At 40.6% G+C, this 71,564-nt stretch overlaps 4 protein-coding genes across 6 annotated transcripts in view; all 4 read right to left on the reverse strand.

Annotated features, from left to right (window-relative positions):
• Positions 1-30,566: 30,566 nt before the first annotated feature.
• On the reverse strand, positions 30,567-39,561 carry ndfip1l (Nedd4 family interacting protein 1, like). Its single transcript, XM_085364618.1, has 7 exons — positions 39,404-39,561; positions 37,422-37,509; positions 36,528-36,658; positions 33,935-34,022; positions 33,705-33,829; positions 33,366-33,432; positions 30,567-31,655 (listed from the first exon to the last, which is right to left on the reverse strand). Exons 1-7 carry the CDS (start codon positions 39,431-39,433, stop codon positions 31,552-31,554), a joined length of 633 nt encoding a protein of 210 aa, XP_085220744.1. The 5' UTR covers positions 39,434-39,561; the 3' UTR covers positions 30,567-31,551.
• Positions 39,562-41,540: 1,979 nt separating this feature from the next.
• Positions 41,541-44,024, reverse strand: endou2 (endonuclease, polyU-specific 2). The gene is made up of 6 exons (XM_085363968.1): positions 43,923-44,024; positions 43,401-43,506; positions 43,165-43,286; positions 42,710-42,822; positions 42,031-42,184; positions 41,541-41,795 (listed from the first exon to the last, which is right to left on the reverse strand). Exons 1-6 carry the CDS (start codon positions 44,022-44,024, stop codon positions 41,541-41,543), a joined length of 852 nt encoding a protein of 283 aa, XP_085220094.1.
• Positions 44,025-48,558: 4,534 nt separating this feature from the next.
• Positions 48,559-54,634, reverse strand: rnf14 (ring finger protein 14). 3 transcript variants are annotated; one of them, XM_085363967.1, is made up of 9 exons: positions 54,572-54,634; positions 53,791-53,949; positions 52,956-53,017; positions 52,675-52,828; positions 51,752-52,137; positions 51,427-51,655; positions 50,641-50,813; positions 49,980-50,110; positions 48,559-49,867 (listed from the first exon to the last, which is right to left on the reverse strand). In XM_085363967.1, exons 2-9 carry the CDS (start codon positions 53,939-53,941, stop codon positions 49,804-49,806), a joined length of 1,350 nt encoding a protein of 449 aa, XP_085220093.1. In that variant the 5' UTR covers positions 53,942-53,949; positions 54,572-54,634; the 3' UTR covers positions 48,559-49,803. The 3 variants fall into 3 exon arrangements, with proteins under 3 accessions (XP_085220093.1, XP_085220091.1, XP_085220092.1); XM_085363965.1 differs by having other exon boundaries at positions 52,956-53,086; XM_085363966.1 differs by lacking the exon at positions 54,572-54,634 and adding an exon at positions 54,065-54,561 and having other exon boundaries at positions 52,956-53,086.
• A 14,786-nt stretch (positions 54,635-69,420) lies between these two features.
• hspa4a (heat shock protein family A (Hsp70) member 4a) overlaps positions 69,421-71,564 on the reverse strand; it is a 12,548-nt gene continuing 10,404 nt past the window's right edge. Inside the window, exons 16-19 of the mRNA XM_085364619.1 lie at positions 71,442-71,549; positions 71,200-71,319; positions 70,912-71,073; positions 69,421-70,480 (exon numbers count right to left, since the gene is read on the reverse strand). Of these exons, the coding sequence (XP_085220745.1) occupies positions 70,268-70,480; positions 70,912-71,073; positions 71,200-71,319; positions 71,442-71,549 (603 nt within the window). The 3' untranslated portion in view covers positions 69,421-70,267. The remainder of the gene's footprint in view (positions 70,481-70,911; positions 71,074-71,199; positions 71,320-71,441; positions 71,550-71,564) is intronic.

The raw sequence follows: 71,564 nt of genomic DNA on the forward strand, positions 1-71,564 counted from the left end.
CTGCACATGCCTGAATGCTTATGTGGGTCCTCGGGTATTTTTGCAGCACGGTTGTGCTCGAATGAATGCCTTTGTGTGGTTGTGTGTGTGTGCGTGTTTGTGTATAGGGGTAAATGAATGTGATTGTGTTTACTTGCTGGCTGCGTGTAGGATACAGGAAGCCTTGGGGGCCCAGGCTCTTGCTGTTTGTTATGGAGCGAGGAGGAGGTAGAGAGTGTGTACGTGTGACAGGGAGAAAAAGAGAGGGAGAGAGACGCAGTGGAAGTTATAGCCGTCTCTGCTGTCTGTAACTGCTGGGCACGGAGTCTCAGTGGAGTCAGAGCACGGTGCAAGTGCACACACACACAGACTCGCACAGTCACAAATGGTAACACTTTATTTGAAACATATACCAGTGATTTATAGCAGCCTAATGATCCACTCAGGCCTTGAGCTGATTCATCCCTTATGTCAACTCTTGCAGCGTTTTCATGTTGCATCTTCCTCATAAATGACATGAAAGTGGAATCCTGCATCAGTTTAACAGGCAGTAATGTCAAAATAAAAGCCTTCTTTTTGTCAGCAACTGCGTAAAAAGGTAAATATGCCAAGTGCTCCACCTCAGGTTATACAAATGAGATCTTAAGACCTTTTTTTCTATTTTTTAGTACAGTTTCCAGAAGTGAACATTAAAAACAAACAAGCTGCAGCACTATGAGAGTAAGAAGAGTATGTTGTGAAGGGACCTAACAAGCAGCAGGAAGTCGGAGGAAGATGATGCCACTAACAGCTGTAAGTGAAAGAAACACCACTTCACATTTTACCTAACATTAGGAGATTTTGTACACAGCAGTAGGGGGAATTTATTTTTGTGAGCGTGTGAACAAATGATCAGTGATCGGTATTGTGAAATTAATAAGAATCCACAGTTTCACAACCCTGTTGTTTAAATGAAATGTTTTAGGATGATCTCAAAGGAACCGGGGTTTAGGTAAACACTGACCTGGATAAACACTAAGAAGTCTAGAGCACATGGCATAAAAGTTATTTTTAATAAGTAGTGGAAACCCTCATCATCGCTAACTTTAACCAAAGTACATTTGAAAGGTCTTTGTACGCTCTCCATCTAGGCCAGGCAACTCCCTGCGACTACCATGCGGTGTAAAAACATAGCATTAGAGTGCATTCGGAGAAATGCTGCCAATAAACAGACTCATTAATTATGTTTCTTTCAAAATCAAATCTGCATTATATAATTATAATCTCAAAACCGGGACTGCAAATGGATGTGGTCTAGTGTTTCCTCATCAAAAGATTTACAAGGTTTACTCTTTCAATAAGACAGTTTTCATTGCTTTTCACAGTAAAATCTAGACAACTTTATTGTTTTCGTCCCACTGATGTGGACGAATGGTTGTAGAAGTCACGTATGTCGTTTTTACATTACTTAAGAGCTCACGGTGGCTGGATTTGGATCTTAGAATAGAATTCAAGGAAAATGCACAGAAACCCTCTTCGATTCAAATCTCTCATCTTCGGGAAGCATCTTTTTTGCTTTGTTTTGTTTTCTGTGGTCATAAATGCTGTGGTCAATTATTTTAAAAGTATTTTGGGGAATTGTATTTAGAAGCTTACAGGAAATGAGGCAACAGAGATATAAGGAATGCATCCAACAAAGAACCCCTGCTGGCTTTGACTTGAACGTTGTGGTTCATGGTCATCACCAAAGGCCTGTAGGCAAAAAAAAATGAAATGTAACTATCAAGTAGCAGTATCGTGAAGAAGTTAATTATTTTTTGGATCAGTTCGTACTCATTAAAAAGACTTAAAAACTAAATCGTGTAACAGAACTCTGCAAGATACTGGAAAACAATGCAAACCCTGCCTGCATCTCTGCTGTCAGACCAACCAGCGCCAGGGCGCTTGAAAAGCAGCTGTGCACCACCAGGTATCCTCTTTGACAGCTTTTAACTAATAACTTAAAATTATTTTTGAAATAAAATTAGCTTTGCTTGTTTCACAACACACTGAAGAACTCCTCTCCCTGTCTGTTTTTTGCCTCTTGAGGTTTTGCTGCAGTTTCCTTAAGTAATTTGACAGTTTCACCACATCCAGTTTGGTTTCTGGCCGGTGTCTTGGCCAGGAGCACTGGCATAGCTTTTTCTGGAGCCGCCTTCTTCTTCTTTTTCTACCCCCTGCTACAGCTTCAGTGTGTGGTTTCGTCCGTGAGGGCCTCCAAAGCACATGGCTGTCATCCCAGTGGGAAAGAAGGAACAAGAGAGCGAGGGGTGAAGGGGTGAAGGGGTGCGGGTAAAAAGAAAGTTAAAAAAAAGTACAAGGATAGAGAAAAGGACTAAAGGAGAATACTGAAAACGTAAAATGACCACACTGACACAGAACATTAGTTTCTGCAAGCAGACACGCTGGAGAAAGAAAAGGCTGTCACCCTTTAACTGTCTTTTTTTAAGCCTAAACATCAGACAGGCAAAGAGGCAGACCTAAAGACGAAGAAACATTTCATTTAGCAATTTGTCCTTGTGTTCCCTGACCTCCGCTAACCTAACCTAACCCTGTGCTTTACAATTCACGGCTGGAACAGAGACAGAAAAAACCTCCCTGCAGCTCCCAAATGGAGGGTTTCGCTGTTTCATTGTTTAAAGGCAAAAACAAAATAGGCTTCTGATGACTGCGACTTGGTCTTGATTTGGTTTTGTAAACCCAACTGCTCTGAAAGCAAAAGGACAGCTGGCTAATACGTGCACATTCGCAGAAACATAGAATAAAACGTCCTTGTAAAAAAAAAAAAAGGATTAAGAATCAAAAAACCTTAAAGAAATACTTTAAGTCTTCAGTTTTTCCTGGTACAAAGTTGTATCTCTCAATAAATCTCGTATTCATGAGGATTTATTATTAAAGGATTAAGGCTGTAAGTTGCATTACACAAAATAAACTTTGTTGTATCTTACTAACTACAATCATTCCATTTATCTGCTGTCAAACAAGCAAAAATACAACCGTATCAACTAAAACAAATTACACACAATGTAATAAGTTGTTTTGCAAGTCAGGATTATACTGAATTAGTAATCTGTTTACTGAGTGCATTTTTTTTCCCCCTTTAAAACGTCTCGTGTTGCAGCATCTTTAGTTACAGCAGTATAACCGCAACTTTTTGAGGGGTTTGTGTTCAGACACTCACAGCATGCTCTGGTTTAATAAGGGAAAAGTCCACCGTTGCTGCAGATACACTGTATTTATTTACGTAAATATTAATTACATCATTGTGGCTCTTTAACTAAATTAAGAACTTTTAGCTGGGTCAAATGTTAATGAAGTAACCACTTCAATTACTAAACTTCATGACACTGTGAACTATTTGAGAACTTAACATAGACCACAGTGTTTTCCTGCACTTAAAGGGGGACTAATGCAGAAGCTTTCCAGGATTTAACATTTAAAATCACCCTTGTTTAATGGGCCTTGGTACAGATCCTCAGTTCTGGACCACCCGAGTGAGGGTGGGCATCTTTTGCCTGGTCTGATTGGGTCTCAGTTTCTACTGTGATATTCATATAGTATCATCAGAATTTAGTATAAACAACACAAAAGTAAGGATGTGAAAGAGTATTTTCCTGCCATGCTTTGAGCCCTTTAATAGCACCTGAGCATCATTTAAATGTCCCAGCCTGCCTGAGTATTTTTGCTAACCAAAGCTCAAATCATTTGAGCCTGGTGGTGTGGTGGAACTTCAGTTCTGAAGGCAAAAGAAGCCCAATCCTGTACTAGTAAGGTTCACCTAATGAAGCCATTGGCTAGTGTATAATACAATGATATCAACAACTTGATCTCTATCAGACTGATGTGGACAATTAAGAATTTTACAGGACTAATAATGATGGCATGAAGTTGTAGAAAGTCTATTTTTCTCTTATAATCGGTTGTTTGTTTGTCTGTCTGTTTATTAACAGTAACTTTTTCAGTTTTCGATAGATTACTTTTAAATTTGGTGTAATGTAAGATACCATTAACAACTTAATCTGACATATTTTGGTGAAAATCATCATATTACCCCCACATTTTTAAGGCTCGTGTTCAAACTTCACAACGATCTACGAGGCCTTGGGAGACAAAAACACGTAGGCTGGCTAAGCGTTTCACCTTGACCTTCATTATTCATCTTAGTTGACCCTGAGAGAAACAAGGAGATGGAGAGAGCTGCGCAACACACTTTTTATTTTTTCAATACCAAGCCCCACGACATCACAATGACGCCATAACAGGCTGACTTCATCATGTTGTAATAAAAACATCATAAAACACAAAGGTTTTAGTGCAGCCCTTGCGTTTTGGGGGTGTTGCGCCCTCTGTTATCATAACAATGTCAAGTTATTTTAAATCAGTTGCGAAAGGTTTCTTTCCTGCTAATCCACTGTTACAATTAGCCACAACCCATTTTTTCACAAGGCAGCCCAGGACGACTCGTCTTTATGATGCCCTTACTTGCTCGTTTAAAACCTGAACCTTGAATAGGCTGTGTGAATGGGGCTCGGGAGAAGAACAGAGGCAAAGCGAGAGAGGAAGCGGGTACGCAATTTGCACCAGGAAGTAATTATGTAAATTTTGAGCCGGGGCCTTCTAGTTTACAGTCCAGCCATAAACCCACTGTGATGTCTGGCTCGCAATAAACATTATTTATTTCTTTGTTTATTAATGCTCGCACTGCTGGTCCTCCCCCACATTCTTATGTTATGCTTTTAAAAGAAAGAAAGTACAATATAGAAGGGGAAAAACAAAACCCACTGACGAGGACTTGAGTTTAATGTTGAAATACTGGGTTCAAGCTTAAAAGCAAAAAAAAAAAGAGAGAGAGAGAGAGAAAGAGAGAAAGGGGCTATGTTAATGTAATTATTTTTTATGGAACAAACATGAGCCATTGATGTGGCTGCGTCACATGTGGTTCGAGATAGATTGTGAAATGAAAGGCTGTAGTTTCAGTCTTAGTCTTTTAATGGATTTAAAGGCCTCGGGACAAAGAAAGTGAAAAGTTAAGCTCGGATGAGGCCATCCTCAGCCGACGAACGTTTGGTAATCAGTGAGGATGTCCAAGAATTTTCATTTGAAAAAGTGGGGAGAGAAAAAAAGAGCAATAAGATGTTTATTAATGTTAACCCAATTGCTGTGGATACGTTTTATTTAATGCCTTTTCCAACGGAAAAGCGTTTGGTGAATCAGAAAAAAATCTTGCATAGCTTTGAAAAACAATAACTTAGACCTTTTTTTGTCTTTTCCTTATTAACCAGTTATAGCCATGTTTACTCAGGGATATAACAAAATATAAAAACTTTTCATTAAAGAGTTGTTTTTATTTCAGCAAAATCAGATCAATAAACAATAATTATGGCTAGAACAATTCTACATGGCTGTCACATTTTTGACCCGGGGAAGTTCTTCATGTCTTTTTTTTTTCTTCTTTTTTTTTGGTAACATATTGGTTGCCTTGTCACAACATCCGCAAACCTCTGTTGGGTGCCAATAAAGCCCCTGCTGAAAAACACCAAGCAGAGGTTAAAGTCTGAAAAGACCCAGCAGCTTGTTTTCAACTGTCAGGGAGGCAGGATTCCTCAATGACATGTTGTATCCCATCCTAACAGTAACATCCTCCCCACAGGGTAAATAAAAGCTCAAAGTTAGTCCGTGTGTGTGTGTGTGTATGATCAGTAAGAGATATATGATCTGCTATCCTCAAAGACAAGAGCCTCCAGTGATGTACATGTGTAGATTATGTGCTCATAAGAAAGAAAGACCATATGCACAAATGCAAGTGTGAGCATGGATATTTATGTGTGTGTGTGTGTTTGTGTGTGTGTCTGTGCATGTGTGTGTGTGCATGCACAGCAGATAGCCTCTGTGTTTATTTAGTTTGAGGTGACAGCAGGAAGGAAGGCAGGTTAACGAGCTGCCGGCTCCAGGCACCCAGGCACATGGTGATTACGCAACCTCAGTCAACTCCTCTTTCACAAACACACACACAAACACATGAGTACACACTTAAACATGCAGATAATGGGCTCACCTGGGTGAGGAAACAGATGCACTTACAAGTATGCAGGCACATTCAATGGCTCTTACACTAGCTCACTGGGATTTGGTCTTTGCACAATACTTGCATAACAAAGCAGAATAGGTAATGGTTCATTTGGTGTGAAGTGGATGGTCACTTTAAAAGCTTCTGACTCACGAAAGCAAAATGTTGAGAACAGCATTACTAAAGCGCGTCGTAGTGCTCTAGCAGTAAAAACAGAGCATTACATACCTTTGTGACCTTTTAGTCAGCTAATGCTAATCTCCAACTTCAGAAACAGCTTCACAACTACAACTAAATATAGTTGTATGATGCGTGTAAAAGACTCCCGGTTAAAGCATTGTGGCCAAAAAAATCTAGATTTTTTAACACCAGATGTGGCCATATTTGTTCCAGATAGTATATCTGAGAAGTTTCAGCTAATGCAATGCACATCAATATTTCTATGTGATATCAAACGATGGGATAACTTTTGCAAACAGAACACAGAAAACAACCAAACGAGCTGTATCCACACACAAACAAAAGCTCGACATGGAACTAATCCTGTGTTTCTTAGACTTTACGGTAGGTCCCAATGTCGGGGTTTAAAGGCCACTGCAGGTGGGCTGCAGACAAACGGGTGTTCCTGGCCTCTCAACCTATAGCAGTTGGGATCCAATTCCTCCTGATCCAGCACCCTGCGAGTCCCATGAGGCCTGGACTCCAAGAAACAATTTATAAATACATAACTTCCAGCACCAGACCCTTCCGAATACATTGCTTGAAACAGAAATGTAAATAGTTTCAGATTCTTATGATCGTGCTTTATGGGACCTGAGTCTAAGTATTGCTGACGTAGCACAAATGCAGCATCGGTACATGTACACTCGCAGCATTGCACACGTGCACAAGCTCAGTAACACGTCTACCAGGTGCAGCGTCTGCAATTGTATTCTGTGCTGTGCTGAAACATCCAACCTGTGATTTACAGAGCCCAAGGCACAACACAGAGAGGGGACAGGAAAAAGACAGAGGTGACAGTGGAAAGGAAAGACAGACAAAGTCATTTTTTAATAAACATAGATGGTTGATTTTTGTTTGTTTTTTTCTCTCTGTTTGTGTGCCTGTGTGTATGTGTGTGGTAGTGATGGTCATTCAAGCAGAAAAGACCCCCCATGTCACCCATTAACACATTCTCGCCTTTGACCCCAAACTCCACTGAATGGCTCTCAAATGGAAGCCAGACTTTTGGGAGTGTGTCCATGTTTGTGTGCATTTTCATGTGGTCACAATCAGTTGCATCCTTCTGCATGAGATGGTGAAGGGCAGAGTGACAGAATGAGTTTGCGAGCACAAAGAAAAAGCGAGTGCAGAAATTGGAGGAAGTTTACACAGCCGACTCTGCAGAGCTCCAGGAGCTGCTCTATTTATAAAGGCGGCAAATCCCCACTTACATATGTGTGCGTATTTTAATTTAAGTACTTTTCAGCAACTCTGCATGTGTGTGTGTGTGTGTGTGTGTCTATGTCAGTGCGTGCGTTAAAATTAATAAATACGTGCAATTGAAGGCTTCCTGTTATTTAGCGGTGAGGCCAGAGGAAGTTATTTTGTGGTACACTGATAATTTTGGTCAGAACACTGGGCTATAAATACTGTCAGCACTATGCACTCTATCCTGCCTTCCTCTCCTCGCTCCATCTCTCCATCACTTCCCAAAATGAAAAACTGGTGTGCTGCAGGAAAACAAGAGCAAAATAAGCATGCAGGGAGTTTGTTTTTAGATCTTTTACAACAGCTCTCCTTCCAGTCAGCTCTGATGTTAGGTTCATTGTAAGGAGAAGGCTTTGTGTGGCAACAAGCATGCCCCGAAGAAGTCCTGCTTTGATGTAAAATGTAAACCTATATTAGCTTGGATAAGCTGAGTGATGCGAAATTTGCAGTTTAAGACAAAGTACTAATAATGCACACAAGCACAGATTCTGGGGGGAAAAATCGCATTTACATTAAAGATTTATTTTTGTCTTATTCTCAACAAAACCCAAGAAAATATCAATACCTGCAATTCATTGATCCTCTTGAGTTTTTATCAGCCAAAAGCTAGCTCTTCCCTGTATGCCCCAGACCTCCATTGTTGTCCAGAAAACTATAAAAAACCACATCAATGAGCTACACAGTTGCACCAGGTCTTTGGTTTTATTCATTGTGATCACTGTAAATTGTTGTGACTCAAACCCACATGCATCATTTTGGTGGCATAAACGCTCACGAGTGCAGAAAATGTTTATTGATCAGCACCTATAAATAGTTCCCCACAAATGATGTGACGTTTATAGCAATCTAGTGTGCGGAGCTGTTTGCTAAACTTTTTTTTTTTTAATCAGAATTGTGTATGTGTTACCTTTCCTCCTGTTTTTTCCTCTTTTTTGAGATTTTGTGTGTTGCTATAGTAGAGATTTAGTAGAAATGCCCTTCAGGTCATAGACATGGCAGAGAAATGAACGACAGAATAGTGCAATGTTGGCTGGTTTGGGTCAATTCTGACAAAAAGACAGATGCTGACTTTGTCCTTGAAGGGAAAACTTGAAACAAATATACAACTCAAAAGAACAAGTAGTGGCAAAAATACAAACTTTAAATAGGTAGTAATCAAGTATACATACTCGCATTGACATGGCACTAAAATGTGCATGTGGTCACTGCATGAAGCGTGTCAGGAAATTCCTTCAAGGTCATGTTAATATTCCAGATGCTTTTGGACATAAACAAGAGTCCAAACCGTGGAGCGGAAATTCAATTTGAACGCAGCTCTGCATGACGATGCAGAGATGTTTATCTCTCTGTGCCTATCTTCGTAGCTGGACGGCTGAGTGGCCGCTTAGTGTTTACCTATGATAAGGCTTCTCTGTTTGACTACCAGTTAAGCTGTAGTCAACAAGGGGGCCACAATGGGTAACATAGTTTCTAGAACAACCTAATTGTTAGTGAGCTGTGTTGGGCTGCTATATGACAGCTAGGAAAGACTCCAGTCTTCCCCTTCTCCTTTAAACCTGATTTGAATAATTGGGGGAAAATGGATGACAGTCAAAAGCCCCGTCCTATTTATGAGTGATTCAACCATCGATACTATTGATATCAAAACTGGTATTGATATCAGATCGATACTACCATGACAGGATCAATACTTTGTTTTAATCCTCTATTTTCAGTATTTTACCCACTGAACTGTGTTTTTGTTTTTTTTGGAAATGAGAAAATATGCTTCAAACATACACTTTGAAAAATGTCTGAAGTGTTTTGGGTCTATTTTTATTTATTTTTTTAATTCTATATGTTTATATATCCCAACCTTTTTTACGACACGGACCGTTTTAATGTCAGACAATATTTTCACGAACCAGCCTTTAAGGTGTCGCAGATAAATACAACAAAATAAAATGATACAACCAAGACAAAAACTATGTTATTTTGTAAATATAATAATAAAAGTGAATTCACTCTGTAATTGTGTATCTTTATTAGCAGCGTCCTCCTGAAATGCACCAACAACATTAAGAGTAACGTCCTTCCCTCTGCCCCTTAATGCTGTCTGATCGCTATGGTAACGCATAAAATAAGACCCAGGGAAACCCAGTTAACAATTAAAAAACCCTGAAAACCATAAATTTCAGACTTGAGCCTCAACTTTTGCGGCCCGGCACCAAACGACTTACCGACCGGTACCGGTCCATGGCCCAGGGGTTGGGAGCCGCTGTTCTAAAGTACATTTATACAACAGATGTTTACCCAAAAAGCTTTAGACATTTACCAAAATACATGAAAGGTTAAAAGGTGTGTTTTGTTGCGTTAGCTAATTATTGTGGAAAGTAAAAATCGCAATGATTTGTTGGTCATTAAAATGTATTCAGAAATAGCAAATTGATAACGATTTATCTCACAAATCATGACACACTGCTCTCCACTACAGAAGCTGCTTTCATAAGTTCTGGTATTGATATTGGCACTACTGTTGCTGTAGTTTGCTTCGTATCGGATCAATACCAAAATTTGCAGTGAACAAGCAGAAAATGTTAAAAATTAATTGTCTTTGCTGTTTGGTTAGCCCTACAATCATGGTTTATGGTCACCATATTACATCACATGCCCTCTGTGACATCGCCACAGCCACATCACTGTTAATAGTGGTGCTTGAGGGCGTGCAGTCTTCTCCTAAAAGATAGGTGTCACCACTCAGGAAAAACCTCTGCATCAGCGCTTGTGTAGAAATTGTATCAATCAAAAAATTTGAAACAGGAAGCAAATAAATCATTTTGGGGTTTTCTTATCCTGAAAATCTTATCCTTTAATTTGTTTCCATGAACATGAATGTATAGATAAATTTTTTTGACTGTCCCACTAATACCCTTTAATGAAATACTCACTGAAAAGGTCAAACACACTTAAGAACGTTTAAGACAACATAAGAAAACGCAGCAAATATACACGAAACCCAACGGAAGTTGAATGAAGCTGACAAACAGACAAATAAAGCTCACAAAACACAACGGAAGTGATTTTGGGGAGACGATAATGTGACAGCACAGCTGCAGAAGTGACAGAAACTAAAACATGAAGACTGCAGTCAGACTTTGGTATTGTTTGGTATTAGTTTACCGCAGCTGTTCCGTCGTGTTTCTGTCTACCGTAAAACACTTCCGTTGGGTTTTATGTGCTTTTTTCTACTTGCTGGTGTTTTCTTAAGTTGCAGTGCATTTGACCTCTCAGGGCCACCGTACTTTAGTATTGACACAATCTGTTTTCCATTTTAGTTAACAGGTAAAACTCTTGGAAAAGTTTAATGAAGAAACGCATTGTTCTATTCCTAGTATCTGAAGCAGTAATTACAACATAGCAGACACTATATGAGGTCATGTCATGTTACCGTTGGGGAAAACTGCTTTGCTGACAACAGCCTGACTCACAGCCTGAACCTTTACTTGTTTTCTGACATAGGCCATTTTGTCTGCAAAGACATTTTGGAAATCGACTCCTTCTGTAGATGCTGAGAATTAGATATATGCAATCAGGAATCCAGTCCGCGGTTCACACTCAGCAGGGTCGACATGCAGCTTTTTACTGCCAACATTTATGTACAGGTTAGTCTGAATGGCCTCCCGTCATTAAAGACAAAACAAGCACAGTCTAGATTTTATAGCAGGGCCACTCAAATCAGCAATCAACAGGAAGCTGTAGCTCTCCACAAACTGCTCTAGAAATCCCAAGGATAATTCAAGAGAATAATTACACACTCCCAGAGCTGTGTTTGAAGCCATATAATGCAATGATTTGACCACATCGAACTGAAGATGAAATCGTCAAAACCATTTATTATCACGTGAATACATTAATGCTTCTGAAGTCCTGAAAAGGTCTTCTTCTCCTCCTTAGACATCAACAGACGTTAGTTGCAACTGACAAGTGTTCACTGTGCGTTGTCAGTATCATTGCTCTCAATCAACCCTGGTTTATCCGGGGACTTTATCCCCCAGCAGCATCGGATCTCTCTGTTTACCCATCCCATAATAACGCTCATTCAGCTGAGGACATCTTGATTAGGTCTGATGAACGTCTGGTTCTCATTTAGCATGGAGGATGGGACGGAGAAAGAGAAGGAAGGTTAGTGAGCGAGAGGACACACAAAGTGAGGTGAATAAAAAAAAGAGAGGGCACTGTCTGGTTTAACAAACAGAAAGGAGACTGTCTTGTGTTAAGATTGTTAAAGTTTGATAAAGCTGGTGTGAGTTTGATTTTATGCAATTGACATGAGGCCAGAAATACACAGGGAATTCTTGTCTTCCAAATTACTGGTGAGTCTGGGAGATATGGTACAGAATATGTAGGCTATCGATTGCATTTATTAGATTACAAAAAAAGAAGCCTGACCCAGTTTGTTATCCTATTATGTAGCAAACTCTTGCTGATAATCTGTCCTGGGAAAGGTTGACACAGTACTTTCAGCAAACATCTGATAAATTCTGGTGTATTTGGGTTCACTTTGGGATATCCTTGAAAGACCTGCATGTCATCACTTCCTGTTATATCACTAAGCAAACTGGGCAGCTGGTGCACAGTATATGGCTACATATCAGATATTAGACTTACGGTTATTTTGCAGGATACCAGGGTGTGTGATTTTTTGGAAAATAACAGTAAGTATACTTCACCTACACTGAAATCTGTCAGGTAGTTTTAAAGGAAATTTAAAGCATGTTTCATGATTTTATCACAACACGTGTCTAGTAAATTCGACACTACAGCCAAGACACGACTTACCTCAGCGTTACAAAAAACAGGACCCAACACCATGTCGTATCTGTTTTTTCTTCATATTTAAATGTGAAAAGTGATGTCGTTGGTGTTGAGAGTTAATTTTCTTTCAGTTCACAATATTTTTTATTTTGTCAGCCACTATAACAAAAAAGTGAGTCAAATTATGACTGAAACTAAATTTAAAAAATAAAGGAAGAGCAAAATATTTGTTAGCAAAAACTAAATCATACAGCTAGATGGGTAAACAAATGAACAAATTACTGTTTTATACAGTTTCAGTTATTGTACTACCCCTAGTTAGCATCTACGTCCTGATAACCCTACGTCGCTAGCTAAAAAAGTGTAATCTCTGACTGGTTGGTATGAGGTTCCTGGCGTTGTTAGCTGAAATTGGTTGCAAGGATGTGCTAGTTTTGGCCACTAGCAGATTGTCTGTGGTTTGTGGTGAGGACAGAATTGTCTGCAAACACTTGCCAACTACTCACCAAGCAGTAGTGAAACTGTAAAAAGTGCAAAGCAAAACAGAAAAGGATACTATTCATCTTGAAATTAAAATCTATTAGTTGCAGCGGTAAGGCCTAATTTTTACTTTAAAAGTAGGCATTCTTTGTTTCTGGTTTCCATCTCAGTTTCACATTCGGGAGGTATTTGGCGTATATCGCCATCCTAGTATTATTAAACAAGGGCAGGTTTGCTCTGGGTAAGAAGCTAAGAACATTGCATGCAACATGTCTGTGAATCCTAAGGTACCTGCTGACTCAAGAATATCCAGGTTTGTAGCCAAAGTGTGACCATAAATCACCCCAAACAAAGTTATTAGAGGGACTAGAAACCAACATTTGTACCCCATAAACCATAGACATGTAAGCAGTGTTGGGGAGTAACAGAATACACGTACTGTCGTTATGTATTTAAAATACAAAATATGAGTAACTATATTCCGTTACAGTTACCATTACCGTATTTAGAATACAGTTACTTTTTTGAAATAAAGGGTCTTTTCCTGTTTTATATGTTAAGCTGTCCCCTCTCTATTTTTGGTAACAAAACACGCATTAAGAGGCTCTAATGCACGTGTCTTAATCTCGCGGCCAATGTCAGCCCTACTTGCTACTACTTTTATATGATCTAACCAGGATGGGTTGCTTCTCTTTATGGGAAAGAATAGCTGCCTGTGCAAATACTAATCCTGTCTGAACAGGACTGAGAGAGTGCAAGAGAGAAAGGTTCTGTAACACTCCAGAGCATATCAACATTAATCAAGGGAATACTTTAAATATATCTCGTGCTTAACCATATAAGTGCAATTCAGCTTCATAGGAAAAGTAATAGATATGAAAATGTGTTACACAAACACAGTGAATCCAGTCATGGTGTTGCATCAGAAAATGCTGGTGTCACATTCACTTGTCCTGCTGTTTCCTCTCGACCTCAGCAAAACACACACGCTCACAAACCCTCCCACTCTGAAAACCAAACACATACAAATACATACTGTCGCGCACATATTCAACTGTTAAACCAGATGGAAACACACGGGGTAACATATATACACTCTTATAGCATGTGAGTGTTTATCCAAATGTGGAACGCACACATACCTGGAGCATGTTTATATGAAAGTATAGAGTTCGTGTAATAGATAAGGGATAGTAGAGTCAACAGTACTGTAGATAACCTGCTGATAGAGTGTTCCCTGGCTTCCGCTGCCCTTTGTTTACCTAATGGTCAAGTGGCTCTATGTGTGTGTGTGTGTGTGTGTGTGTGTGTGTGTGTGTGTGTGTGTGTGTGTGTGTGTGTGCGTTATGTGTTATGTGAGTGGATTCCAGCTTTCATTGTGCCACAAACAGACCATATATTTTTTTAAGTTAATGTTTTTCCATTAATATACTATAGGAGAAAACACTTTCTTTTGTAAATTACATTGACATATGACTGATTTATTTTGCCAAATGCAAATATCCTATCCAAGATTAATATCCTAGCTGACTATTTAGCAGCAGTAAGAAGTGCAGCAAAGTTTTGCATTGCATGTTAGTGTTACGGATGTGGTGGACGAGCAGGAGCTCATGCCTCACCTAATCTGACTGTGTGAAAACAGGAACAGCTTGAGCAGAGAGAGACAGAGTTGGAAAGACAGGCAGTTGTCATTTTTTCCCCTTTACAGTCTCCCATTGAACAAACAGCAGAGGAGGCATGCATCAGCAGAGGAAATTGGGAATGTGAAACATGCCAGATTAGAGAAGAAATCTGAGGGCCTGCAGACAAGCTCAATGGTTTCAACCATGGGAAAAAAACACGCACTCAGGCACAAACCCATACCCATACACACAAAACTCACACATGTGCACACGCACGCACGCACGCACGCACGCACACACACACACACACACACACATAACCGCAAAACCCATTCAGATTTTGAGCCACCTGCTGCATTCCTGAGCCAATAAGTCAGCTACTTAAGGAGCCAGCTTATAACCATCCCAGTCAGTCAAAGAGTCACGCATTAAACTAACTATCCATTCCCTCAGTTAACCAGCAAGACAACAGCTCAAATTTACTCATTTAATAATCTGCAAACAAGTATTCACAAGAAGCCTGAAGCAAAGTTTAAAAAAAAAAAACTACAGAGCAACACAAACAACTTGGTTGCTGCCTGATTGTTTGATTTACAGGATACACAGAACTTCATTAGGTTTGATCAGACCCTCCCTGTGTTCGGTTAGTGTAGTTATAATACTGCAGATGTGAACTGAGCATTGGTCAGTTTGTTAGGTGGCCAGCCAGCCACCCACACATCCAGCAAGTCAGCCAGCGAGCCAGCCTGCCAGGCCAAGAGCAGAGGAAGCAGTCATTATCGAGGAAGCTAGGGCGTCTTAAAGCCATTATAAGCCCCTCAGAGAGAGCCAGTCAGAGGCAACACAGCTGACTGGAGTGCTTCAAAGCAGGAAGGAGCCCAGCCACCATCACTACCACCACCTCCAGCTGTCTGCATGTTCAATGGGAAGTGAGGAGTTTATAGGGTAAGATGGGGTTATAGGGCAGGGAGGATGACAAAAGATACAAAATACTTAGTAGCAGCTAAATCTGATTAAAAACAGAGTTTTGAGAATAAGCATTTCAGATGTGCAGGTGGTGTGAACTGAGTTAAACATGCACTGGTGTCGTAAAGGAAAACTGCAAAACAAAAAGTCGGGCGGATATAAAACGAGGTGAGGTTCAATTTTCAGTCACAAGAGATTGCCTCCTTTTAATTTGGTTCATGTTAGTTAAGTTTCAGTGGTTTTGGTTTGTGCACGCTTAGCTTCTGTTGCTTTTGCTGCAGTGAGTCCCCCTGAGAAACACTTAGTATTTAGAAAAGCAAGTAAAATTTTGGGGTCAGGTTTACACCGATGATTGTAACAAAGTGGTTTCAGACCAAATTATTCTACAGAAACTGTTTTGTTTGTTTGCTAGTTTGCTTTGTGGGAACAGTGTTCTTTGATCGGAAATAGACACTGTCAGCCATGACATACCTATACCTAAATAATCTAAAAGTACTCTCCACTTAAAAACATTTAATTCCTGAAGAATCAGGTCTTATCCCTCTATTTTTAATCAGTTTATACCCAGAGGATAGCTACCAGCTTTATGCACTCATATATGTACAGCTAAGCCCTCAGGCACACAAGCCTAGAAACCAGTTGGCAACCCACTGGCAACTGCCACTCGCAAGGGAAAAATGTGTTTTCTCCAACCAGCTGGTGTAAGGTTGCTGCCTGTTGCTGGTTGAAATCAGTTGCACATACATTCTCCATCAAGAACCTCCTTGTGATCACCCATTGTTTGTATAAAAGATGCCAAGCTTTTTCGAAAACACATGCTAACTGCAACCAAGAAATAGTAAAACTTGAAAAAATACATACTGGAAATGGAGACCTTCTGCCTTCAAAGCGCCGGTACCTTACTGCTGACACCAACTGATTTAAAAAATTGAACTTTTAATTTGAAGGCACATGATCTCCGTTTCTGGTTTGCGCTGCTCTCTTCACAGTTTCGCTAACACTTAACAAATAGCGAGTGTGCAGAGGATTCAGTGTTATCCATACAAACTACAGGCAACTACAGCAATAGCAAGGAGTTTTTATAGTGCAGCACCATATACCACTTTGCAACCATTTCAACCAGCAACAGCAAGCAGCTTCCCATGAGTACTTGCCAACTGGTTGCAGAATACCTATTTTTCCCTAGTGACTGGTGGTTACCAGGGGCTTGCTGACTTTGTCTCTAGCCTTGCTCTCTAGCCAATCAACTTCACAGCCACTGCCAGTAGCCACTCATAACATCCCATCCACTCGTTATTCCCTGGCCTGTTGCTTTTTTGTTTGTTCGTTTGTTTGGCAATGGGATCCTGTAAACCCTTATCTGTGTACTGTAGAAGTAAAAGCTCAACTAGGAGCAAGCTATAGCTAATTAAATAGCTAATCGCTAAATTAGCAACGCTAATACTAACAGCAAAAAGGGTTGACTCAATCTCTGAAGGCAGGGTTGTTGTTGTGGGATAAGCAGAAGGAGAAGATGTGATGGGGATGAGTTAGAAGTTTAGAAAGTTGGCAGTTACAGATGGAGAAGTTTAGAAATTGTTTTCTATCTTCACCACCATACCTTCTACAAGATTTGAAAGGTACTTCTGTCGTATTATAAAATACATGAAAATTTCAAAATACCTTTGGGTATTTTTTAAAGAAATAAAAGAGAGGCTTACATTAAACCTCTTAAGTGCACTTAACTTTCCTGTTGTGTCTTTTTTTCCTTCCAAATAATCTAATAAGAATCTATCTCCTCTGTCTTTGTTTTGTTGCTTGTCTGATTAATCCATCTGTCCTTCTCACCCTCCTCCCATCTCCCCCTTACGTTTCCTGCATCACCCCTTCCTTTACACTTTACCAGCCGCTTCTCACCACCTCCTCTTCTCTCCAGCACCTGTAACCCCTGCGGAGGGGAAGTTCCGGAGAAGAGGAAACCCCCGGGGCAACCAGGCACCTCACAAATGGTTAGCAAATTACACCTTCATTACCTCTATTCTCCTCTTCCTCGCTTCCTCTGGTCATTGCTTCACAATGACTTGCTGTTCCTGTGACCCTTCACATCTGTCAGCAGCTGACCTGTCAGCTCATAAAAGTAGCACCTACTTAGGAAAAGTAAGGAAATAAACGTTATTATTTTTCATATAAACTGAAGCAAAATGGTAGGTGAAACATGCTCGTCTCTACTGTTAATACTACAAAATGTTAATGGAGTACACCTTTTTTCCCCAGGGGACAACATATTTTTTTGGTTTTAGTAGCTAAATTGTGGTACAATTACGTACACAGGTGCAAAGCCGTAAAAACACCAGGAGAAGTTGCTGCTTGGGGTCAATCACAATGAGATCTCGTCAGTTTATGTTATTAAAAACAGAAATGCATCTTTAAAACCATATCAGACACGTGAAATTCAATTTTTTTTTTGGACCATGTTTGATGTAGTTTCCTTTTAATCATTAAATGCAAAAAAATTTAATGAAAGCAGAATAATCTTTCCATCCATCTGATACAAAGGATTAAAGCTGAAATTGCTTTCATGTTGAAACTTATTTAGTTTTGTTTTTTAACGGCACAGCATCATGCCCAGTAATAAATACCGCACTCAGGGACACAAAGCTAATTCTGTTGAGTATTCTTACAGACGTTTTAAGTAATAAATCACAGTCGTTAATAAGTCAGGTTTGGTGACTATTTCAACAACAGTCTACAAATACAGAGATGAGCTCATAAAAAACAAAGATTATCTTTAAGTGCTTTGTTTTGGTTCACTCTTAGTCACACCAGCTCCATTCCCAGCAAGATCTTCACACGTTGTGTCTCTTGGACTGGAAAGTGAATTTGTCAAAACTTCTCAGGAGGTAAAATAATAAAAACCGTCTGATAGAAAGCTCAAGGGAACTATAAAGTGGAGCACTAATCATGAATGAATTACTTCCTCATGATTTATGACACGAGATCATCCTGAGAAGTGTGTTTTTTATTTAGATGTTGCTTTTCAAATGGAGTTTCTAAATCATTGCACAAGTTATGAAGACAGACCCGGTGTGATGTAATCTTCTGCATAGCTGGGGGATTTTTAAAATAACAGCAAGCGTATATTGGTAAATCGCTGTGTTGAGGTTTAGTTCCTGGATTTGTGTCCTTGAGCAGCTTACTAAAATATCAGGTTAGCAAAACGTGTGTATGTATGTGTGTTCACTGATCAGATTTGCGTAGTTTGCGTCATCTTTGCCATGAGCACACTTGAAATAAATACAGGTCTGAGCTGTTCCTAACAGGTCTCTTAAAAGGAGTTAAATCAAACTGGGGCTGCATGTAGGTGTTACCCATTACTGTGCAGGCAATATGATCACTTTAGAGGAACCTTGCATAATTTAAATCACTTTCCAGGTGTTTTATTTTGAAAAATGTATGTCCTGTTTTTTTCACGGAGCTCTTCCTCTGACAATAAAATAAGCTTTTGGCTGCAAAATCATCTCAAAGGGGTTATTTCTTTTATCTGTCTGCTTCTTTATCCATACTTGTCATCATTTGGGTTTCTCATCTCTTTGTGTCCTGCTGATTTTAAGGAAGAAGGTTTAAATTTTTAACTTTTCTATTTTTTCCATTACTCTATGACTGAATGGCTACATGACATGCTGTTTATGTTCTGCAAACAAACTAATGAGATCCGCATTTCTCAGAGATTTTGGTCCATATTGACACGATAGCGTCATGCAGTTCTTGCAGATTTGTCAGCTGCACACTCATGAGCATGTCAGTTTTGACCAATCTGGTTAAAGCGAGACCACTGCACAGCTCAATAGCTGAGCTTGATGCACAAAATGACAATGAGTAACCCACCAAATGTCATTATGAAGACGATGTTGTGTCCCTTTTCTGACAGCAAAAAACATTTCACGATTAAGAGGTGGATGACTTTTTCCACCTCAACAGCAGTCCAGGGAAACCTTTTCTTTCAAGCTGGATGTTATTGGACGAGAGAGGCATACAACATCTATAGAATTACCGGATACGTGTTTTTTGTGGTGGTGGTGGTGGCGATGATTTTTTTTTAGATATAAAAATCAAGGTTATCTGTTAGATTCATAGGATAAGACGTAGGGTTAAAAAGAATACGGTGAGTTTTCGTGAAGGACATTCATCAGATGGCAGATTATCTTTAACAGCCGTACCACATCAAACTGCAGAGATTGCTGGAAAGTATGTGGTATTCCGTAAAGTCTTGTGTATATTTTATGTAGTGAGTAAACAAGGGGGGATTTGGGGCACAGCCAAAGCCAGTTAAACAGCAAACTGCGCCAGCAGTGGTTGCTACTAGCAACAAATCATTGAACTGAAACTAACTGCTGGTGGTAAAACAGTGGCTGAAAACTAGCCACGCCTACCACCTGAACAAAAAAAACCAGCAGCATCTCCTGGACAGTTTGCTGCTGCCGCGACATGTTCAGGTATGGGAAACTTATGTGATTAACACAGTTTGAGCATGCTGTGTTTTCCACATCAGCTCATTCCCATTCTTTATTAAAGCTGAATGTGGTTCACACTGAGAAAAATATTTATATATCACTGCAGACGTGGTTTTATGTTTGCACAGGTGAGCAAATGTATTCATTCTTGAAGCCTTATGCACCACAAATGTATTTAACCATGAATTCATACCAAAATTAATGTTTAGTTTCCCGACTGGAAAAAGTTCAGTGGGTTGTGACAAGTTTTGGCTGCACAGTATGCATTTATGAAACGCTGACCCACCATCAGAGCCAATGCATTTGTGAGGTACGGATCGCCTTCGTTACCTGTGTCAAAGCAGAATGAGATGTGCAGTTCTTATAAAAATGTGCAAATTGACAAAAGTGAAAATGCAGTATTGAAGAAGCTGTGGATCCAGCTGAGAGGCAGAGGGAGAGCCCACAGCAGTCCAGAAGTTCTACAGTCCTACTGCAGTGGAGTGACAATGAGAAAAGTGAGAGTATGAGTCATACACAAACCCCTCCCTCTCTCCTTCACCCCCCCTCCCGGCCCATCCTACCCCCACCCCTGCCCATGTAGCCGGGTTACGTCGATCCTGACTCATTCATTCACAGCCGAGTCTCAAGCCTGCCTTTGTTATACAGATGAAATTGTGCTACTTAAGAGACCATCCCAGCTCTCATTATAGTGCTGTGACATACTTTATCGCACTGGCTGCTGGAGCCCCATTCATAAAAATGCTCCAGTCTCTGAGTATGTGCCGAGGAAGGCTCATGCACACACACACGCGCGCGCCCATGCACACATCTTCAATCCCACATTTGGATGCCTTGTACATCTGAATGAGTTGAGAATGATTGTTAGGGTTTGGCGTTTAATCCCTGCTGGGGGCCACCCACACTCAGAGTGTGCAGCCATAGTTCTGTAACAGATTTGGGATGATGTCCTTTGAGGGTGCTCCATCTATCTGCTATCATAGGTGGCTCTCAATTTATGAAGTTTCACCTCTAACTGGTTACATTCCCTTTATTTTTTATTTTTTGTCTCTCCTCCTCTTCCTCCTCACTCAGTGAAACAGCATCTACCTACATGTGGTTAGCTCATCTCCTTTTCTTCCTCTCCTTCTCTCTCTGGTTAGCTCATCTCATCTCTAGGCAGTCAGCGTTGCAGGCAGCTAATTATAGGCCACACTGTGGAGCGCAGGGCCGGATGTGACAGCATGCTGTGTATGTGTCTATACGTGTGCGCACTGTATGTCTCCTTATCTGTGTTAAATGCAGACATATATGTCGCTGCTGCTCTCTGTATGTCTTTCTGCATACGTGTGGAAGTTTTTCATGTGTTGTGTTGTTCTTGAACGTTTCACTTTATGAGGAACTGCTGGCGTTTTTGACACTCAAAGTGGATATTTTGCTGGTCCTCACTTCTGAAGGTTTGGGAATGTATTGTTGGCGGTACTCACATGAATAATAATACAAAAGTGTGTGTCTGTGTGTGTGCAAGTGTGTGGACGAGCCACCAGCAGGATATCCAATCCCCGCCTCTCCCACACTGTACTGCAGCTCTGACTCATACAAGGTGGAGGCTGAGACAGCCAGGGTCTGATGGCTGGCAATGAGCATGTGCACACACACAGGCACACATACATGCGTACAAACTCCTACATATGTAGCCTATATGGCAAAGTAAGCAGGTATGGATTTATAATCCCTTCTTTTGGGGGAAGGCTTTAGTCATGTGCAAGGGAACAGACTGTATTTTACTGAAATGTAGTCTCAAAATTTTTAGCATTTGTGTGTAGCTGATTTAGCTTCTTATAAGATTTTTCTGTTTGTCTGCATTTGTAGGAAATTACAGAAGACAAAGACCTGCTGTTTACAATGTTGCCCCCAGAGGCTACAGCTGGTTTTACACTTTACACGTACGCGTCCACGACAAACATCCATGGACCCAGGCAGTCGGGTCTCCAGCAGTTTGAGCTTCAAGTCCATTAAAAGTAAGTATTTTATTAGATAAACTGTTTCATCTGGGAAAATTTGGTGCAGCTACTTTTATCCAACATTAAACTGATTTTTTGGGATCTGTTTATGGTAGCAGTGGATTTACTATTAAAGTAATCTGATTCTGGTGATTTAGCTCACTGTGTTCCTCACATCTGAACTGTCAGCAGATTACCATGTGGTAAGTTATCACTTTTTTTTTTTAAACTTTTTCCTCTTGATAGGGCTAGGTGACATGTGGAAGTTGTCACAGTGTAAAGTTCGATAACAAATACAGGTTTTTAGCCTTCAGCTGTGAAAGGGCGATGGGGTACTGTGGACACCCAAGTTTGTGAATATGATAACTCGAGAATGAGGCATTGTAGGATTTTCAAAATAATACCATAGGTGCATGTACAAAAAACCTTGGACGACGATCTCAGTGGCCTCGGCCTCGAGGTCAGAGGTCAAGTTTTCAATAATCTTGTGAATGCATAACTCAAGAATGAGGTGACGTAGGATTTTGAAACTGATACCATAGGTGCATCTACTTAAAATCTTGGACAAGCTCTAATCCCAGCGACCTCAAAGGTCAAGAAGTCACCTAAGAGTTTCACATTTATAGAGGTAGCATTGTTTCTAATCTTTATCTAGAACTGCTACATACACTTTAAATTGTGTGATGCATTGCTGTGTGTACAAATTCTGATTCACTGGTGCACTTTAGAAAAGCCGGCAGATATAAGAAGTTTCCAAGTCAGACAGAGTTCTCAGAAAACATACATGTATTTCTCAGTGAATTGAGCTGCATCCATTTGTGTCTTACGCACATAGGGTACGGCTAGACAGACAATAGTGACGGCTTCGCACGTAAAGGATGAGATCAGCAGTCGATATGTATCAGACGCCATGGGAACTCTCTCTCCTCCCTCTCTTCCTTATCACTCTTTCTTTCCTCTTCTCCTGCTCTGGTCTGCCTCACAGCTTCCTGTGTCACCCCTCCCCCCACCTCGTTAAAAGGAGAGCGAGAGAGAGACCTGTTCATTCATGCATTCAGTCAGTCAGCTGAGCAAGGAGTGAGGGAGGAGAGAAAGAGAGAGAGAGAAAATGAGAGCGGGGATAGAGGAGGAGAGGCGAGGAAGGCTTCCTCCCAGCGATGAATAGGTCACCTGTATTACATCACTGATGGGGGATGGAGCAGTGGAAAAGAAAAAAACTAAAGGTAGGACAAAAAAAGACCAGACCCCTCCTTTCCTGCTCTCTTTTCCTCATCCTCTTCATCTCTGTCTCCTCCTCCCTCTGCCCTTCTCTCTCTCGCTCTCTCGCTCTCTCTCTCCCTCGCCATCCCCAACCCCCTTCCCCCCCATCCTGACAGTATGAGTCACAGACAGACTAGTTCCCTTGATGCACTGCGGAAACGTAATATGACGTAGCCTCCACCTCTCCCTATCTCGCCACACACATCCCTCCATCGCTCTCATTCATTCGTCCGCCGCTCCCTCCCATTCATCCATCCTACCGTCAGAGCACAGCAAGCCTCCATTCACAAAAAGCCCTGCAAGCCGAGGAAGAGACGGCAGGTGGACTTACGACGCCAGGACACACAAACTGTCATGCAGTACGATGACATACATTTCATTAAAACACTGTAACAGTAGCAGATTTTTTTTTTTTAATTGAATAGTATAGATTCATATCACGTGATTCAGGGCATCTATTTGAAATTCATCGCCACAGAGAGCAGGCAAGAAAAAAAAAAGTCTTGCCAGATGTAATGACTGTTTTTAGCTCAGATGTGAGCTCGTTTCACAATTACTTTTTAGAGCATGTTGTGGAAGATTTACTGTTGCCATGGTTACAGCATGTGCTGTCAAATATGAGTGAGACTGCCAAGAGCAGTGATTTGTTACAGTAATTAGGCTGTTGTCAGAAAGTGTGTTTGAGGTGTCCCATTGTGAAGGAAAAAAATTGACTTGCAGCGTAAAACTGTGGCTGAGGAGAGAAATTAGATGCTGTGTTAAGCACATTCTCCAGTTCAGCAACTACAATTTAAAAAATGGGAATAAAATATAACAGAAACTATATGGCACCTCACATCTTAAGGATAGATGTAGCAATCTACCGCCTTGTCGAGCATCCATATGTAGTTTGAGACGACAGGCGGAGCAGATACATACAGTAGTTTGAAGACAAAGAAGTCAGGTGACTTCACGCTCTCGTCTCTGACGTCACTGAATCGCTTCGTCTCTGCGGGTCTGATTTGGCCGCGTGTTATTAACCCACGGCATTCACAGGCACGACACAACGCAGACAACACAGCGAGTTCGCCCTTTGTGACGGAAAATTTAGAAACATCTGGAGAACGTAAGCTGTCAGCAGTCTGTGGAAGAAACCAGGGTCGGTTATTCCACCAGAGGAGGAGATGTGATGACAATACATTATTGTTAACAACTGAAAGAAATCTGAATATGATACTTTTATGGACAAATGGCTGAGATTGGGTGGGTTAGACACATAGACAGCACTTTTTTAGTGTACTGGCCTTTTTTATATACAGGCACATTGTATTCATTACTGATTGAGTGACAGGAGAACAATGGTGCATTTCCTGTAAAACGTATAACCAATCAATATATAAGAGTCACAGTCACAGCAGCCATGAAAAATGCCTAGGTAGTGTTGAAACATGAGCTTCATTTTACCACTGTACTCATATCAATGTGGAAAAGAGGCAACATATTCTGGCTCCCACCTAAGATAACTTAAATGATAAAGAATTCTCAGTTAAGAGACTACTCTTAATCTTAATGTGTACTTTTAACCCAGAGAGACATTTCTCCAAAACTGAACAAGCTTTCAAACAAGCTGATGATTACTTGAGGGGGGCGAGTGGCATTTCAAGCGCGTTCGCATGGGCGTCCGAAGCAGAGCATATTTCCCCGAACATAATCAGAGGGTCATTTTATTCCATTACAGTATAAATGTTAAAATGGATGACGTCACTCAAGCAACAAACATGAGGAGTCAGCCGTCAAGAGACGAACGCTTCAGCGACTTTAGGAGGATTTTATGAATGAACGGGTAACATTTGGGTCTATCCTGCTGGCTGGCTGAGGAGCCGAGCGGAGAAAATCTCGACGTACAGTATGATTCACCACAACAAAGTGTTTGGGAGGGGGTGATGATGTCATCGGTGGCGGTGGTGGGGAGTCATCTGTGAGTCAGAGAGGAAAAAGAAGAGGAGGAGATGGAGGAGGAAGAGGATAAGGAAGAGAGGTGAGTAAAAAAAAAAAACACATGGAGAGGTGGGGTACCTGCTGTGCGTGACCCATGGTAACAAGCGATGCTGGCCTGTGGATGACTCACCTCAGCTTTATCAACCTTGCACGCTCACATCACGCAGGGATGCTCACGCCATCCGCCATGATACACATGGACGGAATAATAAATCATACACACTATCATAGCCTCCTTTGATGCATTCAAAGCATCCCCGTTTAACATAAATGCACCTCCCTCACACACACACACGCCACATAAAGTGCAGGGAGAGGAGGGGAGGGTCAGGATGACTCACACTTCAATGATAACACTCCTCCCCCCATGGCCCAGTCGCTCTCTCTCTCTCACACACACACACAGACATGAGGAAGACGAAGAAGAGGAAGAAGAAGGACATATCATTTGGATGCAACCCACATCCTCCCCACATCCTGGGAACCTCCCATCTGAAACTCAGACTGACAGCAGGAGGCTCCGGCTGAGTGCAGTTTGTCTAAGGTGATGGGGAATCTCTGGCAGAATATTGTGGCTTTAAATAAATGAGGATGTTAAAAGTTTGTAGCAGCGTGTCAGTTTGTTGTGATCAAATCAATGCAGGAGCCATCAACTTATCTTAATCGTGTTTTCTCCTGGTGTCTCGTCTGCTAAAGATAATATATCAAATTTACCCATTCCAGTTAACAGAAGAGAGCATATTTGTCCAGGTAGTGTAAAGCTGTTGGGCCTATCAGTGAGCTTTTCGTTGGCCTTCCAACCTCTAAGTGCACATCAGCGTTTGTATTTTTGTCTGCACTAAGTTAAATCTGCCTACTGTTTACCACTGCATTGTGTCATGCTGTTTTGCTGTGGACTGTGTGTGATTTATCGGTTTAGGTTTTATTTGTTTGCTATTTTGTTTTGTTTTTTTCATTCTGTGCCCACACTGCAAATGAATTTGCATTTGCGGCAATGTAATGAATCAGTCGGTTAATTAATTTATCCAATTTGTGTGGAAAAGCAATTCCATATGACCCAGGGGTACAATTTCCTCCCATGTTTTTGACAGTAACACAAATGTTCTCATTATTCATTGATTGTATCATTTAAACTGGTGTTTCCGATTTTAGTGGGGGAATTTATTATTTTACCTTTATGTGGTAGTAATAGATTTGCACTTTGGCAACAGCTGTTGCAGTTTTAGTAGAGTGGTTGAAAGTGCCCTGCTCTAGGGCCCAAAGGTAGGATGAGAGTAAAAAAAAACCTAAAACTTTAATGTCTTCAACTTTATTTTGGTATAATAAAGGAAAACTGTAGGAAGCATTGGGCTGGCTTTGTCCAAGGTGTTATACACTCACCAGCCACTTTTTTAAGTACGCCTGTTCAACTGCTTTTTAATGCAAACGCCTAATCGGCCAATCACATGACTGGAGCTCAGTGCACTTGTAGATCATGTAGACCTGGTCAAGACAACTGAAGGATTCACAGAGTCCAAAAAAGAGAAAGTATCCTATAAGCACCAGGTCCCAAAACAAAAATGGTTTGTTGATGCCACAGGTGAGGGTAGAACGACCAATCTTTGCAACCAGTGTTGACCAAAATCTCTGAGGAATGCTTCCGGCACCTTGTTGAATCTATAGGATGAAGAATTAAGGCCATTTAGAAAGAAAAACACGGTTCTACCTACTACTAGTAAAGTGTCCAGTTAGTGTAAATTGATTTGTTCAAGCTCCTCATCATGTAAATGAAAACTTTTTTTTTAAAAAAGAAGAAAAAAATCAACCTTACAGAAACCAGATAAGTAAAGCATGTCCTTTTGGAAAGATGGCTCACTCCCACACACTCTCTGTAAATCATAAAGACTCCTCTTATCTTTTGATAGCTAAAACATGCAAGCAGCACAGCCACTTGGCTAGCACACATAATTCCCATCCATTACTCCAAGAAATACTTCCGTCTCTGTAAATCGACGGCAGCTGACAAGACACAGACAGGTTTTGGCACAATAGAGTTATTTTATGAATGACATCTGGATAACAAGAACACCTGCACTGGGTGACCCTGCTGGAGCAGAGGAGGAATGACATTACAGAGTGTTTTGAGTAGACTGAGTCACAATGTGGACGATAGGGAAGTCTTGCTGTTTGTGTGCTTTTGGGGATTTGCAGCTAAAACACTGTCAACAGTTAAACTATCTGCACCTGGCAAAGGGAAGTTTGTTTATCCAAGGTCATTTGGTGACGTGGGGATTCAGCGGACCAGTGCTGAAGGTCTGGTTTATGACCTTTGCCCTTTTGTCCACCCCTCCCCCCTTCCTTTTTTCCTCCTTAGAAAGAAACACAATATCTTGAATTACTTAAGTACTATGTTTTGTAAAGCTGATACAGTTTAAAGTTCTCATTTTCAGCACAGAGCCACAGAACGTCTGTATTTTCAGAGCGCCAGCTGTTTCTATTTAACAATGTGTACACTGCAAAAGAAAAAAAATGACTTCAGGAAATAAGATTTCCAAAAAGAACCAGTGGTGCGTCAAGACAGAGGTAAACAGCAGGGTAAATCAGTTTTCAGAGGGAAGATAAACTTTTGCTGAAAAATGTCGACACCATTTAGCAGTAGGTGGTACACTTGTGTCAAATTCAAAACTTGGTGTCATTAAATCTGAAATTGTTTAACAATTACTCCTCAAAAATGGCATGAGGCAAAGCGCCCCCCGAAGGCCGTTAACTAAACTTCCATGTTCTACTCCTGGTGGCATATATTATTTGCATGCTGTAAAATAAAAAATAAAAGAAGATAAAGTGATATTTTCCTTTTGAGAGCTGTGAAAAGGATCTGAATGGAGCCAGTGTTGAGTCAGCTGAGACCCACTGGAGGCCAGTCAATATCCAGCCGTTGGGTGGGGTCGGGTTGGGGGGCGGCCTGAGAGATAATGTGACACTGTGCGACATTTACGGTTTCCAGTAAAAGCCAACGTCTGTTTCAGTTGATGTGACAAGTCTTCCAGGTGGGGTGACCTTCACTTCCTGTTCAGTTGCAAGGGAAAACACTGCTGACATGTATAATTAGCCACCGCCAGTAAATCATCTTGTTTCTTGTGCACACATGTCTCGTATGCTAAATTTAGCACAGCTAAAAGTACACCTCGTGTCAGTAACTAAACTTTGTGGCAAGCACGGTTTTCCTCTCTATGTGGCTGGATAAAAAGGTGTGAACTCCACAATAATGACTGGATTAAAAAAAAGTATCCAATGTAATTTAGTTTCAATATTTGTATCCAATAACAGCACAGACTCGTGTAAAAAAAGACACTGTACAGTTCTGTGAAAACTAATTCCACCCATGACTCAGCAGCTTGTAGAACCACTTTTAGCAGCAACAACTTGAAATAACTGTTTTCTGTCTGACTTTATCAGTTTCTCACATTGTCTGTCAGTGTTATTTGCGGCGTTGGTTCAGTTCATTGAGGTTCTCTCTTAAGGTTAAGGTCTTGACTTTGACTGGGCTATTGCAACGCCTTGATTTTTTCTTTTTCAGTCCTTCTGTTGTAGATTTGTTACTGTGCTTTGGACATTTGTCCTGTTGCATGATTTAGCTGACAGACGGATGGCCTTACATTTGACTAGAAAACTTTGGTATACAAAGGAGTTCATGGTGGACTCAGTGACTGCAAGATGACCAGGCCATGTTGCTCCAAAACAAGCCAAAATCATCACCGCTCCTCCACCATGCTGACATGCTGTGTTTGGCTTTCACAAAATGTGGCATTCATGATCAAATGTCTACACGTTGGTCTTATCAGTCCAAAGCACATTGTTCCAGATGTTTTGTGGTTCACTCTGATACAACTTTGCACCTAAGCTGTGCTGCCATTTTTTGAGAGAAGAGGCTTTCACTGCCAGCCGTTCCAAACAGACTGTGCTTGTTTGGATGTTTTCTTAATTGTACTGTAATGAACTTTTTCATCTCTAACTAAATTACCAGTGTGCACCCAGTGTCACAGTACTAGTAAAACAATGTATTTCTGTCATCCACACACAGGTAAACAGTTTCCAATAAGGAGTGTGATCACATGTGCAGCACATATAGGTAAAACCATTCGAAAATTGAACATAAAAGTGCAATTCACCGGCTTGATAGCGACTATTCAGTAGCAGCCCACTTTAATTATATGAAATATGATATAGCATCCTTTGACTTTGTGGTATTAAACACGGTTCAGCACCACCTAGAGGAGACCATGATTTATTATTGAAGAAAAGAAAGGCTTTCTAGATGTTTACTCTAGTGACAAAGTCTGCAGACTTTGTCACCCACAGGATTAAATGAACTTCTGAATGTAATGTTGCAGTTTCTCATATGATCCTATTTTGTAGGGATTATTGTACAAGACTAATAGATTTTGATGTCGTTTGCATTCTTATAGTATTGCACATGATCGACTGGATGAAAGAAAGCATTTCGCAATAGTAATAACTAATTTTTCGATGATGTTTTTAGAATGTTAAATGGACATTTTCCTTGGATCTGGATGTTACTGATAAATGTTACAAATGGGTGTCTGCTTTTCTTCTGGCTTTTAGAGAATCAATCACAAAAACTACTGTTGTTTTTGAGTCCAGTTTGTATCTAGTCACTATTTCCTAATTGGTGGATTGCATTCTGCCTTTGTGAGTGGTAGTATATATTACTGTGTGTGACTGTGTGAACATTGTTTTACTGTACCTAACAAAGGTAGCTTGGACTGAAACATATTTCATTAAAAATAATGGCGAAACAGTGTAAGGTCATAATCTATATACATGTACATTTTCTTTTGTAATATTTCTTTCCTCCTGGCCACGTGTCATTGATTCAGGTGTGCAGAACGTATTAACTGGAGTTTTTCCTTCCCACTGTCGCCAAGTGCTTGCTTAAAGGAGGTTGTTTGATCAAGCCCTCTCTGTATTACTTTAACTTACAGTATAAAGCACCTTGAAGTGACTGTTGTTGTGATTAGTTTTTATATTTTAAAAAAAATGTAATTATACAAGCATTGCATAGTTTGACCCTAATGCACATCCAGCATTTGCTGGATGTGCACACTGAATGCACCAGACAAGCAAAATAGTTCAAACTTCTGCTTTCTACATTGGTGCTCAGACTTGCTGATGATCACGTAATCAAGTGCATTTTATTACCAACGCCTGGCTGCTACTTTCCCTCTTAACTCCTACGGAAGCTTTAAGCGTGTGTGTAGTTTTTCACAGAACTGCACTGTCTTGTAAAAAGACTTCTCTAATTCCACACTGAAAACACAAAATGTCCTAAAATTTTTAAGTAGCTGGCTCAATACAGTGAAAACAAAGTGCAGCAGTGAACCAAAGAATAAATAAAAATCACTTCCACATTAATGGAAAAAAAAAAAGTTTATTTCATTGTTACATCAAAGAAAAACTCTCGTTAATGAATATATTTCTCACTCCTAAGAGTAGAATTTGAAAATCACATCTGGCAATACATTTTCTCTCTCTCTCTGGACACCAACTGGGTGCCAGTGACTAAGACAGGGCATTGGCGTCATTTATTTGAACCGAAGTGTCCAATTGCACATCTAAATCCAGTGTCAGACTAGCAACATGTCCTTAAGCGAAGCAGTGATCCCTCAAGTTTGGTCATCCCTGCATATAGGGGTGATCAGGCCGATATACGTATAAAGCAAATGGGGAAACAACATTCCTAATTATAGTGAGGACATGGAGTGTTTATAAATACATGAGGAAAAATGCTCTGAAGTAAGCCTGGCACCTGATCTTCTATGGATATACACAAATATTCTTCCATATTTTCAGCCTTGAACCCACAGAAAGCTAATAATTGTCCCTTTACAGCCCTATATTACCTGAACTGTGTACCATTTGACAAAGAGCAAAACGCATTGGTCAAAAAGGTTAAAAGCATTAAATTGGTACTTGAAATATATTATTTTACATTACACAAATCAACCCATAACCCCAGAATTATCCATTGACCCCTGGGATGAGAAACACCTTTATCTATACAAATGACTTCATTAGAAGTCAATTGTGCCCCACTCCCCCACCAAAAAGAGAAGAACAAAAAGCAAGACTGCCCCCTGGTGGTTAAAGAGGGACCCAAGCATGCTGCAGATACCAATAGATGGTAAAATTGTAAATAAGGCATCATTTATACATTTACTACACACTTCATAATTGTAAAATAGCACTTGACAGTTCACCACTAACAGCTGAAGGGTTTTACAGATTTCTCAGCAGTCAAAGATTTACACCAAGAGGGAACAACAGACGTGGTATTGTCCAAATCATGTTAGGCCGAGGGAGGAAAAACACATTTTCTCCCTATCTGATTGAATAACGCTTAACAGTGTGTCTCACTGTAGAAACAAGAAACAAAAGAATGAAGGGGTTTAGTAGATGAAGAGGACCCGGGTGCGGGGCAGGGTGGCGAAAGTGTCCGCCATCTTGCGGATTCTGGCATAGTTGATGAATCCTCGGAGGAAGAGCAAGAGGCCTGAAGAGGGGAAGAAATAGGCATGAGACTAGTCCAATAAACAACAATGCTACATCTCCATGTGACGACTTTCACTGCCCCTAGGTGCGGCTGCTCTTACTAGTAAAACAAAGACAAAGGGGTTTTCTTTGTATTACTGTAGGATCTTTATCTTACAACATAAATTGCCTTTAGTGACTGTTGCAGTTTGGTGCTATATAAATAAGTGAATTGAAGTGATAGCAAACCAATTCCAATGAAGCTCGGGATGATTTGCAAATCTCATAAACCTACATTTTATTCCCAAGAGAATAAAGAAAACATTTAAACAGAGATTTTATTGGTTCAGGAGAAATAGTGGCTAATTTGGGATTTATTGTCTCCAGTAATTTGGGACGAAGATAACAAAAGGCTGGAAAAGTAAGTGGTACAAAAAAGAAACAACAGGTGGAAGATTTTACAGCTAATTAGGCTAGCTGTTGACGGACCAGTAAAATATTGGCAGCCGCCATTGACACCCCTCAGCCTCCTAGCGCGCCTTGTTATGAACTTTTCACATTTACAAACAACAATATACCATCAGCCTTTTATAAAAACTAATTAATTAAAAATGATTGCATATTTAAACAGCATTTGAGCGAGGCAGAGTTCCTCACTTGTAAAGATGGGCAGAACGGTACATAATATCATCAAAAGATTTGCAGAGAAATCTCTGTGTGTAAGGGACGAGGTTGAAAATCACAACTGGATGTATGAGATCGTGCTGCTCTGGATTAAAAACAGGAATGAGCGAAATCACTACATAGACTCATAAACAATCACGAGAAATCGCCGTCTGTGAAAACAGTTCAGAGCCGTCCATAAATGAAGGATAAGGATCTATCATGCAAAGAAGGAGCCACATGTGAATGTGATCCACAAATATCTTCATCCAGCCAAAGCTCATTTATAATGGACTGAGGAAAAGTGGAAAACTGCTCTGCGGTCAGAGGAAATGTCTTCTGGACTAAAGAGGACAAAGATGATCCAGCTGCCATCAAATTCAAAATTTCCATTTATTTATATTTTTTAAATGGCCCCCAACTTTTGGTGGGGGGGAAGTGATGTATACATATCAGAGTAATAAATAAAACATCAGAATAATAAAAATTAAGGAAAAATAAAAAACTTTTACATTTTTATGCCAACCTGCTTCTATATTTGCTTTACAATGAAAGATATCACATGATTCATATTCATAGTTTCCCTCTCTCTCATCCTGTGAACAACTTGTGAAGTTACGTACTTGTCATTTCATTTCTGTAATTTTTTTTATTTTTTTTTTTATCAAATGTTATTTTTTTCCCTTACACTCTGAAACACCCCAGACCTTCCAGTTTTACTCCCATCTTTAATTTCACTGTTGTTATTGTTTTCTATGGTATCAAGGGAGTCTGATAAAAAGAAAACCTTATCCTTAAAAACACATTTTCTTTTTGTGTTGTTTGTCTTGCCTGCTAACAGTGTTTGTGTTTATTTATAGAGGGGTGAAAGAGACTTAAATGTAAATTCTTTGACTCTAACATGCCTATGCAATTTACCTATTTCTTTACTGAAAATAAATTGGTAAATATAGATAAAGTGTTATTTATTGAATTTGATATCTAAACTTCCACCTTTTATAGGTAATGGTAACTATCCTGTTCAAGACAAAGCGTGCAATTCATTTAAATTCAGAGGTTCACTACTTACCCAACACCAGGAACACCCACCACAGCCAGTACTGTCCATCGAAATAATTTGAGAAGTATGCGGAGAACTAAAAACCCAATGAAACAACACAAACACGGGTTAGAATAAATTTGGCCCAGCTTTCACTCAAATGAGTCCTTCATTTTAAAAGCGAATTAAGGAAGCAGCACAGTTCTCAAACGGATCTTTGAGGAAACAGTTTGGTGCCAACAAGCCAGCCACTACAGAGACGGCATTAAAATACCACAGTGGTGTTTGGGGCTTTTGATTTGCTTGTGCGTACACCAAACCACAATTTATGTGTTTGTATGTGTGCTGCGTAATGTCTGCGTCTCGTACTCTGACTATGAGGATCCATTTGACGAGGGACAGGCCAAAGCCTGAGATGGCCCCGTAGCGTCCGGCAGCAGAGGTGGTCAGACAGAAAGACAGGAAGAAACCAATCCAGTTGAACAGGAATGCCACTGAAAGGGCGAGAGAGAAGGTGGAAAAAGTCAGTCATCTCTGCACAAATCCAAGGAAGAGAGGAGCTGATGAATACAGAACATGTTTACGATTGGGAAACTAACTGAAGAAAGTGAGCATGAAGATGCCGTCGTTTCCTATTCTCAGCTGATCTGCATCTTCAAAGTCATCTCTGGTAACAAAGTCTTCATCCTGTGATGGAGTGAGTAACAGAAGAGCACAAAAACAGTGAGGCGTTTAATCAGCGAGAAAATGTCATCACAGCAACACACAACAGCAGCAGAGCTTCCCGGGCTTTCATTTAATCATTTCAAATTTTGACAATTTAAATTCAAACACATCACACTGCTATATTTTAATTTCTACAGTTAGAATGTAGACAAAGCCAATTGTGATTGAGCCTGGGTGAGCATCTCTTGGTAGAAACCAAGTCATCCTAACAAACAGAATGAACAAAACATGAACAACCGATTCAATGCAGGCCACCAGCAGAACTAGGTCTTGCATAACTTTCAGCTAACACTCTAAAGTCTACATACACAAACACACAGGAAGGTCTGGGGTTGAGGGTTTTAATACAAACACACTCTAACTACACAACCAGGACCAAACGCACTCCTTCTCATCGTACACTCTTCTTCGAGTTACCTCCAGTGAACTGCGAATTACATCGTCAAAAGTCTCCAGGCGGTCCCTGTGCTGAGGCTGCTGCTGAGCGCAAGGCAATGTGTGGCAGAGAAACACAACAGCAGCAATCAAACAGGGCAGCCCCACATGCAGTAAGATGCAGTGCATCACAGTGACCACTAGAGGTCATACATGAGCCACCATTTCACAGCTAAAAACATGCTCTTAGTTTCCGCGTGTGTGTGTGCGTGTGTGAGAGAGAGAGAGAGAGAGAGGTGTGATATGAATTCCTTGTAATAAACCAGCACCTGACTGTTTAAACTACTGAATCTTTTTAAAACTCCCTTTATTGCCGTACTGTGGAGGATGAAGAGTGATCTCCCCTTTTTTTAAAACTATATAAGACACCCCATACATAATGTTAACGATAAGATCCTCTTAGCCACTTTATTAGGTGCATCTGTTCAATTCCTTATTCATTTAAATATTAGCCGATCACAGCAACTTTATGCATTGAGGCATGTAGACATGGTCAAAGACAACCTGCTGCCGTGCAAACATCAGCACCAGAATGATAAAGAAAGGTGATTTAAGTGACTCTGCATGACTGTTGGTGTCAGGGATAATTTAAGTATTTCAGAAAATGCTAACCTGAGAATGACCAGACTGCTTCGAGCTCATAGTAAGGCAAGAGTGACTCCACAGTTACTGTGTTACTGTAACCACTCATTACAGATGCAGGAGAGCAAGATATTGAACCTTGAAGCAGATGGGCTGCAGTAGCAGAAGATCACATAGTGTGTCACTGCTGTCAGATAAGAACAGGAAACCAAGGCTAGAGTTAACACAGGCTCACCAAAATTACACAACAGAAGACTGGCTGCCTGGTCTGATGAGTCTTGCTCTCTCCTGCAGTATTCAGACGGTAGGGTCAGAATTTGGTGTAAAAGGCATGAAAGAACAAATCCATCCTGCCTTGTATCAACAGTTTGTTTAAATGCCACAAAGTACTGTTGTTGACCGTTTCAATCCCTGTATATACTGCACTTCCATCCCTTTAAAACCTGACAGCTGCTTCTAGCTGAATAATGTGCTGTGTCATAAACCCCGAATCATCAAGTTTATTGAACATCATGATGAGTTCACTGTACTCAAAGGACCTCCAGAATCACCAGATCACAATCCAATAGAGAACCTTTTGAATGTGGTGAAACAAGCAAGAGATTCGTCTTGTGGATGTTGAGCTGACAAATCTATATGGACCAAATAAGGACCGAAGACTCTGATGAATGATTCCATGAGCTTGTTAAATCTATGCCACAAATTACTAAGACAGTCCTGGAGGCCAACGGGGGCCCAAGCCAGTAGTTAAAAAAAAAAAAAAAAAAAAAAAGTGCACCTAATAAAGTGGCCAGTGAGAATATTATCACATCTTTTAGTCTGTCTTCCTAACATTTTTAAAGTTTACACTGCTACTACACATCTCCATCACTAAGTAAAAAGTGATGTAAGGCACTGGGACTGATATAACAGCAGTACAAACACCAACCAGAAACATCGATTTATGTGGCTAGCTTTAGCTATGTCACACGTTAGTTACTGGTACAAAAATATAATCCAAACTTTGCATCATTACAGACTGTCCTAAGCTTGTCACACAGTAGAAAGGCTGCACCTATATTTACTCTGGTTTTGAGTAAACAATACGAACAACCAAGTGCACAAAGAGGAGATCAGAAAAGGCTGTGAGCACTACACTGCGGCTAGCTGAGGGCACTGAGTGCAAAGATATCAGCAAATGTCCTTTGATATGAACAAGAAGAAATGTTTTTCTTCATTTTTGAATCTGCATTTGTTCAATCCGGTAACAAAGACGAGCAGAAAAGATACAGTCGCATACATGAAGAAGACAAAAAAAAAATTCCACAGCTGAGCGATAAGACTTCGTGCCTTGCAGACAACACAGGAAGTGTTCAAGCACAAGCATCAGTGTACGAGTGTATATGTGTGAGAGAGCGTATGTACTGAATGTGACCGCAGGCAGAAAAAAAAAAAAAGTGAGACACTCACTCTTCCAGGTACCAGGGGAACATTAGTCTCAGCCTTGGTTCTTTCTGCTTCATCATAGGAAGGCAGCGTAGTTGCTACATTGTATGACGGAGGCTTGGGGAAAATCCCATCTTCCTTGCAGTCAAAGAACGCTAGCGAAGAAATAAAGCACAGTTTCAAACACACGCACACACAAAACTGAAAAAAAAAAAGTATTATTTAATTCTAAACAGGTCCAATCCTTTTGTTGACAAAGACAACGGGCGATCGTGGCTCAAGAGTTGGGCGTTCGCCTTGTAATCGGAAGGTTGCCGGTTCGAGCCCCGGCTTGGACAGTCTTGGTCGTTGTGTCCTTGGGCAAGACACTTCACCCGTTGCCTACTGGTGGTGGTCAGAGGGCCCGGTGGCGCCAGTGTCCGGCAGCCTCGCCTCTGTCAGTGCGCCCCAGGGTGGCTGTGGCTACAATGTAGCTTGCCATCACCAGTGTGTGAATGTGTGTGTGAATGGGTGGATGACTGGATATGTAAAGCGCTTTGGGGTCCTTAGGGACTAGTAAAGCGCTATATAAATACAGGCCATTTACCAAAACTAAAGCTAACACTGAACACGTGTTCTCAAACATTCACATAAACCTTTAAGGGGGTTAGTCTGCAAGTGGTGGCTAAATGGAAAAAGTGAAAGAGGAAATTTCCTGTATTTTTTCCCATGTGTCTTCTGGAGGATTCTAATATATCCACACAGTTTGCCCAATAACACATCAATTCTTTCTCAGCTACATGTTGCATTTAGCTCACTACTTTTCCAACAAAATGTACACTGCAGTTATTAATACATGACTTTTACTCAGGCACTCCTGTGTGGACCAAAATGCCACCACTACAGATGACCTCAGCTCCAAGGAAACATCATTTTTACCAGAATTGTCCGCTGTGACGCTGCTGTACGGCGGAGGAGCATCAGCCGCTACCTGTGGGCTCTCTTCTGAGTCCTCCTCATTGGTAAGCTGTGAGAGGAAGATAAATTAAGTTCACAGTTAAAGCTGTGAGGCATATATGCGTAAACCCTCCATATGCATATTTGCCTATCAAGTGGCCAAAAATAACTTCACGCTCGCCTAAGGCAGATTATGAGCCAGGAAAAAGCCTGCTAGTTTTAATGTTGAAACCTTTCTAAAGAAGTGAAACAAGACAGTTTAAGACAACTAAAGGTGTGAAGTCTGCTGTCAAGATGCACAGACAAGTCCTAGGACTGATCAGTTCTGCCCTTCAAGTCAAATAGCTTTTTAACAGCAGATTAAATATTGCATATTAAAAAAAAAATCCCACAACTAGTCAACTAAATTAAATAAAATCTAAACATGTCATAAGAAACTATACAGATGTCACTTCTTCATTGTTTAAGATTTTACAATATTAAGTATTAAGCAGACTTTTGATATTATTGAGAAATTCAGCCCAAATGAACTTTTAAACGCACTGGCCCCCATACAGATTTTTTTAAACTTCCATATTTGTCCCAGTTACAAGAAAAGACAGATTTCTGTTAAGTCCCATAACAAAGGTTTGGATATAAAACTGAAGACCAGTCAAGTGCACAGGCATTCCCCCAGTGTCCTATTCTGAGCCAGGGAAGAAGCCTGCATGTTTGAAAGTTGTGGCACAACACTGGACATCCTGACCTACTTAAAAGGAACTTAAAACTCAGCATTGATATAATCATCAGAAAAACAGAACTGGGAAAAAGAAAGAAAAAAAAGATGTTGAGTGATGTGTTTCTTATTTCTCCTTTTTTTTGTTATTAGCAAGGAAACTGTTAGCAGGTAAGTCTGTGAAACCAGACCAACACAGTTATGACTTAGAAACAGTGAGACTTTATTTGCTCCTATTTCCCCAAAATAAGAGTTTAAAACTAAGACTGATTGTTCAATTGCCATAACTCAGTTTCCAGGAACACTAGGACTGCAGGAGTATTAATCATACATTATGTAGCTTAGACATTAAAGTGTAACTGTTAATTTATTGTCATGTGCACATTTGCTAAAATTCTCTTTGGCGCAATCCCAGTCTTATTTTTGTTTTCTTTAACTTCACTACAGTCCTATGGTACTTTTGACAGTTTTCTTTTTACTGTAGATTATAATATTTATATTTTTATTCTTTACACTGGCAGCTGTAACACAGTAATTTCCTTTTTTGAGATGCTTAAAGTATCTATCTATATAAATATGACTATAAATATAGTTCCCTTTACTGTCAATAGATCTTGAGTATTTTTCCCCCATAGTGAGAAATTCATAGACTCAAATTAGCCTCTATGCACCTGATCATTAGTTATTATATCAAACACCAACATGAACATGCATCTAATACGGCCTGTGTGCTCTAATAACAACAGTAAACACACCCATTGGTGCTGCTCAGGTGATAGCCACAGTTTAAATGCTCTCATATTTTTCAAAAGGTGATCGAGATATTGTTCAACGGTTGACCTTATTTACCAAACAATACTCAGTAGCTGGCAAGCTTTCGCGGTAGACTGTAATTCAATATGAAAAAGACGCCCACATATTATCACAGAACAAAAGAAAAACCCGGTTCAAAATTCACGTAACGCGTAATTAAAACCTTTAGCGTCTCGTTAGCGCGTTAGCTTCCCGTTAACACACCTAACCCTTTATACGATTAAAATAAGAACCCCCACAATTTAATCGGCTTAAATCCATCGACGACATCCATCTTTATTCGACGGGAAATTGTTGTCTTGTTTTCAAACACGAAGCGACACGCCTGGGCGACTTTATCTTCGAAGTTAACAGTTCGATGCTAACAGCATTTAGACGACGGTACCTACGACTGAAGCTTTAACGTCTTTTAGCTTGACTTTAAGCCTTCTCTTACCTGCTGATATCTGGGGCTCGATTCGGCCATTCCCGCTTCAACGGCTATCAATCAACGACAGAAAGGTATGCCAGCAAGACACCCAACGAGTAAGAAATTATATAACAGTACAAACGGTAAACTCTGTCCTCGCCACAATGGAAAGACTCCTCGTTCGGCTGTGCCTGTATGCTGTGAAGTTAAACTAGCGACCGACAAAATACAAAAGGTTTCCTGTTAGCATTTCAAAATAAAATCCATTGTGATGCCTAATTCGCAATACTTTGGGTTTTTAATAGTAATTAAAAATATGTTGTCATTGCAGTTTTACAACTTTGTATTCGTTCGCGTATTTTCAATTAAGAAACATGTTCTATTTTAATGCTAGATTGCAATTATTTTATTATGTAATTAATCAGTTTCCGCTACGTTCTCACTTACTTGACGAAGTTCTTGTACGTCAACTGATTGACGTCATTGGCCACAACAAACCCTGTACTGCCACCTTTCGGTCGTGAAAGTGAAACAAGATCATTTAAGATAATTTAAAGTAGTGATGGGATTTCCGGCTCTTTTTAGAGAACCGGCTCTTTCGGCTCGACACACTAAGTCGAGCCGAAAGAACCGGCTCTTCCAGCTCTTTCGTCTCCAAACCGACTCTTCAGGTTGTTTTGTTGCTTTAATTAATTTATTATTAACAATAATATAAAATTATGCACAAAAGGAATTACTAATGTAAAAAAAAGTGGTTTTATTTATATATGTTTATATATAAATATATGCGGTGACCCCTTGAGACAAAGCACGTACAAACTCCAAAACACATTTCTAGAGTTAACTGAACTTCCAAAACAGAGCTACCTAGATCACTTAAATTACACAATTGAAAGCATATGTGTATTGTTTGTGTATTTATACACAAGCACTCATATATATTCAAATAATTAAAAAAAAAAAAGTGTTCATTTACCTGTTACTACCACACACCAAATCCGGTCGTTGGTACTTGCTGGCTTGTGTAGCAACTAGGTAACAAAAGCTCAACACTGCGCCTAGCATCCTGGAGCACTTCTGTTGTCTTTTGTACGTGTTTTGGAGTTTTTACGTTTAATATTAGGCAAAGATAACACAAGTAAATACAAATTTTTTTAATTTTATAATTAAAAATTAAAAATTAAATTTATGAAATCATGATTTAGCAGCGATTAACCATATTTTCTGGAAAGTTCAGATCAATTTCACTAGCCAAACCCAGGCCTGATTAGTGCCAGACCTGTTGAATCAAGAAAACACTTCATTTGAACCTGTTTGACAAAGTAAAGTCTGAAAGATCTATAAAAGCAAACATCATGCCACCATCAAAATAAACTCAAGAACAGATGATAAACAAAATCACTGATATCTATCAGTCTGGAAAGGACTCAGAACAACATCTAAAGAACTGCAGACCTCACTTTCCTCATTTAAGGTCAGAGTTCATGATTCAACAATAAGAACTGGACAAAAATGGCCTCCATGGGACGATCTTCAAGACTGGCTGATGTGATCTGAAACGCATCAGCCAGTCCACCTCTGAATGACTCAAAAAAATCCCCCATACACATAAAAATCAATAAAAGAAAAAACAAAAGAATATTTTGCAGAGTCCTACTCAAAGTCCAGCCTTAAATCAGACTGAGATGCTTTGCCATGACCTCAAACAGGCCATTCGTGTTCAAAAACTCTCCAGTGTTGCTGCCAGTTATTAGGTCTAGGGAGCAATTCATTTTTTAATAGGGTCAAGTATGTTTATGTTTTTTTCTCTTAATAAATTAAATCATCACTTAAAAATTACATGTTTTTATTTACTCTGGTTATCTTTGTCTAGTATTAAAATGTATTTAATGACCTAAAACGTTAAGAAAGATTAAGAAAAAATGTAAAATAGAGATAAAGATAGATCAGTATCCGGCTTCAGACTTCAGAGACTCATCAGTTATTTCCCATCACGTAATCCGTAGCACACTCTCAAAACAGAAACAAAGGCAATGCAGTTAGCTCTTGGAAGGTTTTATTGTATCTTTATGTAAAATAAAAAGACAACAACAATACCTATGACACTTTGTACCCAAGCTTAAGTGATGGGGAAGTTGTATGTCAGATGTATTTTCTAGTCGAGTTACCGAGGGTTCAGGTACCTGAGGAGCACAGGGTAGGTGGTACCTATATGCTTCTGGTTGTAGTGGTGGCAAACAATCTCCATGTCGTACAAACTGAACTGGACTTTGACGCGTTCATTAGGCGAGGTGAGGAAACAGAGAGTGTAGAGGGCGAACTCGAACTCGGGACTGACTCCGATGAAGATGCTGCCCTTGGGCTTTATACCGTTCTTCCAGCTAAACTGTAGCGCCAGGATGTGTTTGTTCTCATCGGGCTGCGGTAGGGGCAAAATGAAAAAGCCGGTTAGGCAGGGAGAAATGAGTCAGACTGTTTGACAGATATTTGCTGACAGTGGAGAAAAGGCAGGAAAGAAATTACTGATAAATATACAGGGAAAAAGTAACCTGAATACATTTTTGAATATCTGTCTAAATAGTTAAAAGTAAAGTACCAGAGAAAAGAACTTCTTTGCCTGAGTTTAATTAAAGAAAGTCTTAAGAATAGTATACCTGGGGTGAATGTGCAGTGACACTGTAGCCTTTGTAATCAATATGGCCCAGCTTCTCTTGTAAGTATAGCTGGATCCAGTTGTGAAAACCAATAACAGTCCTCCCCCCTCTTGTCTCTCCAACAAACACGTGTTCAAAGCCCGAAGAGTCTGGCCTGAAGAGAGACAAAAAGGGCAATGTCAGAAGTTTACAGCCACTCATCATGGGCGTGAATGCCACAGTAGTTTTCCTTGACAATTGCAGATTCCAAGATTGCGAGTTTAAACGATCATACATATGTACAAGTTATTTGGATGTGTCTTTGCTTTGCTTTGCCAGGATCTGGAAGAAGACCCACTCAGATGAGATGAAATTGGTTATAATGTTCAGGAACAACCCAGGAACCACCAAGGCTCCAGACTGCCATGAACTGGAAACTGCTGGACCAGCAGTGTTGCTGTCCACAGTGAAGCCAGTTTTACATCAACATGGACTGAGAGGTTACCGGCCAAAAAAGAAGCTGCTCCAAAATCGATGCCTTAAATTTGCAGCTGCCCACATGGACAAGCCAATCCTGAACACTTTTTTTTTTCTTCCATTTGACAGCACTGACGCTGAATGTATCTGCCACACAGAGCCAGTTTGTCAGCCTGTATTTACCATCGCGGTGCTGAATTCCACTGACGCAGATTCCACCCACCTGCTGGATCCTCTCCTCGCATAAAGCTCAAACCAGATCCTGTACAGCTGCTTCTTGAATTCTGTCTCATCCTCAGGCGAAAGATGCTTCTTGACCAGGTATTTATGGGCTATCTAAAAAATAGAAGAACTTATTACAAAATGCTTATAGCTCAGTTAGCAGGGTGGCTCGAGATGAAAGCGCTAGTTGGTCCGATCAGGACTTAAATATCTCAAATACCTTTAACCCACAGAGGATAAATCCTAATTATTTAGTGATCCCATGAGTTTATCTCTTCCACCATTAGTAGGTGAAACTGGAACAAACCTCCACAGACAAATAAGTGCTACTAACATCCGTTTGTTTTTTTTTTGTTCCTGTCATAGAAAGCCATTGATAATATTTCTTCATCCTCTGTATTTAATAATGACACTAACCTACGATGGCGAACATAGTCAAATGCCCCTCATAGGTACCTTCATGGTGGGAGTCTGAACGATGGAGTCCAGGAACTTGTGGTTCTCTGCCACTTCCTCAGGAGTTACAATTTCTGGCTTACCGGTGTCACTCTCATAGTTATCCAGCAGGGAGATAAAGGCTGCAAAGATCAACAGAGGCACATTTCAGTGGCACATTACGTCATTAAACAATGTTTAGGGCTGCTCAGTCCTATAAACATGGATGATAACAATACAGTGCCTAGTGCACTTACCTAAAAAAGTCTCCTTTTTGAAAATGTTCTCATCGACAAAGGTAAACAGTGGATATCCCGCCCCGTCATTGTTGTCATTGATGTTCATGCTGTCTCCAGCTTTTCCCTGAAACAGGAAGAACAGTGCTTTTCATAAAATGCTCCTCATGTATGCTTCCAGTGATATCTTTTCCTTTACTCTTACTTGTGCCTCCAAAATGTAAGTATTACTACTACGTGGTAAAAAATACAAGTAGAAAGTTTGTCCAAATTAGGAAGACCTACAATAAAATTTTCCATAAATATCGACGGTTTCTATCACAAAGATCTAACCTTTACCTTTACAGTAGGTCTCTAAGTTTCCGGGCTTTGACTTTTTTACTGAGTAAAGCTCATTCAGAGCTAAAAACTTGAGCTCTATTTGCAGGAGAAGAACAGTGCCTGTTTTGAGGTGTAATGCAGACCGTCAGATATCGTCATAAGTTTGCAATATATACTATTATCTACAACAGGTGTCTGTGTGTGTCTGAGTGCGTGATGCACCTGAAGGGAGATCCTGTAGTCTTTTCCAGGCTTTAGTCTGTTGATATCATTGTCCCATAGCTCCTGCACCATGGCTGACAGCTCTCTGTCACTCTCAATCATGATATGACCGCTTGCAGATGTGCTGTGGATGCTCTCTCTTTCCAGTATGTGCTTCTGACAGGAGAGGAACAGTTACTGAAGCCTCTGCTTAACTCGAGCTTTAAGCTTCAGAGGTGAACAACACCATAAAACTATTTTTCACATATAAAAAGTGTAAAGCACAGGTACGCTAATGCATGTAGGCATACAATAATGTATTTCTGCTCTTTTTGAACTTGTTTAAGTGACCCATCAGATTAAATATAATACTCACTTATGTGTAAAAAGCTTTTCAGAAATATTTAACTTTGAGGTGATGTGTGTGCAAACAGAGGTTATAAATCAGTTTATACAAATGGTTTTGGCTATTTGAGTACAGCATTTTAGCCCAACCATTTACATGTTGTTGTTTTTTTAAATAAAGAATGTATTTATTATATAAATAATTAGATATAATAAATAGCCATTTCCCACTGAGGAAAATGTCAGCTTTATCATAAATAACTAGATATTTCAAGCTACTTAAATAAGCACTGTTAATCATTTCTGTGTCACTATAAGGTCCTTTTTATGGTTAGTGGTTTATTATCTTTTGTAACTGAGTTGATGTTCTTAACTTTAGTATTTTATTTTATTTATTTGTACATTTCAACGTTTTAGATAGATACATGAAAGCGATTCACAAGGCTGTCCTAAGTGACTCGGCACTGTAAAAACATAATAGCTTCAACTGCTTAATCTAGCTTAAACACTATTGCATTCAACAAACGTGGCTGACATAGATTCACACATTGCATCCCATCAGCCACCACATCAAAATCCACTGACCTTCTCCTCTGTCTGTCCTCCTGCTTTAATAAATCAAATCAATGATTTGAGGGTTAGTGAAGTATCTCAGTGCTGGTCAGGTGCTGCTCGTGCTGGTTGCCGTGCAGGTGTGTTTAGAGGCATAGTAATAGTCCAGCCATGTAGTCAATCAGTGTGTATGGAGAAAGGCAGGCATGGGCTGGGGGAGCGAACAGAGACCACGAGGCAGGGGATGGGACAGGACAGGAGAGAGGGGCCGTTTTAAAGGGTTATCCCCTGTCAGCAACTCTGACCAAAGGGATCACACTATGTTGTCGTCTCTTTTCAGTCTCACACTAAAACGTGGGGTCTTTGTTTCTTTAGAATTTCATTGTTTCTCTGTCTGTCACAGCATAACCTCTGAATTACAGGGTAAATATGGGTCATATTTCAGGTAATAAGATTTTGTTAATGGTTAAAGTTCACTTAAACATCTACATAGAACCAAGGTCTTGTACGAAACACGATTGGGGGTTTTTTTTGTTGGGTTTTTTTACAAGTCATTGACCTCACCATTTCAGATTAAAAGCTTGATTAAAGCATTTTAAAACAAGATTTTAAAGTCTTCAACAAATTAAATTTAAGGAGGAGCTAATACAACTTTTTACTTTTATAATAATTTTATTTATTTAAAAAAATCCCGAAAATATTTATATATAATGTGGCCTTCGTGGAATTAGAATAGAAGAGTTTTATTTTGTGTTATCTTTTTGTAATATACAATTTCTTGTAGCCGTCTGAGTGTTTTAATTTTCAGAAAAATACAATCCCAGGCTTCTTTCTTTTTTTTAACCTTGTTTCTACTACTGAAAAAATGTCTGGCAGAATTAAGTCTAAGAGATGAGCAAAATTATCTTATGTCTAAATCTCAAAATTGCCATTTTGAAAGTTTAAGTTGCTTCTAAAGAAGCTAAAATTTTAAGATCCCTAATTCAATTTTTTAAGTCATTAAGTTGAAACTATCTAACCAGATTCTTACTCTGGATGGCATTACCTTGGCTTCCAGTAACACTGTGAGGAACCTTGGAGTCATTTTTGACCAGGATATGTTCTTCAATGTACATATATAGGTATCAACTATCTTAATTGCCCCTTGGGGGTGAATAAAGTTTTCGTGGCTTGACTTTGACTTGACTTGATATTAAACAAATATGTAGGACTGTTTTCTTCCATTTGTGCAATATCTCTAAAATTAGAAATATCCTGTCTCAGAGTGATGCTGAAAAACTAGTTCATGCATTCATTACTTCCAGGCTGGACTACTGTAATTCATTATTATCAGGAAGTCCTAAAAACTCGCTGAAAAGCCTTCAGCTAATCCAAAATGCTGCAGCAAGAGTACCGACAGGGACTAGAAAGAGAGAGCAGATTTCTCCTGTATTGGCTTCCATTCATTGGCTCCTTGTTAAATCCAGAATTGAATTCAAAATCCTGCTCCTCACATACAAGGTCTTAAACAATCAGTCTCCATCTTATCTTAATGATCTTATAGTAGCATATCACCATTAGTGCACTTTGCTCTCGCACTGCAGGCTTACTTGTTGTTCCCAGAGTATTTAAAAGTAGAATGGGAGGCAGAGCCTTCAGTTTTCAGGCCCCTCTTCTATGGAACCAGCTTCTAGCTTGGATTGGGGAGACAGACACTATCTGTACTTTCAAGATTAGGCTTAAAACTTTCTTTTTTGCTAAAGCATATAGTTAGGGCTGGATCAGGTGACTCTGAATTCTTCCTTAGTTACACTGCAATAGGTTTAGGCTGCTGGGGGGTTTCCATGATGCACTGAGTGTTTCTTCTTCAGTCACCTTTCTCACTCACTATATGTTAATACACCTCTCTACATTGAATTATATTTGTTATTAATCTCTGTCTCTCTTCCACAGCATGTCTTTCATCCTGTCTTCCTTCTCTCACCCCAAACGGTCGCAGCAGATGGCCCCGCCCCTCCCTGAGCCTGGTTCTGCCGGAGGTTTCTTCCTGTTAAAAGGGAGTTTTTCCTTCCCACTGTCGCCAAAGTGCTTGCTCAGAGGGGGTCATATGATTGTTGGGTTTTTCTCTGTACGCATTATTGTAGGGTCTACCTTACAGTTTAAAGCGCCTTGAGGGGACTGTTTGTTGTGATTTGGCGCTGTATGAATAAAATTGAATTGAAAGTTTAGTTTTAACCATTACTGAGCATTATTAGCAGCATAACCAACATTATTTTGTGTCTCCCATTTTTAGGTGTCTTTTATATGATAAGAGCATAGATATGTTTTCATAGCATCTGTTTTGTAGAAACTACAAATAGAAGATTTAGTTTAGCAAAATTTGATTTCACTTTGCTAATCATCTCCTAACCAAGCTAGCTTAACCCTTTTACAAGCTTAGCAACCAACCAAAGCTTGTTTAAATTGCTTATGTAACATTAGTAGTGAGATTTTTATTAATTTAATTCATATGCATGAATATGACAATTTATTAACTACTATCAGTGAATATTTATATTGTAACATTTTATGTCCTCTGACATTAAACATGACATCATCTGATCATTTTAAAAAACCTATATAAAATGATTATTTATTGTTAGTTTCTTTGGAGCCTTGGCACAAGTGTAAGAAAGTAAACTTTTTTTCTTTCAAGGAAAGTTATTTAATCAGTTCACTTTTTTTTTTTTTTTATAAACACAATTCAGTACCAGTGTGACATGTTTCTATTCAGGTGTTCAATCTGTGGGCCTTTGCTAACGTGACCTTAGTTAATCTAGAGCAAGTGTGGGCAATACTTTCTTTCCAAAGAGCTGCTTTAACCTAACCACTTTATGGTAAGAGTGTAGACTTTTACCACTCATCTGAACCAGAAACCTGAATTGTGTAATGCACGTGCAAAATAAGTTTTTTCGGACCTCTGCAGAAACAAGAAAAATATATACCCTACATTTAAATATGACACTGCTGGTCATGTGAAATCTCACATTCATTTTGTTGTAACCGTGTAAGAGAAAAAGATTCTGTTGAAATAATAGCGATGATTTTTTTTTAAAAAAAAAAACTGAAGCCAACGCAGTCAAAACAGGGGTCACACCAAGACTTTCAATAAAACTTACCACTGTGGAAACAGCCCTCAGCCCTGACCTCAGTAAGCAGTGGACGGATGAGCTTGTGCGCTCCGTATCTTATTTCAGGTCATACTGAATAAAACATCAAGTTCATTTTGTAAATTGTTTTCAGGAACCTAAAGAAGTCCAGCGGCTTTCAAGCACAAGACTGTCAGAAAGCAGGACTAAGTCAGTAGCCAACAAACATGCAGTTTCATGGGTACATCAGGTTTCAAAAGACAGAGACTGTGTCAAAAATTCATCCTGAGGCTTCAATATAGGACTTCACAAACCTGAGTAATGTCACAGTACTTTCGTCCATCTGTTATACTGTATATCCACTTTGCCCACAGTAATGATGGCTCATAACATGTGGGCAAAGTGATACACTGCAAGACAATCATGACATTTACATTATGTTTAGTGCATCAGGAAGTTTTCACTAAATTACTGACAACAGAGGCAAGCATTTCAAATATTAATAACCCGTTAAACTGTTTACACTGTGCTGTTTTCAGTATTACTCTTAAGGTCAGCGTTCAAACCTCAACCTACAGTTGTGTCTATTCATGTGCAGTTTTATGCTGGCACCAAGACATGAAATGAAACAGACAAAATGTTAAGTAAGAATTTTTACTTTGAGGAACAGTTAATTGCAATGCAAATCCACATGCTTTGCAGGACAGACCAAATCATTCAGTGCTAAAAAAGAACAGATTTGCTGCAGGGTTCAATTCAGAACAGAACTGCTTGCATTAGAAATTTGCCCTTTCACTCTAATGTAAATGAAGTAATACAATACAAACTAATTTTTGTATCTGTGGATATAATTAAACTATTTGGCCTCACTTTGACACTAATTAGTGGCAACATTAAGGAGTAGATCTATTCGATTATATCATTTCTCACACCAATCCCTGAATGAAATTAAAGCAACACATACCCTAATGAGCAATCGTTAAACCATTGATTCTCAAAAGTATCTAAGCCACTTTCCTCTATTATTTAGTTCTGTACAGAAATATAATAAAACCAATACCAACCAATCCAATGAAATAAATTTTAACCTGCTTTGACTTTGTGCAATGACTCAGCTAAACTTGTTTATGAAAGACTACGGAGTAGGCTCTGTAAATAGCACCCTGTGTCTTTGGGAGGCATGGGGGTTTTCCCATAATGCCTAGAACTAAAACAAAGCACAACTTCCAGTTTTGAAATTATGTGTGAGTAACACATCTCTGGGTTTGTCTCCATTTCTTTAAAGCTTTATCTTAATTGTATTTGTTATATCACGAAATTAAAAAAAACAAAGGTTTTCATGCCATACCTTTGATAAATGAAAAATCTGATTAGATTGTTAATGTGACGTGAATAATGACAAAGTGGGACAAAGACGGTTCCAGTTTTCCTCTTAACACTGGAAAGGCAGAAAAAGCACCTGAAATTGAGCAAACTGAGCTTAACTAGTGGTTCCATTATTAGTTCCTAAACTTTATAAACCTGCAGGACAGGAAGTGCATGTCTACTTGAAAAGAGAAAATCTAGACATGTACAACCAATATAATGTTGACCTGTATAAGTCTGAAATTCAAACAGCATTTCCAATGATTTAGCCCAGTGACCCAGTCAGGTGCAGAAAACTGTGCTGCCAATCAATAACCACATATCTAAATACCCATTACTGATGTACAAACCAAAACAGCAATTTTAATGTTACCATGTTAACAAAGACATAATAGTGACATGGTAGGGTTATGGTGGCTGTAGTTGCACTGTTTGGCCAATGCAGGCATATTGAAGTCACAGATGAAGTGGTGGCTATGTGAGAGATAAAGTGCGTTCAAATTGAGCATACAGCAGTGAAGCACTGCACAGTGTCAGTCCTCCTCATCACTCCAGAAGGCATCATCATCTTCATCAGGATCCACACCGAGAAAAAGCCTGCAACAAGAAAGAAAAGATGCATTCACAAACAATACGTAATGTAAATATAATATCAATAAGCCTAACTTGGGGGAGGGGGTTAAAAAAAGAAGGAAAAAAAATCTCTTACTGGTTGTAACAAGGTGAATGTGGGTTGTTAAAGTGACTGTATGGGTTGACTTTGCTGAGGACGCCCAGGCACAGCCAACAGAAGTACTGCTTACAAGAGGTGCAGGTCATCTTGTTACAGCCATCAACTTTCTGAAGAGACACAGAAACGATACATTAGCTACAACTGGGATAATCTGGAAGCGAACGCAAGATTTTTCACAGACAGAACAGAAAAAAATAACGACATATGACACCTCAGTCACTGGCCTAAAGATCACTAGGCAACCCCTTGGCAACCTGGTTAGACAGTGGTTTCCAGGTAATAAAAAAAGTTGCTCTGCGATTGCCTTGGCTGCTGGCAGATTGCCAGAGTCTCTCGTCAAGGATTTCATAGACTTCAATGAAAGCTCTTAACAACTACTCACCGGGCATTAACGGAAATAAACATGTGACACAAACGCAGACAATGATTCCAGGAGTAAACATTTCCCCCTAGCAAACATGAGTTGCTAGGATGTCTCTAGGCCAGTACGTTTTAAGGAGCAATTTTTGACTGGTGGCTGCAGTTCATTTTGGAGACCGTCTGATGACAATAAACATTCAATTTTACAAAAATCTGAACCATGATGCTCAAGTCAAAGCCAGTTCTACTTCACTGTTAACAACAGGGAAAGCCCAACCTGTATATTGGTTCCACAGCGCGGGCAGCATTTGCAGTTCTCACTGAGCCAGTCTCTGCTAAAGGACTCCTCAACTGCTTTCTGGATTACCCTTTTCCCATAGCGTTGCTCCATGAACTTTTGCCCTGAAGCAGTAGCAGACAGGTACTCATCTCTCAGGTTACGCAGTTCCTCTGTAGGGAAAAAAACAAAACAAAAACACTGGTTTGAACATGAAGATGTGTTGATGGCATGTCTTTAACCCTTGTGTGGTGTTCGTATTTTTGTTACTCAGCCAGTGTTCATGGGTCTGGTGGACCCGCTAGAGTTTTGGCTTTCCAAATTAACACTATCAAACAATTTTATGTTAAATTACTCAACAGATGTTTACTTCATCCCAATTACAAGACATATGAACAGCAAACATGGTTAATTTTTTCCCTTTACCTTTGTTAGATCACATTTATGAATTAATGTGCTTCTCGTTTTTCTTTTATATAAAATGTTATAAATAAATCAGTTATAATCAAGTGGAGTGAGTGGAAAGACACAACACATTTACACGTGAAAAAATAATTAATTGTTTAATTTTTCTTTTGAAAAAAACTGAACACGGGTCTCACAGACCCGAACACCATACAAGGGTTAAACAAAGAAATCTTCACACCAATGTACAGAATCTGGTGGACAAAGACAACATTTTGATATTGGAGACTTTCTGGTTTCTACTACAAAATTTGTAGGTCGAGTTAACTGACCAATCAGATTTGCTTCTAAAGAAAACTATTAAAGTTTCAGTGGCATTACCTGCACGAATTTTACAGTGGGAGACACCGTGATACCCCAGCTTGCACAGTGTGCAAAAAGCATACTGGCATGCTGAGCAAATGCCCATGGTTGTGTCTGGCTCCATCATTACAGCGGTACCACAGGACTGACGGGGACAGTAGACCACATCAGCCATAAGGTCCAAACTGGACTGAAGGAGCAAACGGTCATATCTGGCAAACAGCTCCTCGTCCACGAGCTGTTTCACCTGAAACATAAAGGCAGACAGGAAAGGAAAGCAGGGTAGGCGCTGACGGTAGGGTGAGTTGGACTTTAATTGAACGGACTCATAAATCACAAATACCTGTGACGGTGTGGCTAAAGAGGTACATTTGGGCTCCGGGCAGTTAAGGCACTGAACATTGCCATCCCTTATTTGGATCTGGAAGTATTCAGTCATGCAGGCCTTGCAGTATACATGTTGGCACTCCTTAAAGCAGAGACAGTTTGAGCCCAGCTTCTCTACAAAGCAGATTCCACAGCAGAACACTCTGCTGTCGAACACCCTCTGCCGCTGCGCCTCGTCAAAGTCTAGGAGCTGAGGTAGAAGGTCGGCACGCGGGTCCATCAAAAGGACAGTCCTCGGGTCCAGCTGAGAAGACGATGAAATCTTCTGTTCAGACTTGGAATTCATCAATTCTTTTTTCTTTTCTTCTGCTTTTTCAGGATGGCCCCCAAACTGCACCATAGCTAGGACAAAAAAGCAAAAGACAAATTTGCACCATTTATAAACATAAAATGCAATCTGTACATATGAATTACAAACAGAAAAAAATGCCTGAGATGTGAACAATGTGTACAAGTGTGTGTACCAATGCACATGACAGGGAAACAATTAATAGCTTTCAACCTTCCATCTTTCCAGTTCAACTTTCAGGGGAAAAAAGTGGATACCACCAATGAGATGTTAGGTAGCCATCAGCAAAACAATGAGAAAACTGAGATCCTCACACCCAGGATGCCTACGTGTGCATCAAGTATTCTGCAACTGAGAAGCATCCAAAATGTTCATTTTAGGCTCAGTGCAGCTAAAGCACTGACAGTGTCCATGTTATGCTATTTTGGAATGTGGATAATTTCAACTAACGGCTAAGAAGACATGGCGAGGTTAAATAACATTAACAAATCTAATGTTTTGAGCCAGTTTGTCCCAGTGTGCATAGTGTGTGGTGTGAAGTATCTATGCTCTAATTTTCACTGCACGGTCGGGTTTTCTTCACTCATTACCTGCCTTACTTCCTCCCCTTATGATTTCAAGAGGTGACTGGATACCCAGAAAGCCCAGAGCCTCTTCTTTGAGGAACTGGATCCATGTGAAAAGAATCACACAACCCTGATTCTCCTCCCACAGCTCATCCAGTCGTCGGCATAGAGAGCTCATCTGAGGTGACATTGAGAAAGGTTTTGATATTTACGATGTACTGTTGACTCACAATTTGAATATCCCAACATGTCCAGTACTTCTTGTGGCACAATAAAGGATTATCTGAGTTGTTATGAGTCCGTACCTGTGCTCTGGTCATCCATTTACAGCTGAGAGTGAAGAGCGGTGGGGCTGTAGAGGGATAGTCTGCAGGAATCTCAAAGTTGACCACCAAAGGAGGTAGGAAGGAGACATTATATTCAGTTTTATTCTCTCCTGTGATAGACAGAAGAGACTTCATTACATTTCTTATTAGTGCATGATTAGGAGGGAATAACTGAATTAACCCTCTGCACCCCATATTAGCTGTGGATGGCCAAACTCGCATACGATATGAAAAGGTAATCATATTTATATAAGGAAAAGTTGAATTTTTAGGACACTTGAGTCCAACATGTTGTTGTTTAGCGAGCTTGTTGTCAGCTACATGGAGACCGGGAAGGATTGCATGTCTAACCTGCTGACACTAACTGTGACAATATCGGTAATAAATAAGTATGTTTATGCAAGTTTTCCTATGTTAAAGTCCTGACTTCAGCACAGATGAGGCTTGAGGTGAGGAGGGGGATGAGATGGAGGCAGGAAGGAGAGAGTAATGCCGTAGGATGCAAACGAAAAGATGAAAATATCAATGTAAACATCTTAAATGGCCACATGCAGTTTGAAAAAGCTATCTCTAATCTTTGAATAAAACAAACTAATAATTACTTAAGCTTTAATCATGTTTATCACCATATACCCATTGCCATTTCTTTCAGGAATCTGGAAGATCTTAATAAAATTATATTAAGGTACAGAGGGTTAGGGTTAGCCCATCTTCTCCAACGCATCCTGAAAAGCGCTTTATTATTATGAAACCTGTCAGATTTTTCCCCACAGCTTGCTTTTCTTTCTTTGCAAAGCCTACCGGACAGCTGTACCTTTGACTACCACTTTGAAATCTGGAGGGAGCTCCAGACAGAGCTGGATCTCTCCCCCCTGTGCAGACTCTGCCCGATGAAATTCCTCTTCATCGTAGATACTTGCTAAAGCAAGCAGCTCATCCTCCTGGGCTTCCTTGTCCTCAGACATTTACATTCCTGCATTAACGGTGTGTGACAAACATTTATTATTAGAAATATCATGACAAATCCTGACAAACCGCTAGCACACGTTAATACTGACAGAAAGCTAAAAACAAAAGCAGCAACTTGCATTTTGTCCTCAGAAACATAACGTTTTCCTGCCTTCACAGTTTGCAGCTTGGTTAACCGTGGTTTTCCCGGAACTCTTTTTATATAACAATGACTAATCACCTGAGAGCAAAGTACAGTTTCCTGTGATATAACGTCAGCTTACCGTAGCTAACGTCATGCTACAGTGTGGCCCAAAAGTTAGCAAGCTAGCTAGAAAAAGTTTACTTATCTATGTCAGACGTATTCCTAACTCCATCCTAATTTAACAGCAAGTAAATCTGAACCGTGAGTCAGCTTCAAACTAGAGGACAGCTCCGTAACTACCAAAGTAACTAGGGGAAACCCATCCAGGCTAGCTTGTTGTGCTAGCTCAAACAGTGGCTTCTTGGGGATCTCGGCCGTCCTCTAACTTTTCTTCTGTAGCAGCAACACAGCACTTTAGCTCGTCTACGCAACTAAGAACCCCTGCATAAGATCCCTAAGCCTCTAAGTACTAATTAACTATGGAAAAGTCAATGTTTCTTACCTTGTGCGGCCAAAGCACTAATGACTCCTGCCCTGACTTCTTTCTGTCATGGCGCGTCACCTTCAGGCTTGTGAGTGTATGACATCTTTACTTGCAATTTTGTTACGCTAAGAAGCAGCGACCTCATGGTATTTAAATAAATATTGTACCTCTGTAAGACTGTACGAATCTTAGTAAACATACACCACTTCATTAGGTACACCTGTTCATCAGAGGTGTGGACTCGAGTCACATGACTTGGACTCGAGTCAGACTCGAGTCATTAATTTTATGACTTTAGACTTGACTTGAAAAAATGTTCTAAGACTTGTGACTTGACTTGGACTTTTACACCAATGACTTGGGACTTGAATTGGACTTGAACCGGTTTACTTGAAAAGACTTGATATTTTACCCCAAATATAAAATTTAACATGCATATTATATAGAGATTGAAAATGTGACGTCATTCACGGGTAGAACCGCAAAGGATTCTGGGAACTCGTGGCAAGCGGTACTAGCGCACGCAGGCTTTCAATTGAAATCAGTCACACAGCGATAAAAAGAAACACAAAAATGTCAAGAAGCTGTTGTATTATTAACTGCAATAGCCGGTCGCATGACAGCCACGGGAAGCCGACGGGTAAAGAGATCGGTTGTTATCGGATTACGTCGTTGAAGAGAAATTGTTCGAGCCATGTTTTCCACTGCGGTAAAGTGAGCCGTCATTTGTGAGCCGCGGTCAAGCCAGCCGCCTCCTATCCGCCGCATAAATTTCCTTGCGCTTTTACACCAGTCTTTACGGTAGCGCCTTTTCGCTTTATATCCTGATTGAAAGCCTAGACTCACGCACACATGCACGCGCGTGAACAGTCACACGCACGCGCGCACACAAATTACAATGGAACAGCCCAATACAGCCATCGTGACAGTCTGGTTGCATATTCAAAAATTCATTAAAAATCATTCTTAAAAGTTGATGCCAAGCTTTCAACACAATCCTCTTCTCGGACACCTACTTTACCTCTGGGCCAGTTTTTACCCAGATTTACTGTAATATTACTCAGAAATCACAGTAAACTCATATTCAGTGCAATACAGTCAATGCACTACAATTATGTTTATTTCAAAAATTCATTAAAAGTCATCCTGAATAGTTGAGGTCCAACTTTCAACACATCCCCCCTCTGGGACACCTACTGTACCTGTGTGCCAATTTTCATCCAGATTTACTGTAGAATTCCTCAGAAATTAAAGGGTACTTGTATTCAATGCAATACAGTCAATACAATAGAATTATGTCAATTTTCAGAAATTCATTAAAAATCATCCTGAGTAGTTGATGTACAACTTTCAACACATCCCTCCTCTGGGACACCTACTGTACCTGTGTGCCAATTTTCATCCAGATTTACTGTAGAATTCCTCAGAAATTAAAGGAAACTTATATTCAATTCAATACAGTCAATACAATAGAATTATGTCAATTTTCCAAAATTCATTAAAAATCATCCTGAGTAGTTGATGTACAACTTTCAACACATCCCTCCTCTAGGACACGTACTGTACCTGTGTGCCAGGTTTCAGCCAGATTTACTGTAGAATTCCTCAGAAATTAAAGGGTACTTGTATCCAATGCAGTCGGCCAATACAGTAGAATTATGTCAATTTTCAAAAATTCATTAAAAATCATCCTGAGTAGTTGATGTACAACTTTCAACACATCCCCCCTCTGGGACACGTACTGTACCTGTGTGCCAGGTTTCAGCCAGATTTACTGTAGAATTCCTCAGAAATTAAAGGGTACTTGTATCCAATGCAGTCGGCCAATACAATAGAATTATGTCAATTTTCAAAAATTCATTAAAAATCATCCTGAGTAGTTGATGTACAACTTTCAACACATCCCCCCTCTGGGACACGTACTGTACCTGTGTGCCAGGTTTCAGCCAGATTTACTGTAGAATTCCTCAGAAATTAAAGGGTACTTGTATTCAATGCAATACAGTCAATACAATAGAATTATGTCAATTTTCAGAAATTCATTAAAAATCATCCTGAGTAGTTGATGTCCAACTTTCAACACATCCCCCCTCTGGGACACCTACTGTACCTGTGTGCCAAGTTTCATCCAGATTTACTGTAGAATTCCTCAGAAATTAATGGAAACATTTATTCAATCTAATACAGCCAATGCACTACAATTGTGTCAATTTTCAAAAATTCATTAAAAATCATCCTGAGTAGTTGATGTACAACTTTCAACACATCCCTCCTCTGGGACACCTACTATACCTGTGTGCCAGGTTTCAGCCAGATTTACTGTAGAATTCCTCAGAAATTAAAGGAAACTTATATTCAATTCAATACAGTCAATACAATAGAATTATGTCAATTTTCAGAAATTCATTAAAAATCATCCTGAGTAGTTGATGTACAACTTTCAACACATCCCTCCTCTGGGACACCTACTGTACCTGTGTGCCAATTTTCATCCAGATTTACTGTAGAATTCCTCAGAAATTAAAGGAAACTTATATTCAATTCAATACAGTCAATACAATAGAATTATGTCAATTTTCCAAAATTCATTAAAAATCATCCTGAGTAGTTGATGTACAACTTTCAACACATCCCCCCTCTGGGACACCTACTGTACCTGTGTGCCAGGTTTCAGCCAGATTTACTGTAGAATTCCTCAGAAATTAAAGGGTACTTGTATCCAATGCAGTCGGCCAATACAGTAGAATTATGTCAATTTTCAAAAATTCATTAAAAATCATCCTGAGTAGTTGATGTACAACTTTCAACACATCCCCCCTCTGGGACACCTACTGTACCTGTGTGCCAGGTTTCAGCCAGATTTACTGTAGAATTCCTCAGAAATTAAAGGGTACTTGTATCCAATGCAGTCGGCCAATACAGTAGAATTATGTCAATTTTCAGAAATTCATTAAAAATCATCCTGAGTAGTTGATGTAAAACTTTCAACACATCCCCCCTCTGGGACACCTACTGTACCTGTGTGCCAAGTTTCATCCAGATTTACTGTAGAACTCCTCAGAAATTAATGGAAACATTTATTCAATTCAATACAGTCAATACACTACAATTATGGAAATTTCAAAAATTCATTAAAAATCATCCATAATAGTTGAGGTCCAACTTTCAACACTTTCTTACTCTGGGCGTCCTACCGTACCTCTGGGCCAAGTTACATCTCAATTCACTGTAATCTTTATCAAAAATTTAAAGAACAATTCTATGTAAATGCTGGCTGTGTGTCCTTTCAAAGTGACACTAAATAACAGAACTCAGGCACATCAGGGAATAATCCAAAAGGTGGATTTATTAAACAAAAACAACATACAAAATATCTCTAACCCATACTACATAACCTAAAAAGAAACAAAGGGACACTTAGAAGCACAAGGAAACAATACTGAAAGGGCAAGAGACACAGTCCAAACACAATCCACAACTAAAATGCCAAAAGAACAAGTCATCCCACATAGCAGACGGGTCTTGCCTGGATCTGGTGTCAAGCCGGCACTGCTGGCTGACTTCTGGCATGGTAAGATGGCACTGTTTATGTGATGGCATGCCACATTTGGCCTGATTGGGTGAATGTGACATGTTGTATAGAGCACTTTGAGTAATATGGGTGAGTAAAAAAGTGCTGTATAAGAATCAGTCCATTCACTGTCTGAACAGAGTTTCGTCATGTTACTTTTGCACTATTATGTTCCAGCACATGTTGTTATTACATGGCTTACATGGCTAAGGTACACATTAGGCTGACATCTGGGGCCAGAGCTGAAACTGTTCTGGGCCAGCACAGGGCCAGCAGTGTGTCTGCAACTGGCCTTGTGCTGGCTCATGTGTGGGCCACCTCTGGTAAACCAGATCTGGGCCACCATAGGGCCGTCATTCTTTGCGGTACGCAGGCCATGTGTAAGCACATTGTGTGGGACAGATCCAGGCCATACCAATTTTGCTATGTGGGAGGAATTATGTAAAAATAGAAACATCATAAAAATGAAAATGAACATAAAGTAAAATGTACTGAAAAGAACATCAGTATGGCCATCATTATTTGCTTGGAAAGTCTAAAGTTCCATGGCTTTGAACAGCCAGAGAACGCAATGCCCAGCTTAGAATGACTAAAAGTAACTTCTTTTAACATTCTGTCATTCTGCTTCTATATCAAAAATCCACTAAAAATAGTCATTTGAAAAAAAATATTCGCCACTTTTCATCAGTTTGGGTTCCTCTGTTTATAGCAATTTTTAGAAAAGAACCCAATACCTTTGTCACTATACAGTTGTACAGTGAGATACAGAGCATCTCCTACTCATTGCAAACATGCTGGGAGGGTGGCTCTATCCGCCTTAGTGCAGCTGCTGTACCATACTGTGATGCAGTAAGTTAGTAGGCTCTCAATGGGCGAGTGGTGGAAGGGTGAGCTGTTGTCCACAAAGAGCATTCTGGCGTAGCTCTGCCGCTGTTCTAGGTGACTCAGCACCGAGTGGAGGGTGATGGCATCTTCTGTGAATCTGTTTGCACGGTATGCAAACTGGTGGGGGTCGAATTCTGGGGGGAGGTAATCCTTGGTGTGCTGAAGGACTAGTTTCATGATTACCGGTGTGAGGGCCACAGGGCAATAATAGTTCAGGCTGGTGATGGGAGACTTCTTTGGTACTGGGATGATTGTGGCTGATTTTAGACAGGATGGGATGGCTGCTTCATCCAGTGAGAGGTTGAAGATTCTGGTGGAGATGAGGGTGAGCTGGTGGGCACATGGTCTTAGCACTTTACCACGTATTCCGTCTGGACGCCTTCCTGGGGTTCACTGCTAGGAACACTCATCTGACATCGTGCTCCGTTACAGTGAATGGAGCGGTGCAGGAACCAGGTGAGGATGAGGATGGGAGCAGGGCTGAGGCAGATGAATGCTGCTGTTGTGGTGTTTCAAAGCGGGCAAAGAAGCTGTTTATGTCCTCTGCTAGCTGCACACTCAGGTTTTCTGTTTTCACAGTTCTGCCTCTGTGGTTTATGATGTCTATTATTCCATGCCATGTGTTGTTGCTGGACAGGTGGGACCCCTTTTCAGGTCAGCTCGAGCAGACCTGTACAGAGCTCTGTCAACAGACCTACAGGGAGTGCAGAATTATTAGGCAAGTTGTATTTTTGAGGAATAATTTTATTATTGAACAACAACCATGTTCTCAATGAACCCAAAAGACTCATTAATATCAAAGCTGAATGTTTTTGGAAGTAGTTTTTTTTTTTTTTTTTTTTTAGTTATTTTAGGGGGATATCTGTGTGTGCAGGTGACTATTACTGTGCATAATTATTAGGCAACTTCACAAAAAACAAATATATACCCATTTCAATTATTTATTTTTACCAGTGAAACCAATATAACATCTCCACATTCACAAATATACATCTCAGAATCAGAATCAGAATCAGAATCGTGTTTATTGGCCAAGTACAGTGGGGCAAAAAAGTATTTAGTCAGCCACCGATTGTGCAAGTTCCCCCACCTAAAATGATGACAGAGGTCAGTAATTTGCACCAGAGGTACACTTCAACTGTGAGAGACAGAATGTGAAAAAAAAATCCATGAATCCACATGGTAGGATTTGTAAAGAATTTATTCGTAAATCAGGGTGGAAAATAAGTATTTGGTCAATAACAAAAATACAACTCAATACTTTGTAACATAACCTTTGTTGGCAATAACAGAGGTCAAACGTTTACTATAGGTCTTTACCAGGTTTGCACACACAGTAGCTGGTATTTTGGCCCATTCCTCCATGCAGATCTTCTCGAGAGCAGTGATGTTTTGGGGCTGTCGCCGAGCAACACAGACTTTCAACTCCCGCCACAGATTTTCTATGGGGTTGAGGTCTGGAGACTGGCTAGGCCACTCCAGGACTTTCAAATGCTTCTTACGGAGCCACGCCTTTGTTGCCCGGGCGGTGTGTTTTGGATCATTGTCATGTTGGAAGACCCAGCCTCGTTTCATCTTCAAAGTTCTCACTGATGGAAGGAGGTTTTGGCTCAAAATCTCACGATACATGGCCCCATTCATTCTGTCCTTAACACGGATCAGTCGTCCTGTCCCCTTGGCAGAAAAACAGCCCCATAGCATGATGTTTCCACCCCCATGCTTCACAGTAGGTATGGTTTTCTTGGGATGCAACTCAGTATTCTTCTTCCTCCAAACACGACGAGTTGAGTTTATACCAAAAAGTTCTACTTTGGTTTCATCTGACCACATGACATTCTCCCAATCCTCTGCTGTATCATCCATGTGCTCTCTGGCAAACTTCAGACGGGCCTGGACATGCACTGGCTTCAGCAGCGGAACACGTCTGGCACTGCGGGATTTGATTCCCTGCCGTTGTAGTGTGTTACTGATGGTGACCTTTGTTACTTTGGTCCCAGCTCTCTGCAGGTCATTCACCAGGTCCCCCCGTGTGGTTCTGGGATCTTTGCTCACCGTTCTCATGATCATTTTGACCCCACGGGATGAGATCTTGCGTGGAGCCCCAGATCGAGGGAGATTATCAGTGGTCTTGTATGTCTTCCATTTTCTGATGATTGCTCCCACAGTTGATTTTTTCACACCAAGTTGCTTGCCTATTGTAGATTCACTCTTCCCAGTCTGGTGCAGGTCTACAATACTTTTCCTGGTGTCCTTCGAAAGCTCTTTGGTCTTGGCCATGGCGGAGTTTGGAGTCTGACTGTTTGAGGCTGTGGACAGGTGTCTTTTATACAGATGATGAGTTCAAACAGGTGCCATTCATACAGGTAACGAGTGGGGGACAGAAAAGCTTCTTACAGAAGACGTTACAGGTCTGTGAGAGCCAGAGATTTTCCTTGTTTGAGGTGACCAAATACTTATTTTCCACCCTGATTTACAAATAAATTCTTTACAAATCCTACCATGTGAATTCATGGATTTTTTTTTCACATTCTGTCTCTCACAGTTGAAGTGTACCTCTGGTGCAAATTACTGACCTCTGTCATCATTTTAAGTGGGGGAACTTGCACAATCGGTGGCTGACTAAATACTTTTTTGCCCCACTGTATATGTGCAGACACATACAGGGAATTTGGTTCCGGTAGATGGTGGCTCTCAAGCACAGCAATGTAAATCTCACACACACACACACACACACACACACACACACACACACACACACACACACACACACACACACACACACACACAAGTGTCTATATATACACATTACACATACATACACAAAGCTATGTAAACCAACTATAAATAACGAATCTAACCTTATATACATAAAATACAGAAATGAATGAGGTGGAATGAATACTACAAAATGTACATAAGGTGCAGTTGCAGTCTGGCAGTGGGAGCAGTGTGACAGGTCAACTGTTAAGAAGGGAGATGGCGAGGGGAAAGAAACTGTTCCTGTGTCGGGTGGTCCTGGTCTGCAGGCTTCTGTACCGTCTGCCAGAGGGCAGCAGATCAAAAAGTCTGTGTGCAGGGTGTGAGGGGTCTGCGATGATTTTCCCTGCCCGATTCCTGGTTCTTGAGAGGTACAGATCCTGGATGGAGGGCAGGGGGGGTGCTGATGATCCTTTCTGCTGCCCGTACAGTCCGCTGCAGTCTGCTCCTGTCCTGTTTAGTGGCTGCTCCATACCAGACTGTGATGGAGGAGCACAGGACAGACTCAATGACCGCAGTGTAGAACTGGATCAGCAGCTCCTGTGGAAGACTGTACTTCCCCAGTTGTCTCAGGAAGTACATCCTCTGCTGGGTCTTTTTGAGGATGGAGTTGATGTTGGTCTCCCACTTCAGGTCCTGGGAGATGGTTGTACCCAGGAACTTGAAGATCTTCACAGTCGACACAGGGCTGTCTGATATGGTGAGGGGGAGCAGAGTTGAGGGATGTCTCCTGAAGTCCACTGTCATCTCTACAGTCTTAAGAGTGTTCAGCTCCAGATTGTGCTGACTGCACCAGAGTACCAGCCGCTCAACTTCCTGCCGGTATGCAGACTCATCACCATCTTGAATGAGGCCAATGACAGTGGTGTCATCTGCAAACTTTAGGAGTTTGACAGCCGAGTTCTTGGAGGTGCAGTCGTTAGTGTAGAGGGAGAACAGTAGTGGTGAGAGGACACATCCTTGAGGGCACCAATACTGAGGGACCGGGTTTCAGAGGTGATCTCCCCCAGCCTCACTTGTTGCTTTCTGTCTGTCAGGAAGCTGGTGATCCACTGACAGGTAGCTGGTGACACGCTGAGCTGGGAGAGTTTGGAGGAAAGAAGTTCAGGCACAATGGTGTTAAAAGCCGAACTAAAGTCCACAAACAGGACCCTGGCATAAGTTCCCGGGCAGTCAAGGTGTTGCAGGATGTAATGCAGCCCCGTGTTCACTGCATCATCCACTGACCTGTTTGCCCGGTAGGCAAACTGCAGAGGGTCCAGCTGGTGGCCTGTAATGTCTTTCAGATGGGCTAACACCAGTCGTTCGAAGGATTTCATGACCACAGACGTCAAGGCGACAGGTCTGTAGTCATCCAGTCCTGTGATGGTGGGTTTCTTGGGAACAGGGATGATGGTGGAGCGTTTGAAGCAGGAGGGAACTTCACACAGCTCCAGGGATCTGTTGAAGATGCGAGTAAAGATGGGAGCCAGCTGTTCAGCACAGGTTTTGAGGCAGGAGGGTGAGACGCCATCTGGTCCGGGGGCTTTCCTGGGCTTCTGTTTCTGGAATAGTCGGCTCACATCCTGAGTGTGTATTCTTAGTTTCAGGGAGGAGGAAAGGGGGGTGAGAGGTGTGGTGGAGGTCGTTGAGTCTGGGTTGGAGAGGGTGGTGGTGGTCGTTGAGTCTGGATTGGGGAGGGTGGGGGTGGTCGTTGAGTCTTGATTGGGGAGGGGCAGGGTGAAGGGGGGAGAGGTGGAAGGTGTGTTGGGGGTCAATGTCTGAAGCAATGTCCCTGGGGAGGGGAGGGTGGGGCGTGGGAGTCTGTCCGTCTCAAACCTGCAATAGAAAGTGTTTAACTCGTTGGCCAGGTCTTTGTTTGCTTCAATAGTGGGTGGGGGGCGTCTGTAGCTGGTGATTTCCTGCAGGCCCCTCCACACTGACGCAGGGTCGTTGGCTGAGAGCCGTTCTTCCAGCTTCTGGGAGTAGATCCTTTTAGCTGCTTTGATCTCCTTGGTCAGTGTGTTCCTGGCTTGCTTGTACAGGATCCTGTCACCACTTCTGTAAGCGTCCTCCTTGGCCTTGCGAAGATGTTGGAGTTTAGGAGTGAACCATGGTTTATTGTTGTTGTATGTGCAAAAGGTCTTTGTTGGCACACACACGTCTTCACAGAAACTGATGTATGATGTCACAGTGTCCGTGAGCTCATCTAGGTTCTCAGATGCAGCTTCAAAAACAGTCCAATCAGTGGAGTCAAAACAGTCCTGCAGTTCCTGCTTTGCTGCGTTAGTCCACTTCTTCACAGTTTTGACTACAGGCTTGGCACGTTTGAGTTTTTGCCTATAAACTGGAATAAGATGGACCATGCAGTGATCAGAATGTCCCAAAGCTGCCCGGGGCACAGAGCGATAGGCATCTTTTAGAGTGGTGTAGCAGTGATCCAGTATGATGTTGTCCCTGGTGGGGCAGTCTATATGCTGTCTGTATTTAGGGAGTTCGTAGTTTAGGTTTGCTCTGTTAAAATCCCCAAGAATAATTGTAAAGGAATCCGGGAATTTCCTCTCCAGGGTAGTAATCTGGTCAGCCAGCTCGCACAGTGCGTTGTTCGCGTTGGCCTGTGGAGGGATGTAAACTCCGACCAGCATGAAGGAAGAAAACTCCCGCGGTGAATAAAAAGGTTTACAGTTGATGAGAAAACTTTCCAAGTGTGGGCTGCAGTGTTTCTGTAACACTGTGACATCAGTACACCAACCTTCATTAATGTAGAAGCAGACTCCACCACCCTTTGTTTTCCCTGAGAGCTCTGTTTCGCGGTCCGCCCGGTGAAGTTGGAAGCCCGGCAGATTTAAGACAGCGTCTGGGACTCGCTCACTGAGCCAGGTTTCAGTGAAGCAGAGGGCAGCAGAGCGTGCAAAGTCCTTGTTAGTCCGGTTTAAGAGCAGTAATTCATCGACTTTGTTTGGAAGAGAGCGGAGATTCGCGAGGTGAATGGAGGGGAGTGCCGTGCGGAATCCTCGCCGACATTCAAAAACAAAACAACAACAAATCAGCGACCAATATAGCCACCTTTCTTTGCAAGGACACTCAAAAGCCTGCCATCCATGGATTCTGTCAGTGTTTTGATCTGTTCACCATCAACATTGCGTGCAGCAGCAACCACAGCCTCCCAGACACTGTTCAGAGAGGTGTACTGTTTTCCCTCCTTGTAAATCTCACATTTGATGATGGACCACAGGTTCTCAATGGGGTTCAGATCAGGTGAACAAGGAGGCCATGTCATTAGTTTTTCTTCTTTTATACCCTTTCTTGCCAGCCACGCTGTGGAGTACTTGGACGCGTGTGATGGAGCATTGTCCTGCATGAAAATCATGTTTTTCTTGAAGGATGCAGACTTCTTCCTGTACCACTGCTTGAAGAAGGTGTCTTCCAGAAACTGGCAGTAGGACTGGGAGTTGAGCTTGACTCCATCCTCAACCCGAAAAGGCCCCACAAGCTCATCTTTAATGATACCAGCCCAAACCAGTACTCCACCTCCACCTTGCTGGCGTCTGAGTCAGACTGGAGCTATCTGCCCTTTACCAATCCAGCCACGGGCCCATCCATCTGGCCCATCAAGACTCACTCTCATTTCATCAGTCCATAAAACCTTAGAAAAATCAGTCTTGAGATATTTCTTGGCCCAGTCTTGACGTTTCAGCTTGTGTGTCTTGTTCAGTGGTGGTCGTCTTTCAGCCTTTCTTGCACTGAACATAAGTTCCCTGCAATTTCTGAAGAATATTACAGTAAATCTGGCTGAAACTTGGCCCAGACGTACAGCAGGTTTCCCGGAGGAGGGATGTGTTGAAAGTTGGACCTCAACTACTCAGGATGATTTTTAATGAATTTCTGAAATTTCCATAATTGTAGTGTATTGGCCGACTGCATTGGATACAAGTACCCATTAATTTCTGAGGAATTCTACAGTAAATCTGGCTGAAACCTGGCACACAGGTACAGTAGGTGTCCTAGAGGAGGGATGTGTTGAAAGTTGTACATCAACTACTCAGGATGATTTTTCATGAATTTTTGAAAATTGACATAATTAAATTGTATTGGCTGACTGCATTGGATACAAGTACCCTTTAATTTCTGAGGAATTCTACAGTAAATCTGGATGAAACCTGGCACACAGGTACAGTAGGTGTCCTAGAGGAGGGATGTGTTGAAAGTTGTACATCAACTACTCAGGATGATTTTTCATGAATTTTTGAAAATTGACATAATTGTAGTGTATTGGCCGACTGCATTGAATACAAGTACCCTTTAATTTCTGAGGAATTCTACAGTAAATCTGGATGAAACTTGGCACACAGGTACAGTAGGTGTCCCAGAGGGGGGATGTGTTGAAAGTTGGACATCAACTACTCAGGATGATTTTTCATGAATTTTTGAAAATTGACATAATTAAATTGTATTGGCTGACTGCATTGGATACAAGTACCCTTTAATTTCTGAGGAATTCTACAGTAAATCTGGCTGAAACCTGGCACACAGGTACAGTAGGTGTCCCAGAGGGGGGATGTGTTGAAAGTTGGACATCAACTACTCAGGATGATTTTTAATGAATTTTTGAAAATTGACACAATTGTAGTGTATTGGCTGTATTAGATTGAATAAATGTTTCCATTAATTTCTGAGGAATTCTACAGTAAATTTGGATGAAACTTGGCACACAGGTACAGTAGGTGTCCCAGAGGGGGGATGTGTTGAAAGTTGGACATCAACTACTCAGGATGATTTCTAATGAATTTCTGAAAATTGACATAATTCTATTGTATTGACTGTATTGAATTGAATATAAGTTTCCTTTAATTTCTGAGGAATTCTACAGTAAATTTGGATGAAACGTGGCACACAGGTACAGTAGGTGTCCCAGAGGGGAGATGTGTTGAAAGTTGGACATCAACTACCCAGGATGATTTTTAATGAATTTTTGAAAATTGACATAATTCTACTGTATTGGCCGACTGCATTGGATACAAGTACCCTTTAATTTCTGAGGAATTCTACAGTAAATCTGGCTGAAACCTGGCACACAGGTACAGTAGGTGTCCCAGAGGGGGGATGTGTTGAAAGTTGTACATCAACTACTCAGGATGATTTTTAATGAATTTCTGAAAATTGACATAATTCTATTGTATTGACTGTATTGAATTGAATATAAGTTTCCTTTAATTTCTGAGGAATTCTACAGTAAATCTGGATGAAAATTGGCACACAGGTACAGTAGGTGTCCCAGAGGGGGGATGTGTTGAAAGTTGTACATCAACTACTCAGGATGATTTTTAATGAATTTCTGGCATTTCCATAATTGTATTGACTGTATCGGGCCGTTACATTGTAATTTGTGCGCGCGCGTGCACGTGTGCGCGGGTATAGGCTTTCAATCGGCACATAAAGCGAAAAGGCGCTACCGTAAAGACTGGTGTAAAAGCGCAAGGAAATTTATGCGGCGGATAGGAGGCGGCTGGCTTGACCGCGGCTCACAAATGACGGCTCACTTTACCGCGGTATGTTTCCGAAGTAACAAAGACAAGACGGATGGTCTGGATTGCAGCCATTCAAAGATCAAATATAACGTCCCAGAACACTCCAGCTCACAGGTTAGTCTGCTCCAAGCATTTACACGAAGGTCAGTGTCTTTTAGTACTTAATACGTCATTTTCATAACATAATTAGTGATATAGGTTACAAGCAAGTCTGGCGCTGAACAGAAATTGTCGCGCTATGCTCCTTTGTTTATTGTGCATAAATAGTGAATTGTCCTGACACAATATTGCGTTTCGCTTCTGTTATTATGGTACATTGACAAAAACATATACTTTTATTCACAGGATAAAACAGGTTTTTTGTATCACTAATTGCCCAGTACGATTACAGCATACAGTATTATTGTCACTGCTACATTTCTGTGATGGGTACCAGAAATTATTTCCACTACTAATTAATTACCGTTGAGCTCAAAGGTCCTATTAATAAACGGTTAACGAATGTGTATTTATGACGACGATTTGTGAGACTGGTAAACTTATGATACGTACGATGGTCTTTCGTTCTACACGGTGCATTTCAAGGTCCTGCACCCATCCGTCGGTAAACTGTACCTGGGCTTGTTGCAGTGACCGGAAGTTACTAAACTTCATGAGTGTGTGCACTCACTCCAAGAACCGTATGATTATAAATATGCATATAAATATGCTAAGATGAGATAGCTGACTTCATCTAACTAGCAAATGTTTTCCAGGCTACGTTGGTGATTCAGTTTTTTTTAATATGTATGATATTTTTGTCATGCGATTTTAAAGCCGGTCCTACAACCGCATCCAAGAATAACATGCAGCGTATCTCAGAACTGTCGGTGAAAATTATTCTTGGAGCTAGGTTTAATTGAGCTGCATTTTAAAGAGGTGCAATTTCACAATTTGTGTATATTTTCTAAGTTCACTATTTTGTCATGTGTTGAGAAAAACACAGATTAAAAAATTACATGGTCTAATATTTACATTTAGCATATAACTGCAACATTATTTTTTCTTTTTTTTTTTTTTAAAGACTCGAAAGGACTTGAAATTCAAAGTTTCAGACTTGTGACTTGACTCGGACTTTTACACCAGTGACTTGAGACTCGACTCTGACTTGCCTGACATTACTTGAGACTTGACTTGAGACTTGAGGATAAAGACTTGAGACTTACTTGAGACTTGCAAAACAATGACTTGGTCCCACCTCTGCTGTTCATTTACTTGCTGATACTAATATCTAATCAACCAATCACATGGAAATGCAGTGCTTTTAGCCATATAGACATGATCAAGATGACCTGCTGAAGTTCAAACTGAGCATCATAATGGGGAAGAAAGGTGATTTAAAATATTCCCAGTACGAGTATTTCAGAAACTGTTGTTCTACTGGGATTTTCCTACAAAGCCATGTCTTGGGTTTATAGAGAAAGGTCTGAACAAGTAAAAAAATATCCAATGAACAGCAGTTCTCTGTAAGAAAATGCCTTGTTAACACTAGAGGTCAAAGGAGAATGTCAAGACAGCCTAAATTTGGTGTAAAAAATATGAAAGCATGGATCCATCCTGCCTCGTATTAATGTTTTAGCCCGCTGGTGGTATAATGGTGTAGTAAGCGCATGGCCCACTAGAGGACGCCAGGCCCTCCTCACAAAGCATGTTTTTGACTGTATCAGTGGACTGCTGGAGGTCACTTTGAAGGGCTCTGGCATTGCTCATCCTGTTCTTCCTTGCTCAACGGAGCGGATACCGGTCCTGTTGATTGGTTAAGAATGGCCTTCTGTTCTAGGATATACAGCAAACCTGGCAGTGACAACTGATGTGCCATCCTGGTAGAGTTGGACTACCTCGGCCACTTCTACGGGTCGGTCAAAAGCTAGCAGCGCTCTCCTACTTAATTGACCATATCAATATTCAAGAAGTTTAAATGGCTTGAGGTTATATTCTGCTTAAAAAGTGTTTAATTTTTTGGAGCAGTGTATTGTGCAAGGTTGCAGGATGTTTGTAGAGTGTTTGCAAAACTACATTTAAAATAAACCTTATTTTCTTTCTGAAAACTGGATGTAGGATATGCAATTACTACTGTGTTCAAGACAAAAAAAACAACTTTTTCAGCTATAAGTCATTTTATTTTTTTAAATTTTTGCTTCTTTTTGGTGACGTGGCAACAACAGCAGCACCCAAAAAGGTGATTTGTTGCACCAGCATTCACTTTTAAGTAAAAAACAAAACAAAACAACAAAACCCCTCCCAAAACAAAAAATTCAAGGCTACCAGAGAACAACAGACATACCAGTGCTTTTGAATGAGAAAAGCTCAACAAAGAAATACTGCATGACAGTAACTTGTTGTATATAGTTCAAACATACAATACAAGTAAACTCAACAAAAACTCCCTGCTTCCACTTAAACGAAATAACATTATAATCCGAAGTTACAATTGTTTGTGGTGGTGGTGGTGGGGGAACACAATTTTGTCATGTACAACTCTGAACAATCCGTGTTAACTACCAGTGCCTCTGTATGTATACTTACACTCAGACATACCGCAGTAGTTTACATTTTCAATAATCTCGTATGTATAATTCTCTCCTGAACAGCTATTTTGCTTACAAATTTTTCATATCTGACATTCATAGTTTACATTTGCTCTGGAAATGCTGAAGTCATCTTTAACAATACAGCCCACCAAAGCAGCACAGAGAGAAAGCAGTTTCCATCCTACGCTCACAACCTTTATGTCATTAAGTAGTCCGTTCAGTATTACTATTATGCAATATTTTTTGTAGTCAAACAAAATGAGAAATGGCATGCTGAGGCGGCTGGTTGATGCGTAGTGTTGATTAGAGATGCTGTCGTCTGTGTCTTTGAGAGAGGCTACTCGGTCATCAAGAACAATCTCAGAGGAAGGACAGAACTCTGTTTCAGGAGGAAACTAAAACTCAGGGGCTGCAGTGGAAGCAGTTAGTCAATGTCCATTTCAGGGAGATTTTTCTCTGGCGTTTTTGTCTGCTGTTCCGTGCCCGCGGGCGTCGTTTTGTCCGGGTTGCACGGTTGGCTCTCTGTTCCCTCCTGTCCGTTAACCGGCCCATTCTCCGTCTTCTCCTCATTAGGAGGCTCCACCTTGGGTTTGGGCTTGGGTTTAGACAACACTGGGTTGCAGGATGCATAAAGCTCCTAAAGAGTAAAAAGATACACATGCTTAGAACATGACATCACAGTTTTTAAACTTAAATTCTTCAGCTCATACCACAATGACAAATTACTTCAAACTGCTTGGCAGCTACTACAAGACTGTTGAGTGTCGTTTTTGGCGTTGGGTTTTTGTGAAATCTTCAGATGCTCTTAGGCCGTCAGTATAAGGAAAACAAAAGATAATGATGAATAATGATCTTAAAGTAAAATAATAATAATAATTCATGTTTATTCTGTTAAGATTTTTTTAAGTTGATGTTACAAAAGTATACTGGATAAACTTTGCTAATATGTTCATATTTATATTACTGTCTACTAATTGTAGACAATGAGCCCTTAAAACCCTAAGGAAGCCCATAATGAAGCTCTCTTAAAGAGCATGCAAGTGGTGTGTGTGTGCTTTTAATGTCTACCTTAGTCTTGGCCTTGATTTCTGTAACTTTGACCACTGGGTCCACGGTGAGGTCTTGATTGTTCTGCTGGTTCATCTTGCTGTTCATCCAGACCATGGCATCATTTACCTGCTTGTCCACCCTGGTCACCTCCAGCTCATCCAGATGATCATAGAGCTCGTCCTGTTGGGGCACACAAAAGTAAATTTGACAAACGTCTGGGGATTCTTGAGCTTAGTCTGTGATATGTCTGACCTACAGCTGTTCTTAAAACTTTGTATAAAGAGTTCAACAACAAACCCTGGTTACCTTTGCCTTGTAAGCTTCAATTATCTTCATGTACATCTGGATTTGTCTCCCAAGCTCCTCAAACGCTTTCGGCCTCTCCTCAGCTTCCACGTATCTCTCGTGGATAGGCTGGCCAATTTTCTGTTAAAGCAACATCGTCAGTAAGGCCGCAAAGTTATTCCAAATATCTGTAGAGTGAACCATTTTATGTCTTTTTTTTCCTCCCATAAAACTGTCCAGTCATACAATGAGTGCGTAGTTACCTTGAGTTCAGCCAGTTTGTCGATATAAACTTGCTTCTGTTGGTCTTCTCCATCTTCATACAGCCAGTTCTCTGTGTCCTCCAGTTTTAATGAGAACAAATCGCGATCCTGCATGTGAAGCAG

Source organism: Diplotaxodon limnothrissa, linkage group LG10 (genome assembly GCF_057381915.1).
Source record: "Diplotaxodon limnothrissa isolate DT_005_m linkage group LG10, D_limnothrissa_male_GT1.1, whole genome shotgun sequence".
Classification (NCBI taxonomy): Eukaryota; Metazoa; Chordata; class Actinopteri; order Cichliformes; family Cichlidae; genus Diplotaxodon; species Diplotaxodon limnothrissa.

Bases quoted from the DNA above. Each gene is read 5' to 3' on its own strand.
- ndfip1l (XM_085364618.1), bottom strand. From the start codon at position 39,433: ATGGCCGAATCGAGCCCCAGATATCAGCAG. The intron at 34,023-36,527 runs GTGAGTGTCTCA...ACTCCATCACAG, and splicing joins TTCCCCTGGTACCTGGAAGA to GATGAAGACTTTGTTACCAG. The intron at 33,830-33,934 runs GTTAGTTTCCCA...TCGCCCTTTCAG, and splicing joins CTTCATGCTCACTTTCTTCA to TGGCATTCCTGTTCAACTGG.
- rnf14 (XM_085363965.1), bottom strand. From the start codon at position 53,941: ATGTCTGAGGACAAGGAAGCCCAGGAGGATGAGCTGCTTGCTTTAGCA. The intron at 53,087-53,790 runs GTACAGCTGTCC...TGTCTATCACAG, and splicing joins TTTCAAAGTGGTAGTCAAAG to GAGAGAATAAAACTGAATAT. The intron at 52,138-52,674 runs GTAATGAGTGAA...TTTTTGTCCTAG, and splicing joins AAGGGGAGGAAGTAAGGCAG to CTATGGTGCAGTTTGGGGGC.
- endou2 (XM_085363968.1), bottom strand. From the start codon at position 44,024: ATGATTGAGAGTGACAGAGAGCTGTCAGCCATGGTGCAGGAGCTATGG. The intron at 43,507-43,922 runs GTGCATCACGCA...TTCCTGTTTCAG, and splicing joins ACTACAGGATCTCCCTTCAG to GGAAAAGCTGGAGACAGCAT. The intron at 42,823-43,164 runs GTACCTATGAGG...TCTATTTTTTAG, and splicing joins TTCAGACTCCCACCATGAAG to ATAGCCCATAAATACCTGGT.